This window comes from Magnolia sinica, chromosome 6, assembly GCF_029962835.1.
Source record: "Magnolia sinica isolate HGM2019 chromosome 6, MsV1, whole genome shotgun sequence".
NCBI lineage: Eukaryota > Viridiplantae > Streptophyta > Magnoliopsida > Magnoliales > Magnoliaceae > Magnolia > Magnolia sinica.
This window is the reverse complement of record NC_080578.1, coordinates 13,153,401-13,223,629: the sequence shown is the minus strand read 5'-3', so window position 1 is coordinate 13,223,629 and position 70,229 is coordinate 13,153,401. Positions and strand designations below refer to the sequence as shown.

General features: G+C 40.1%; 3 protein-coding genes across 7 annotated transcripts; 1 reads left to right on the top strand and 2 right to left on the bottom strand.

Annotated features, from left to right (window-relative positions):
* Window positions 1–17,440: 17,440 nt before the first annotated feature.
* LOC131248319 (spindle and kinetochore-associated protein 1 homolog) lies at window positions 17,441–28,074 on the bottom strand. 4 transcript variants are annotated; one of them, XM_058248568.1, is made up of 10 exons: window positions 27,777–28,074; window positions 27,478–27,602; window positions 25,517–25,626; window positions 25,332–25,410; window positions 21,556–21,623; window positions 20,528–20,633; window positions 20,413–20,442; window positions 20,161–20,274; window positions 18,696–18,810; window positions 17,441–17,772 (listed from the first exon to the last, which is right to left on the bottom strand). In XM_058248568.1, the coding sequence occupies exons 1-9, from the start codon at window positions 27,799–27,801 to the stop codon at window positions 18,733–18,735; spliced, it is 735 nt and encodes a 244-aa protein (XP_058104551.1). In that variant the 5' UTR covers window positions 27,802–28,074; the 3' UTR covers window positions 17,441–17,772; window positions 18,696–18,732. The 4 variants fall into 4 exon arrangements, with proteins under 4 accessions (XP_058104551.1, XP_058104550.1, XP_058104547.1 ...); XM_058248567.1 differs by having other exon boundaries at window positions 17,441–17,800; window positions 27,699–28,070; XM_058248564.1 differs by having other exon boundaries at window positions 27,699–28,068.
* Window positions 28,075–39,484: 11,410 nt separating this feature from the next.
* LOC131248318 (uncharacterized) lies at window positions 39,485–59,378 on the top strand. Of its 2 annotated transcripts, XM_058248562.1 has the most exons (5): window positions 39,489–39,956; window positions 49,121–49,198; window positions 49,288–49,372; window positions 54,524–54,612; window positions 58,772–59,378. In XM_058248562.1, exons 1-5 carry the CDS (start codon window positions 39,663–39,665, stop codon window positions 58,910–58,912), a joined length of 687 nt encoding a protein of 228 aa, XP_058104545.1. In that variant the 5' UTR covers window positions 39,489–39,662; the 3' UTR covers window positions 58,913–59,378. The 2 variants fall into 2 exon arrangements, with proteins under 2 accessions (XP_058104546.1, XP_058104545.1); XM_058248563.1 differs by lacking the exons at window positions 54,524–54,612; window positions 58,772–59,378 and adding an exon at window positions 51,698–52,359 and having other exon boundaries at window positions 39,485–39,956.
* Window positions 59,379–64,015: 4,637 nt separating this feature from the next.
* Window positions 64,016–66,367, bottom strand: LOC131249875 (uncharacterized). Its single transcript, XM_058250617.1, has 4 exons — window positions 66,029–66,367; window positions 65,544–65,733; window positions 64,598–64,656; window positions 64,016–64,336 (listed from the first exon to the last, which is right to left on the bottom strand). The coding sequence occupies exons 1-4, from the start codon at window positions 66,122–66,124 to the stop codon at window positions 64,163–64,165; spliced, it is 519 nt and encodes a 172-aa protein (XP_058106600.1). The 5' UTR covers window positions 66,125–66,367; the 3' UTR covers window positions 64,016–64,162.
* Window positions 66,368–70,229: the final 3,862 nt, after the last annotated feature.

The window sequence follows — 70,229 nt, the reverse complement described above, 5'->3', positions numbered from 1 at the left end:
AGATAGAAATCTTTTTGTTTCAGTTACACCTTCCATTTTATTACTTATTATTAATATGTCATCAACATACAGATAAATAATAACGATGTAACTACCATCTACTTTAAAATATATGCATTTGTTAGCTACATTATGCATGAAACCATGAGAAAGTATTTGGAATCAAACTTCTCATGTCACTGTTTTGGTGCTTGTTTTAATCCATACAATGATTTGACTAATCTACATACTTTGTTTTCATTTCCTGGTAGAACGAATCCTTCAGGTTGTTCCATATATACCTCCTTGTTGAGATCACCATTCAGGAATGCAGTCTTTACATCCATTTGGTGGATGTGAAGATGATGTATGGAAGCTAGCGCAAATAATATCCTAATGGATGTTATCCTAGCTACAGGAGAGTATGTGTCAAAGTAATCTATCCCTTCTTTTTGTCTAAAACCCTTAGCTACTAGTCGAGCTTTAAAGGTTTGGATAATCCCATCAGTGTGATATTTCTTCCTAAATACCCACTTATAACCTATGAGTCTAGAACCTGGAGGTAAGTTAACTAGTTCTCATGTTTGATTTGATAGTATAGATTCCATTTCATCGTTTATAGCTTCTTTCCAGAAAGCTGAGTCTCTAGAGGATATGGCCTCTTTATATGTTTTAGGATCATCTTCTATAGTCATTATTATAGGTATTTTTCTTATAACATTTTCTCTATCTCCTTCTACAAGATGGAAAATGACACGTTGTGAGTCTATATAGTCTCCTAGACTCTTCTCTATTCTTGTCCTTTGACTTCTACGAGGCTCAATAGGAGCTTCCACTATCTGTGGAGCTGTGCTATCTGGTTCTCTATTAGGAGTTTGGATTTCATTATCCTTTGACTCCAAGGATAGTGAGTTCTCAAAGAACTCAACATCTCTTGATTCTATTATTATATTACACTCTATGTCTAGAAGTCTATAAGCTTTACTATTTTGTGCATACCCTACGAAGGCGCACTTAATAGCTCTTGGTTCTAACTTAATTCTTTTTGGATCAGGGATTCTGCAATATGTAAGACACCCCCGCACTTTTAAATATCCTAGGTTAGGTTTTCTACCTTTCCATGTTTCATATGGAGATATTTTATATTTTTTAGATGGAATTCTGTTTATTATATGGCATGCTGCAAGCAGTGCCTCTCCTCATAGACGTAGTGGCAACTTTGCTCTTATCAGCATTGAGTTTGTCACGCCCCAAACTCGAAAACCGGGCTCACAAAATTCCCGATCGCCGAATCCGGTGCTGACAGCCTCCGCAGTACCCCATTCTCGACTCCCAGCGTATATGCGCCGGATTCCGATCCTGGGATCTTATAAGGAGGATTTTTTTTTCAACATATATTTATCTTGTAATGAGCATAACCACAAGATTACCCAAATCACAAAAGCAACATCATCATCACATATCCACTAATATAATCGTTTGAGTACAATACTGAAAGGGAAATACATATATAAAATAAATCGAAGCTCCAGAAGACTGTTGCACGCTCCAGGCTCAATGCTGCTACAACCTAACATCACCTGCACGCATCTATCGTGCATAAGCTTATAGAAAGCTTAGTGAGTGGTGTAAGTGTGTGCATAAGGTAAGTACCAAGTATTCAACGCAATGACATAATCATACAAAGTTGAAATAAGGGCAAGGTCATGAATCATACGTTATCAGAGTAAGCGAAAATACTGACAAGTCCATGAGTCAGACAATATCAGAATATCCAATACAGATCAACTATACAAATGAAGAACATTATCAGAATACACGATACAGATCAACTATACAAATGAAGAGTCAAAGAGAGCCAAATATCAGATGCCGAGAGTATAATGTAATATGTAAATCCTGTTAAGTCCGTCTAGGTCATATAAGTGCAGAAACATAGTAACTTAAAATGCTAAGTACTGCAAATGCAATGAGATATGCGGTACGAATGAAATGACCAAGCTGAACTGTGAAGTCGGGATAGTTGTACGTAGTATCGCAAGCTACGGGGTCTATCACAAAGGCCTTCTATCCAAACCAGTCTCATACCTAAATTTAGATAGACCTAGTGTGGTAGACTCTTGATCTCAGGTTAGTCGCGCGCCCAACGGAAATCCTGGCCATACGAAGGTACACAATAATTAGTTGCGCACCACCAGCCCGAGTGGATAGTGAATGAAATGGATGTATGAGTATGCAACTCCTACTCAATAAGTCCACATATCAGTACGGTTCCTCTTTGAAAAATCACCGGGGTCTATTACACTCCAAACCAGATTGCCGCCCCATCGCGCGCAACAAGGTGAGTGGAAGAGACCTCACTATCCGCCTGCCAATATCGGGCCCGGCTCATCGATAGCCGACCCATTCCTCGAGCTGGTCAGACTCAGCCTAGCATTGCCCCCTCCTCTCGGGCAGGTAAGGCCGCACCCCCTTCCAACCGACCACGACACAGTGGGAGACGTGGCCTAACGGTATACGGCCCTCATGCGCTCATGCATCCACTCGGTCTAGACGTTGGAACAACCTCTGGAATCAAGAGGGTTTAGGGTCTTTCACCCAGGGATATCTATAGCACCCCATGTAGAATAGATTTCCGGTGTCCTATCTGGCCATCCACGAAATACCTATGGAGGCTACGGCCCTGATGCCGCTAGGGCGTAAAGTAATCATAATACACAATGCAAGATGCATGAGTCATACAATCCAGTCATGCATCAATCCTGCGCATACCGTGTACTCATGTGAGACAATCTCTGTCTATCAGGGAGTCTCATAACAACATGTCTAATGTCATATGTAATGGTCAACCACATCTCATAACAAACATACAGATGATGTGTATGGGCATGTATTATGATGCTATGCTGTCCCATACTTATAATCGGTATCAATAACTGGCACCGACAATTGGCCTCGACAATGTGGACATTTAACCAACATTACCCCCAAGGAGTGGCCTACATATAACCTAATATATAGTGGACCCATGGCCTCACAAAGGGCCTAATATACAACACCATGGGCCTCATTCAAGAGCTTAATACACATCACAATGGGCTCCATCGCCTGGCCCTCAAATGCATCACAATGGGCCTCATCACATAGGCCTTGACAATCGGCCTCGGCAATCAGAATTGGCAAATCGGTTACGTCAATCGGAATCGGCAATCGGTCACGACAATCGGAATCAATCGATAATCAGAATCGGCAAATCGGTCACGTCAATCGAAATCGACAATTGGTCACGATAATCGAAATTAATCGTTTAATCAGAATCGGTAAATCGGTCACGTCGATCGGAATCGGCAATCGGTCGCGATAATCAGAATTAATCGATAATCAGAATCGGCAAATCGGTCACTTCAATCGAAATCGACAATCGGTCACAACAATTGGGGTCGATCGATAGTTAGAATCGACAAATCGGTCATGTCAATCGGCAATCAGTCACGACAATCGAAATCGATAGATAATCAGAATCGGCAAAATCGGTCAAGATAATCGGGATCGATCGATAATCAGAATCAGCAAATCAGTCACGACAATCGGAATCGATCGATAATCAGAGTCAGCAAATCGGTCATGACAATCGAATTGATCAATAATCAGAATTGGCAAATCGGTCCGATAATCAGAATCGGCAAATCAGTCACGATAATCGGGATCGATCGATAATCAGAATCAACAAATCGGTTATGATAATCGGATCAATCAATAATCAGAATCGGCAAATCAGTCACGATAATCGGATCGATCGATAATCAAAATCGGCAAATCGGTCACGACAATCGGAATCGATCGATAATCAGAGTTGGCAAATCGGTCACGACATCAGATCGATCGATAATCAAATCGGCAAATCGGTCACGACAATCGAAATCAATCGATAATCAGAATCGGTAAATCGGTCACATCGATCGGGATCGGCAGTCGGTCACGATAATCGGATCGATCGATAATCAAAATCGGCAAATCGGTCACGACAATCGGAATCGATCGATAATCAGAGTCGGTAAATCAGTCACGACAATCGGAATCGATCGATAATCAGAGTCGGCAAATCGGTCATGACAATCGGATCGATCGATAATCAGAATTACCAAATCGGTCACGACAATCGAAATCAATCGATAATCAGAATCGGTAAATCGGTCACATCGATCGAAATCGGCAATCGGTCACGATAATCGGATCGATCGATAATCAAAATTGGCAAATCGGTCACGACAATCGGAATCGATCGATAATCAGAGTTGATAAATCGGTCACGACAATCGGCCTCGATGAGAATGGGTCGAACAAGGCCTAAGGGAAGGTCACAATGTGGACATCTAACCATCATTGCCCATCAATGTGGACATCTAACCAACATTGCTCCCAAGGATTAGCCCACATAAAAGATTCATACACAACGTAGCGGCCACACATTCATCACATTGGGCCTCGCCCATGGGCCTCAAATACATTGCAATGGGCCACAACCCATGTGCCTCGAATACACACTAGGTGGGCCCTACACATGGGCTTCAAATACATAACATGTGGGCTGCAACCTATGGGCCTCAAATACAACAAGTGGGCTGCAACAATGTGCTGCACTAATGGGCCATAAAATATATCAAGGTGGGCCTGACGAATGGGCCATAAGATACATCAAGGTGGGCCTGACGAATGGGCCATAATATACATCAAGGTGGGCCTGACGAATGGGGCTTGGATTACATCTAAAAATCATTTCAATAGTTGTATGTGCAATATGTGTATCACTGTACACTATCATTCAATGGGGCATAAGCCCACTAATGATGATCAGCACTGTTCAAATATTGCCCAGGTAAATCAGCACCATCCAAACATTTCCCATATAAATCGGCACCATCCAAACATTGTTCAGCGCCATCCAACACTGTCTGAATGGTGTGGATGAAACAAATACATTACGTGGGCCGTAAGGTGGATGGACGGTTTGGGTCCAACATATACATCACGTGAGAGGGTCCCACCGTCCCAAACAATGGATGGTGTGGATAGAACATAAACACCAGGGTGGCCCATCCCTGATGGATGGACGGTATGGATGAAATCCATACATCAGCTGGGTTCCACCGTCCAACCATCTGGACAGTGTAACACCAGCCAATCCCCTCCAATTAGGTGGGTTTCCAAGTGGGGCCCACCTTATGTATTATATAATATAATATATACATATATAGATATTATATATACATATATATTATCTCTTCTTTTGAATCTGCCACGTCCAGGGATATATATACAGCAGATATATATCATATATACATATATTATATAATATAATATTATAATATAAAATAGGTGAGAGGTATGCCACCCACCGTACAGTAATTGGACGGTGAGGATGCAACACATTCATCATGGTAGGCCCCACATCTAGGCAATGGACTGTGTGGATGAAACAGATGGACAGCGTGGGATGAACTACATAAATCATGTGGGCCACGTCCACAGAACCTACTGACAGCTGTACAACAGCTTTGAGCTGCGTGGGACCCACAACTTGCTGACGAAATTTGCAGTGGGTCCCACCATCAGACAGCTCGAATGGTTTGGATTAAAAATTGATGGACGGTGTGTACAAGCACATACATCAGAAGGGGCCCCATCGTCCAAGGTCTGGACGGTGTGGCAAAACACTTGCATCGGAATGGTGCCACGTGTGCACTCAACACGTCATCAAGTGGCCCCACATTCCATGCAAGGAACAGGTGGTGTTCAACGTACATCACAATAACGCCCCACCATTGCTGCTGGACGGTGCAAGATCAGGCCATCCACCAAGTAAGCTCCACACGCGTGGATGCAAGGCATCCACCAAGGTGGGTCCCACCCTATGAATGGACGGCAGGGTTAACAGATACATCACGGTGGCCCCTGCACAGATGGTGCAGATGAAATCCATACAACATGGTGGGCTATTCCACCGTATAAAGACAGTGTAATTAAAATACATACGTCCTGCGGTGTCCCACGCCCACGGACTGGACGTGAGGTGTCCCGCAGCCACCGTCCAGATGATGGATGGTCTGGATGGCGTGGATATAAAGCATACCTAATGTGGGTCCCATATATATGCCGGGGGTGGTACACACGTGTGAACGGAAGGACGGACAATGTGGACGCAGAATACAAACATCCAAGGTGGGCCACGTCCCTACTGGACGTCCATTTGATGGACGGTCTGGGTACAAAACATATGTCATGCTAGGGTCCACGTCCAGCACCGCCTGGATGGTGGAGGCCAGGACAAAATACATACATCTCATGGGCCCCATGTACTAGGCAGTCATGGGTACAACACATGCATCAGTGGGCTCCACCATGCTGATAGATGGCTGGGATAAAAATACATGCATCTGGTGGGTCCAGCACCATCCCAGGGTTGCTCAACGGTGTGGATTCAACACACATGATTGGTGGGTCCCACGTCCAGCACCATCTTTCAAGGTGGGTCTACGTTCCAACACCAAAAGAGAATGAGAGAGAGAAATAGAGAAAATGGAGGAAAGATCGGTGGAAATAGGAGGGACCCCGCTACTATGGGCCCCTCTATACAACACATACATCAAGATGGGTCCCACATATGTGGGCCCTCGAATCACAAATCAAGTAATAAAATCACCCACTTAAAATCTCTTATTCTTTCTTCCGCCAATGCGATCTAGAGCTCGAATGGGTGTGATTCAATGGTTGAGATCGGCTTTGAAGGATTAGCTTAGATGGTAGGGAGTGGGCCACACAAAGCTCCTCCCATGGAGAGCCATGGACATGGGGTGTTCTCATGGTGCTTGGGAGAGAAAAATGAGAGAGAGATGAGAGAGAGAGAGGATGTAAGAAAAAGAGGGATGGGTGAGTGATGGGGTGAGTGATGGGTGAGTGATGGGTGTACTTAAAAAGGGATGGGTGGAGAGAGGGAGAGTTGACTTTGGGTTGCTTTTTGGGTAAGGTGACATGTACTTGATTGATTTGACCTATGGTAGAGATTCTCTCGGTATTGCAATGCACGGCGTTTTCCCTCAAACTGAACGCGGGCCCACATCTCCTGGACCGGGTCTCGCCTTGGCGCATAATATGCGGCGTCAGAACCGCGGCGACGGCGCGGTCGCAAGGGTATAAGTTTCGAGTCGATCCAACTCTGATACACGGGACACGACTCATGATTGCGCGCAAACGCCGATAATAGATCGCGGGTTGCCGAATTCGACCAGGAGGACCGCGGAGGTTTACAGAACGGTACGGTTAGGATACGGGTCTTACAGAGTTGGCCATTTCTACTAATGTTCTATTCTTCCTTTCAGCTATACCATTTTGTTGAGGTGTGTATGGCGCTGTACATTGATGTATCAGTCCATGTTCTTCACAGAAGTTATCGAATTCATTGGAGAAGTATTCTCCTCCTCTATCGCTACGGAGAATTTTTATTTTCTTATTCAGTTGATTCTCTACTTCTGCTTTATATATTTTAAACATGTTTAATGCTTCATCTTTACTTTTTAATAGGTACACATACACATACCTAGAGCAATCATCTATAAAGGTTATGAAGTACTGTTTACCTCCACGAGTAAGAATGCCATTTAACTCACAGATATCACTGTGCACAAGATCCAATATTTGAGACGATCTTTTAACACTTGAAAAAGGTTTCTTTGTCATTTTGGATCTTATGCACACTTCACATTTTTCGGTTTCATTATCTATGTATGAGATTAAACCATTCTTAGCCATGAACTTCAACGTACTATACCCTATATGGGCTAGTCTATCATGCCACAGTCCAACGGATTCAACCATATACGCAGAAGTGCTACTTTCATTCAGAGAAAACCATTCCGTTACAAGCATATCCTTTTCCGACAAAATTTTCATTTTTGGACAGAATCAGTTTACCTGACTCATACACCACCCGTATGCCTGGTTTTCCCAGAAGATCCCCAGAAACTAAGTTTCGCCTCATGTCTGGGACGTGTAGTACATTAGTTAGAATCACTTTCTTTCCAAAGGTGAATATCAGTTCAACAGTTCCTTTGTCGACGACCTTCGATCGGACTTCATTACCCATTTGGACTTCTTAACCATCGGTCAATTCCTCATAGGTTTTGAAGGCTGATTTGTCGTAGTACACATGTACAGTAGTAGCAGTATCATACCACCAACCTGGAACTTTACCTTGGATGGTATTTACCTCAGTGATCATAGCCACGATATCGCCTTCTTCTACTGCACTTGCCTCTTTCTTAGATTTGCGATAGCGGCATACTCGAGCATAGTGCCCAGTTTTTCCACAGACATGGCATGAGCCCTTGAACTTTCCGTTTTTCTTTTGGGTGTTCTTCTTGAATTTTTCTTTATTAGGTTTCAGGAAATCGTCCTTCTCGGGATGTTTGTTATTAGTGTTTTCTACAGCATATACCTTGGACGAGATATTTCCGTTATCATTTTTTCTGTCGCGATTACGGGATTCTTCCTCAATCCTGAGGTGTTTCTGGATCTGTTCCAGTGTGTAGTCCTTGGTACAGCGGTTTATTATCTACCATGCTGAAGTCAAAATACCTGGCGATGAGAAACTTGTTGGTACCTTCTTCTTCAGCCTTGTATTTGAATTCCAGAGCGGCCCATATCTCTTTTGCTGATGACGTCTGTTGGTACAGATCGTACAGGCGGTCGGAGAGAGTATTCAGAATGTGTCCTCGACATAAGAGTTGGTCTTCAGCTCTTTTGATGCGAGCAGCTACTTGTTCAGGTGTGTCATTATTAGATGCTTCAGGTAGTGCTTGCAAATTTGAATTTAATATGTAATAGATCTTCAGTGCCGTCAGGAGAAATTTCAGCTTGTCTTGCCATCTTGTAAAATTGGTTCCATCGAACCGATCAAGACGTATCAAGTCTTGATTCATCAACTTGATGGATGAAACACTATCGGCTTCCATCAGTAAAATAACGCTTTAAGATTGTTAAATTTTATACAGATTAATGTATTTCTGTATAATGTGGAAACCGAAAAATCTAAAATAATCAGAAATCAGGACAGGCTGAAGCACGTCTGAAACGCTGTCCTTAAAGCGTTATTTGCCCCTACTCAAGTGAATTGAGTATGCTGGTAGGTTACAGGTAAATAGCTTTTAGGATACGATGAGCCTGGTGTGGGTCTGCGTTCAGCAAACACGAAGGCCCACCAAATGGAACTCAATTACACACTTTCTGGCAGTATTACAGTATAAAGGAAAAAATCTCAAAAGAAGAAGAAAAGAAGAGAAAAACTTCTGCACAGGTTAGTTCAAATCTTCAGCTACTGATTCAGTTACAACTGGACCCTGCACTAATGGCTCAGCTGTTACAGTTTCTGCTGCAACAGCTCTTTTCAGTCCCTCTATTTATACTGAGAGATCTCTCTCTTAGTCCTTTAGTCTTTCTACTAACCAGCCACCCGCCATAGTCACCTAGTCGCACCGAGTCTCGCTCCGGTTCGCTCAAGGTCGCGAAGGAGCGACCCTCTGCGACACGATGCGGACGTGCGAAGTGCAAAGTGCGCCACTAGCGCCTCTATAGCCACACTGCCTCACATGCCCACACCCTCGCACCGAGCCCGAGCCCGAGCCCGAGCCCGTGACCGAGACCGAGACCGAGACCGAGTCCGAGTCCGAGACCGAGACCGAGACCTAGCCCGTGCCCGAGCCCAAGCCCGAGCGCCACTAGCGCCTCTACAGCCACACATGCATTGTCCATCATGTGGGGCCAACCTTTAATGTGGATCGTTTATAATGTATGCCCCACTTTTGATGTGGGCCATCTATCATGAAGGACCCACCTTGGTTGTGGGCCATTCATCATTAGGGCTTGACTTTTAATGTGCATAATTCATTAGGTAGGGCCCACCTTTGATGTTAATCATCCATCATGTGGGGCTCATTTTCAATATCAAGTGCCCATCATGTGGAGTCCATCTTTGATATGGACTATCCATCATCTGAGCCCACCTCCGATGTGGGTCGCCTATCATGCAGGACCCGCATTGGATATGGGTCATTCATCATTAGGCCGGCCTTTGGTGTGGACCTATCATAGGGGCCCACCTTGATGCGAATCATCCATCATGTGGGGCCCATCATTATTAATTGCCCATCATGTAGAGCCCACCTTTGATATGGGTTGCCCATCAAACAGGGCTCACCTTGGATGTGGGTCATCACTCGTGTGGGGCCACCTCAATATGGACCATCATCATGTGGGCCTACTAGATCATATATCCATTTGTTAGGTGATTTTCCAATATTATGAACTTAGAAAGGTTCATGTCCACGGAGAATATATTCCCTTACATAATTTCCTAAGTCTGCTACTTTTGGAAGTTGAAAAGTAATAAAAAATAACTCAAAAAAATAAATTATTGAAAAATAAAGATTTATTTTTTTAAGTTTAATTACTAAACTAACTTCTTCAATAAAAAGTAACTCATTAATAGACATAAGTTAAAAAAGCTACTTGTTTCGGTGTATCCAAACATGCCCTGGAATCCCTTGAATCATTCACATATACCAAAAGTGTCGGTCATGTAAGAGCAATATAAGTAACTTATAGCGGTCCTAATTGCATTAATTCCTTGGGCAGTCCAATTAATTGACTTTAACTGTTCATCAAGTCCAAAAGACATTTCTAAGGCTACTATGCAAAATTTGCATTGATCCGGTGGTCCTATCTATCCTTAATTTGGCCTTATTTATTTTCTTTAGCCATCCTTTTTCAAAGCGATGGATAGGATGGCCACAATTGTCAAACGAAAATCATTCTTTAGAATGAGAAGCAATCCATACTGATCTCTAACAAATAAATAGATCAAAATGTTGATTAGTCATTTTTTGTGCAAATGATCTTTGACTGTTCATATCAAAGACCATTGATCAAAAGGTTAATGTTTTTTTGAACGGTCTGATGCTTTCATGGTGGTCCGTGAAATGTTCATTGCACCTAGTCAACATTCTGGATCAATGGATTGGATATTTCAAGTGTTCCAGCCATGAGCACTGGAGCATATGTAATTCTTGGATCATGATGCATCAAAACATTGATTGCGATTTGGACACTTTGAAACGAATTATTTATGCAGATTTTAAGTAATTTATAAGTGCCTGTGTATCATCCATCACCCTTTTTCTCTTTCCTGTTTCTTTTTCAACGGTCGGGTTGAGAACTTGATACTCGAGCATTATGTCTTTATACAACAACACTTGTATATGGGAATCGTACACGCAGAATGCATGTACTCGAATTAAATCGTCTGAATTGTGGTCCACGATTTCGATGGTCCACGTTCCGGCAATTAACTGACAAATGGTTGATACTATGTGCAGATCTGTTTAACACGTGGATGGCTGCGAAGTAAAATAGTGAAAGATCACAACTGTACGATAATGTATGGCTAGAATTCTCCAACAAATACAGTTTAGCTCTGTTATCTATCTATACTATGGCCCACAGTTTGGACGGTTTGATATTAGATAAATATACGCCATGTATATAACAGTTAGTTCATGTGTACGAGCCGACACCTTCTGCTGAGAGTATTGTATCAAATATTTTCCCACAGTATATCTCACTTTCGAGCCACACCCACGGTCACTTTCCTGTTAGCCACCCCTACTAGTGGATCGATACCAAGACCTCAGTGTTGAAACGAGATATCTTTCACTCAATCTACCACTTGAGCTATTGATATGGGGGTGTACGCCCATTCAAACTTATCTTGTCAAAATAAGCCCATATCATACGGATGACTTTTCACCGGACCAAAATACTCCTCCATTCCTTTCCCAAGCAGATTGGCTGGTGTGTGAAGATGAGCGTTGACGCTCCTTGAACTCGGTTCAAAAGATATCAAAGTTACAGGGCTCCACAATCATGTATTTATTATATCCACAATGTTCATCCATATTTTTAGATCATTTTCAAAGCATTATAAAAAAAAGAAAAAAATCACATCCAAAGATCAACCGGAGATCACACCACAAATAGCCGCAGGGATATTAATTTTCACCGTTAAAAATATTGTAGGGCCCACCATAATGTTTATTTTCCATCCAATCTATTCATAAGGCCACAAAGTCCTGAATGAAGGGAAAAACTAATTTTATATTGATCCAAAACTTCTGTGACCCCTAAAAGGGTTTCAATGGTAGACGTTCAATCCCCCGCTGCTTTTTACCATGTGGTTGACTTGATAGTTAGAACTGTCTTATTTTTCATCTTAGGCCTTAATACGAGCTCGCCAAATGGATGGACGATTTGAATATAACACATACCTCATGATAAGACCCACAGAACTTGCACCAACCAATCTGCTTCTTGTTTTATATGGCGGTCCGATCCAGCGGTAGTGCTGTGATAGTTTGTCCAAATTTATTTTAATTTTTTTACAAGGAAAAATTGATTCCCCCACATTTTTCTCTAATACATATTTATGTAAATATGTATTTATAAGCATATAAAAATATTTTTCTCATTTAAATTTTTATTCATTTAACAAGCATATCTCCTAAATCAGAATGAGTTACTTAATGTACCATCTATGACTATGGGGGTAGGAGAAGCTACTTTAGCCAACCAACCTGATTATTTTTCAAGATTTCATTAGGTCGATAGTTGAAAATCCATTTTATTTCCGTTTTTGCTATTTATAGTAAGTTTTAGCTTGAGTATAACTCTTTATCCTTTGAGTTTTAAGAGTTGTGTCCAACATGAAAAATGCTTAGAAAAATTAGAAGAATAAAGTGACTAAGCCATATAGGACACTTGCTATAAATAGAAAATTTTACTATTTATATTAAGTTATGATTTTTAAGAAGTTTGAGTTAGTCAATTTCATTCACTTCATGGTTAATTTCAATCAGTTCGCGGTTAATTTTATTCACTTCTTGATGAATTTCATTCACTTCACGGTCAATTTCATTCACTTTATTCACTTCACGGTGAATTTCATTCACTTCATTTACTTCACATTCACTTTGCGATCAATTTCATTCAATTTGTGGTCAATTTCAATCAGTTTACGGTGAATTTTCAATGGCTATGGTTATAATCTATAACCATAGAAATGGCAGCTTTCAAAAATTACATTTTTGATAAAGCAGGGACATTTTGGTCCAATAAAAGTGTGCCGTACGGTAGGGGATTAGTTTGGGAATGTAAGTTTTGACGCGCATAATAAAGTATGTGGCTTATTAGTGAGGTATACGGTAGTAAAAAACTCTCCCAAATCGACCATCTGGAGGTTTTTCGGATCTGTGCACCCCGCCAACAGGAAGTTCATGTGGTCGTAAGCCGTGGGGCCCACAAGGATGTTGTGAGAAATCCACTCCGTACATGAGTTTGTCCAGTTCACAGTAGGACAGAAATCTAAAAATCATGACCCAAAACTCAAGTGGACCATGCCACGCAAAAAATGGGACTGAATACCCACCATTGGAACTTTGTGTGGGCCGCAGAAGTTTTGGGTCAGGATCATATTTGTGCCTATAGTTTATCCGAGTGGTAATAACCTTATGAACGGTTTGGATGGCATATAAACATCATTATCAGCTTCAGGAAGGTTTCATTGGCAAAGTTTTTTATTCTCACTGTATCCTGTGGTGTAGCACACCTTAGCTTTGGATCTACCTGAATTTTGGTTTCCTGAGAAACTGATGGAGGGAGTGGATTTATAATGGACATCTCTGTGGGTCCCACATAGCTTACAGGAACTTCATCCACGCGGGTAGACCTCCAAATCACGGTCCATTGAACGACTCAAGATGGCGTGTCAAGTGTATATGATATCCCAGCCGTAGAAAAAGTTTGGCATGCATCGACCATACCAAAATGTCGAGTATTTGATACTCTGGCGGAGTATTCCTACTCCATAGAAAAGCACGCATTGACCATCCAAAATGCGGGATCAGATGGGTCACTATTCTAAAAACAGACTGCTTGAACGATTCTAACATCTTATTAATTAACATATATATTATTTGAATCTCGGACGTTGAATGTTTTCATATCAACCGTGTCCAACGGGTGTCCACCAATAGTCGAATTAAAATATTAAAAATCAGTCCAATATTTGCTTTGTGATATGTAAAGGGGTCCCCACGAGTCCAACCGTTTAATTTGAATTGCTTCTAACCCACGTGTATAATTTCTTGGTGCATACTATCAAGCTTCGCACTCTGCCAGAGTAACAATGTCTTCCTTTCTCAAATCGGAGTACATGGCGTGATTCCTGCTTCTTCCGACAAACATCTCCGATATTTTGAAAATATCGCGATATTATACTCTTTTCTTCTTTTTCTTTTTTTTGATAAAAAGATATTTTCAGGCAGAAATAACCAGATTTTCAAATCTTAACTCTTTAAATTTTTGTTATTTTAACGCGAGATTGCGGCGAATTAGAAGGTATAGTGCTGCTAGTTGCGTAAGTTCAGTTGGACAGTCCAATAAATCAATCTGAACCGTCCCTTAAGTCCAAAACATATTTATCAAAAAAAAAAAAAAAACCACCGATCGGATGAGCCAATCTATCCTTGATTTAGACTTATTTTTTATAACCGTCCTTTTTGCAGATCATGGATGGGATGGCTTCGATTGCTGAACAAAACTGATTCTTTAGATCATAAGCAGCCAATGATGATCACTAACAAATAGATAATTAAATTGTTGATTGGTGTACACGATCTTGTTCATCAAAATTGACGACCATTGATCAAATAGTTAATATTTTTTCGTATTGGTGTGTTTCTTACATGGTAGACCATGAAATACTCGTCAGATCTAATGAACGGTCTAGATCAATGGTTCGAACAGTCCAAGTGCCCCATTGCAACTAGGAGACTGTAACTTATAGTAGTGCTTTGATAGGCCTACAGCATTTCTCTTAAAATAATTCAACTTAAAATTTTTTGAAATTATTTACAATTTAGTATACAAATTTTTAAATATTTTATTTCCAGAAATCTGAAAGGCTACTTTGAAATTTCAAGCCGAGAAATTGCCGAGCAATTTCTGCCTGGTGGAACACCAAATGAAAACACGCAACTAGGTGGGTGGGACCCTGACAGTAGGGCTCACCTCAATGCATGCATTGTATATCCACACTGTCCATCTGTTTTGTCAGATCATTTTATGGCACATTCCCAACAATTAAGAGATACAAATTTCAGATGGACCACACAACAGGAGTTATTCTGGTCCCGAAATTTTCTCTGCCCCACCTTTAAAATAAACTGAGAAAGCATATGGACAGTGTGGATATCCAGTGCATACGTCAAGGTGGGCCTTACGGTCAGGGTCCTACTGACATCGCTAGAGTGGCAGCCAAGTCCCGCTCCAATGGGACTGCCAATCTAATGGGCCCCACAATGGATGGAGGATAGTTTACAAGCCACGTCAATTAAAGATCCTCGCCATCCATTTCCTGGGCTCGCTTTCACGTGTAAAATATAAAGAATGGTTAAAGCGGAGTACGGTATCTATCCACGTGTTTGACTAGCAGGCGCAGGCGGTGAGGGTCCGCTTACGACTATACATGCACCAACCCCGATTGATTATTTTTTCTTCTAACCTTTGTTCATTTGTTTGAAATTAAGTGGTAAAAATGTACTACTTCAATTCACGAAATTAAAAAAGAAAAACAAAAAAACAAAAAAAAAAAGGGGGTTTATACAGATTAGTGGGGCCTTTGAGTACCATGTCAATTCCCAAATGTGGTTGGTCTCTCATGTAATGATAGTTGGCACTTTCATTGGAAAATGCATTTCTCATGTGACCGTTGCTCGTTTCTCATCCCAAGGGAGACTGGAATTATAATTTATAAGGTCCTCGGCAGCAGACCTACAGTTTTCCGACGTGCTGTGTCGCACCCATAGGGGGCCATGGCTCGGCCATCTAAACCATTGATCTAATGGACCACAGTACGGATGAGAACTGCCTTGACAATCTTTTGGGAGTCAAGGAACCATGGGCTACTTCAATCGATCAGACAATGGCATTACAAACCAAAAGGTTGAGAAAAAATGATTTTCAGTCACAAAGCCAACTGGAAAATGATAGAGCAAGCATGCAGTACCGACACAGTGACAGGGTAGAGCAACATTCAGAGTACTCCATGTGAGGTTTTAAAAAAAATCCAGAGATTTTTTTTTTTTTTTTGAATAATGAATTTTTGGACTCCACATCCTTCACTGATTTGTGCTCCACCTCGTTACGGTATTCCATAATAATCTATTCTACCATTTCTCGAATGGGCAGTAGGTTTAGTTGATTTCCTGCGTATCAGGTATCATACACCACTGGAGTATAAAATAACTCTTTTATTAATATCTTGTGAATCATCACATGACTCAGTAGTTAGGACGTCAGCGCCACCCCTTTTTTTTTTCTTTTTCTTTTTTCCATTCGGAGTTACGATTAAGCTTGAGGGGCCGCCTGTCCCGAGCTCTGCACAGGCAGGCTCTGAGGGGGCTACCATGATGCATGGGTTTTATCCACACCGTCCACCCAACTTAGTGCATAAGCTAGAAAAAATGAGGTAGATCCAAGACTCGAGTAGACCACATGGTGGGGATGAAACGGCTAACATAGAAAATTTATTTGGGGGCATAAAAGTTTTGGATTAAGCCAATTTTTGTATTTTCCCTTCGTCTAGGCCCATGTGACCTTATGAATAGGCAGATGGCAAATAAACATCCCCATGGCCCTAGGAAGGTTTCAACAGTGGATATCATTTTCAATGCTGCTTCCTGCGGTGTGGTCCACCAAAGACATGGATCTGCCTCAACTTTTTTTGGATTACACCCTAAAATGATATGGAAAAATGGATTGATGGTGGATAAAACCCATGCATCACAGTAGGCCCCTCAGAGCCCCACCTGTACCCAATCCGCATCCAGCAAGAACATGGACGATCCAAATCATCAAACCATCTCAGCATGTGAGCCTCAGTGGGTGGTTGGATCCTGAATCACCAGGGAGGCAAAAGAAACTCACAAGACATTGATACACTAGCGTGACCACCAAAGAAATGCACGTGGCGAGAATGACCTCATTTTAATCCCTTCAAACCATAGGCCCCACTGCAGATGGAGCATTTCCAAAATGAAATTGAATGAACAAATCCTAATTAACCCTTGATTAGTGGATATTTGTTTGTCGTATAAGTGAATTTTGAGAGTCCACCTTTTCGCATTCTGACTGTTGCTTTGTAGACAACAATGGGACAGTCGACGTCATCATTCTAGTGTGATTTTTCGGTTGAAAAGATCCACAAGAGCATAATGGTTTGGATTGAGATTCGTCCCCTGGATGTGAAATTGGTTGTATGCACGAGTATGGTTTTATAACCTTTTCGAAATGAACAAAAGAAAACACGAGCAATTAGGTAAGAACATAGTTCTGAGAACATGAGGTTTGCTCCCTCCATTAGTGCAAACAGGGCATGTCTAAATCATCAGAGCAACACATCAGGTGAAACAATCAGGCTAGTGTACACATTCACGTGGCTACCCTGATACAAAAGAAATGAAGGACTTCAAAAGGAAAAAAGTCAAAAAGCTTTACAACAGCCTATGCATGACTTGCACATCTGGCCCACCTTATCAGGACCAGCGTGATTTGTATGCATGACCATCTTCACGTTGGGACTCACCTTAGCCTACAGTTAGATGTCCCAGGTTGGCTGCTGCGTGTAAACTGCATGTGGAGAGGGGTAGGTTTGATGCTAGCAAGTGTCAAATTACAAGTTAAAAATAAATAAATAAAATTAAACAAAAGAAGAAGAAGATAGTGTTACACTGAAAGCGAGCATAATCTAGTGCGAAAAGCAGATACCTATGTGAGTTATCAAGTATTCAATGGCCACGCAAGTGGCACATGTGTATAAGATCTGGATTTGTTCATCTACTGCGCCTACCATGGATAGGCCATACATGAAAGCTGCACCAATCAAATGACCCATACAACAACTGAAAGATTTTTGCCAGAGGAGCCTAGGCCATTGATTGGAATTGTTCGGAGTCCTCCAATCAGTGGCTAGAATCATATGACTGGCGTGAAAGTTCTAGATCTCTTACACAAGTACCACATTCACAGATATTGAATGCCTGATAACTTTTAGATTGATGTAACTGGATCCTCTCTAATGAGATGGTAGTACCTTAGTAGGATATTACATTAGTTTGGAGGAATTATATCATCCTTGACACAAGGATATGCAAAGCATCCTTGAGCTTTAGTTTGTACAGTGTGGCCCATGTCTCACTGATCCAGGCCATTGGTTGGCTACAATCATGGACAGCTCATTACCTAGAATTAATCTAGATAAGTGTAACCATCCAATTAAGGGCCTGCAAATAGATGGTTAAAAAGAGAAATATAGCAATGGTCCACATTCAAGTGAAGAAAAGAGCCAAGCTTTTGTCTATGATCCTTTAATTTTGGGAGATTCTTGGTGCATGGCTCATCGATATGGGTCTCATAAGACAATGGTTTAAATCACTGAACCATAGCCTGCTTGTGCAAACTGAAAACTAGGGCATACGATCCACAACTAGAAAAGATCAAAATAAAAAACCTACTTGAATTTTAACTAGTGGGAAAGTCAAAAGAAGACATACAATGTTTCTGGTCGATTCACATATACACAATGACCGATCAGTGTGGCTTAGAGAGGGTGATCACACGATGATGCCCAATTCGAGTTTCATGGACACGACCAAGATGTCGAAGGACCTGTCAAATACATCAAGGAACTGTTGGAATCCAATATAATCGATCTAATGTATGGGGTCTCAATGCATGGCTCAGTGGCAGACACGCTGCGTTTTGACACTGAAGTCATGGGTTTGAGTACCCATGTGGGGCGTGTGTGTGGGAGGGCACGTGTAAAAAAGAAAAAACTAATGTGTGCACATCTAATTAAGTTCTGACTCGAGAATGACCACCCCTTGATTGCTCCCGCGAAAATGGACAAATTCATGGTTCCAAAACATTGGAAAATTAAATACCTTTGTTGCATCCAATTATCTGCTCTGATGACTTTAGTATGCATCTTAAGAAGTTAGTGGGAACCAAAAAACTAGGGATGTGTTGGATAAGTGAATTGAATTGTCAACCCTCAATTTAATCAAGATGAAATGTTGAAACTAATGACTAATGAGACTACATTTCTTTCAAGTCCATCTTCATTCGATGATAATTTAAATGCAGTATGATTAGTGCATCCAAACACGCCATAGGAAAACATGTCTTTGTTAGAATTTTTGAGCATTACATATAATTGTGGCTTTCCTTGATGAATATTCCAGTGCGGCTTTTTGTGAATTTTCCTAAAACTTGTTTTACATGCTTGTTACCTTCAGGTGAAAGGATAATTCAGAAAATATTTAATTCAATGAAGGGAAATGATTGTGCTGAAGAGCTCACTTATGTGCAAAGAGACCAATAAGCATATGCTTTTTTCTCTAAAGACGTATCCTCTCTTTTTGTTCCCAAGATCTCAAGGACCATAAACATCTAATAATGAGTGATTTTCCACCCATGAATTTCTATGTTTAAGCATCATGTACCAGTTTTGCCTATATTGAAAATCACAGGTTTGACAGATGATTGTAGCCCTTCTTTTAAAGGGGAAAAAAATCAGCAGTCCTCGTCCTCATACCTCATCAATTCCTAACTATTTACATTAACAAAATACAATCCACAGCAATGGGATAAATATGGCCCGAACAAGACAAAAATGTGTGCATAGCCCAAACAGCAAGGGTTTTATGATTAATAGCTAGGCACAACATCAATACCATATATCTTGTAGGATTGAGCTACATGCATGATTATGTCTATGAAGCAAACCAAAAGTCAGATAAGTTTTTTGACTTTGGATGCTTAATCTGAGTGCAACAGATTCCAACCATCAAGATCATGATACATGCACAAACATATGTCTTCATTGTTGTGTGTGCAATTCTCAGTATTGTAAACATGATTTGCTCATTGATACCCTACTTCTGCATGTTAGGATGGTACTCATTGTGTTTGTATTCTCTCATATAATTATTAAAAAAGCAATAAGCAAACACTCACGGTCAGAATTGCTTTTCCAGTGTTGTCAAGCTTCAGTCCTGGACCTTTCATATCAGTTTCAAGGAAAAAATGTTTTCCTTTTACAGCTTCTGTCATTGCAATATCTCTTAGTTCCTGCATGTTTTCCATGGTAATGTTGTCATTGTATTTCAACTTTGCCATCTAATGGCAACAGGAATAGAAGTTGAATGCCTATAGAGTAACTATTCAAATGGACTTTGCAGATTGTGAGCTGAATTGAGATTTACTTACTAGAGCCCTTTCCCAAGTATCTTCTGCCAACTTCATCAACACAAAAGAAAGGAAATCAAGATAAATGACAAATCAATTGAAACTAAAAACTGGAAGAAGATGGCACAACACCAACCTTCTTTTTGGGGGCTGCAATAAGCTGGGCATTAGCATCTGCATATGTTGCCATGTCATTGACAGCAGCATTCACCTTGTCCAGTGTGAGCCTCCCCCTCATATAGCTGCAACACAGAAAAATTGAAACCTGGGATTGGTTGGGCAGCTTTGGCCGTATCTACTTAGTTGAAACATGCTGATGTAGAAGTTGAACTGCTTGAAAACATGCAATATGATGCCCTTAAATTGTGATAATAAAAATTCTCCCTTGTCAATTCAGATTTCCCTGCCCACCTTCTGACCACTTATAAGGAGAAATAAAAATGGCTGACAGAGTGCATTGTGCCCTTCTTGCTAAACTCGACAGTCTTTCTTTTCTCTGGTAGGTATGAGACAGTTAAGAATGTATGAACATTAGATGCTTTGTGATCAATTAACTCAAGTCTGAGACTTATGTTACATAATCACAGCAGTATTGCTGCTAGGCCCATTACATCTAGTAGACATCTGAATTCTCCACACAAATCTACCTGAATTTAGCCATTAAAGAAGCTACTTGTAGCCTACCCTGTGAATTATCGCCAATTTATCCAACTGGTTTGACACTCCATGTTCTAGGAGTTCCATTTGGCTCCTATACAAATCCTAAACTCAAGCCTCTGCGGGAAAAGTGAGCATTCAATAGTATATTCAATGTATGTCCCTAATAATTAGATGCATTACGATAGATATCTTTTTAGGAACTCTCTTCACTCGTCTCTCACAACATTTTTAGAAATCCATCTCCATGCATATGCTAGCATATAGTGGGGTTCACAGGGCAACCCATTATCAACAGTGACATATTGCCTTTAACTAAAGCAATCTCTTCCTTCCAACATTTAGTTGAAAGATCAACAAGTGGAGTATAGATTGGTTCTGGAGCAATTTGCTTCCACCACATACTCAAAAAATGGCTGTGAATAGTCCAAACAAGGGACATCATTGATTCACTATGATACTAAGACACCATCAAAATCACTGTTCAGATAAGGAATATCTACTCACGATGACAGAGAGTCGAGCTCCTCTGCAGTGATAAACCAGCGAGGTGCTGATGCACGGCCCTTTTTCTCCTGCAGATAAAACAAATCAATGTGTAAAAAATAACAATGATACTTTCATCAACCTAAATCAGAAATTAAAATATTAATGTACCAAATATATCACATGATATGTCCACTTAAACAGATTGAACATTCTGAGCTTATGCTTTGGGAGAAGATTGAAGCTCGGTAAGCATTTTTCATTTCAGTGTCGGACTCCTAAAATTAAGAAACTAATTAATCTTAATGTTAGTCAAAGGACTATCCAGGAAACAGTTGCGATTGGGAACCATCGATTCCACTTGAAATGAATGTCATTGTCATGACTTACAGATTACTGAGCCAATGCCCTTATGCTTTTATCTTCTTCACATAGAGTTGTGGAAGCTTCTCTAACATCTTGATGGAAAATGCAGGCATTTCTCATATGCCAACATGTGTGGCTATTTAGTTGATTAAGGAATTGCTGACAACTTCTTCATGCTTTCATCATTTGCTAGAATTCAGAAATAGTTCATCTTCATTTCAATCTGGCTTGCTTCTGCACTTGCCTCAATTTAATCATGATGTATTAAATTATATTGCTTTATTTTACACAGTCCTATATACAGGCCTTTTATTTTGTTTTTTTTACAGACATTCATGCAATTAAAATTTCCATTTAATCTATGCCGTTGATCCTCAAGTCTGAATCAACACTCCAAAGTTGGTCTCCTAGGATTGGCATATTATACTCGACTTCCATTTTGTAGGTTAAACCGTGACATAGGATTGTGAGATGGATGAAAGCCTAGAAGAGGAAGGATAGAAATAGAAATGAATTCATTCGCGGGAACTTAGGAGTAGCACCGATAGGTAATAATATGAGGAAAAGTAGACTTAGATGGTTTGGTCATGTGAAACGGAGACCAAGAACTACACTGGTTAGGAGTGAGTCGGTACAAGTTGAAGGCTCTAGAAGGGCAAGGGAAAGGCCTAAAAGGACGTGTGGAGGTAGAAAGAAAAGACTTGATGACCTACTGTCAAACTGAAGTTATGGCCCTTGATAGAGTGGAATGGCGGGAACAGGATTCATGTAGCCGACCCCAATTAATTAAGATAAGGCTTAGATGGTGAAAAACCAAGGGTGGTTCAAAAAAAAAAAAAAACAAGAGGATCTTGGAGAATAGTTCACCATCACTTCGAGATTTCCAAAATATATACCCCGGTTATGGATTGTAGTCCTAAATGGCATTCAAAACAACATAGAATGAAGATTCCATGCATGCTTCCTGTATGTACAATGCTGTAGCAAGTAACAATACTGATGGAGACATCTTGCGCACACGCACGCACCTCCTACGCACGTACGCAAGGAGGAGGAGGGCCCCACCATCGATCCGGATCAATGATGACGTCCAGGGAGGGCCTCCTAATTAGAGGACTGTGTGTTGGTTCCTTGGAGTGGACCCGATCGTCATGTGAATCCCACCATTGGATCTCATGATCGTGGCCCACTACTCTAGATGATCTAGTATTTTGAGTTTTGCTTATTTTTGTTATTAGGAATATCATGGACAGTTTAGATTACTTTGATTAGTTGTTATTTTTGTTACTTCGTCTCTAAGTAATAGGGTGCGCACATGACGTGACTTTTAGGGTATAGGTTTTTCTTATAAATAGGCAACCCCTTGTAGGGTTTTTGGCATTGAATATTATGAATAAAATTCTGCATTTTCCTGCTTCTCTAATTCTCTGAGTTATGGAAATCCAATTAGGTGCGAAACTCTCCTTTCTTCGAAGGGCTAACTACCGTGGTGCGAAGCCACACCCATCTCCTATCATCCATAATCATCATCTCTTACAGTCATCCACTCTTCAAATCCACCTTTATTGTGTAGTCAATCCTTCTCTACAACAAATTTCTAAAATTAGGCCTTGCAGAAGGGCTGAAACTTCGGCGGAGCACCGTGCTCAAACCAGTCATCCGTTCGATCTGAAAATTGGCGTGTGGGTGGCCCACTCCTGGCCGACCCTTGTTGACCCCTTTTGGATTCGTGGGTCCCACACATGTGAGGGCCACAATCCACGCATGTGCGTCAGGACCGCTTGCTGCCCACATGCATGGACTGATCCCGGGTTCTCTCTTTCCTCTCTTTCACTCATCTCTCACGATATTTCCCTAGCCCTAACCCTAGCTTATCCTAAATCCCAATTTCTATTCCCCTTTTTCAACCCTAGGGTTTCCTAAATTGAAACATGTGAATCCCATTGATTGGGGAAATAATTCTTTGCATTTGTGGATGAATCTACTCTCCTTTGATCATTGTTTGGTCTATAATTTTAATTGATCTAGCCCTAGCACGTGTAGGCTTGGACCGTTGTAGATTCCCCTTGATTGAATGCTTGACTTCATGTGGGATGTGGAAGTTTTGTGAATGTTTCTAAATTAGTATGATCTAAAGTCTAAAATCTTACATATCATGTTTAATTTCCATGTCCTGCATCAAATACAGTTTGAAGGGTAGATAAATCCATGACTTCAGTACTCTGTTTCACGCTAGAGAATGTAGTTTTTCTGCTCTTAAGAACAGAAAAAATTATCTGGTCCCATTTATTTACTTCACATGTCAGTGTTCAGACGGGATAGAAGCATTTGGTGAAAGATGTATCTATGATGACATTTTCATAAATTGTAACAGTCAACTTCTATGTGCATTTGTACTGGAAGATATCTGGAAAGGAGACAACTAAAACTGCAAGTTGATTATCCACTCTTTATTTTATTTTATTTTCCTTTTCTTTCCTTTCCTTTTTTTTTTTTTTTTTGAAAAGAGGCCAATTCCCTGACAACACTATCTTTAAGCAAATGAAGAGCAGGGAGCTATTGTCACTCACTCAGCAATTGGCAAACCTCACTCGCTTTCTCTTTTGGTATCTCTCCTAAAGATTTAGGGACTGGCCAGGAGACCTGTTGTGGAAAGCATCAGCCTCCGATCAGACTAAAATCTTAACAACATAGTCAATTGAGTTATGGCAAGTTTGGGTATGCCAGTTTCCAGTTTCCACATGAGAAGTGGGATGTGCCCCACCCAAATCACCACTGACTTGAAGGAAGAAAATGACTTAGGGAACAATGCAGCTTTTCCATGTGGTTTCCAAGTGAAAAACACAATCCCAAATAGGCAGTTGAAAGGATTTTTGTACATCTGTCAATGATCATCCCATGTAATGATGATTTGCGGTACACCCAAATAGGCCCTTATCTCTATCAACACTCATTTGGCATTCATTTCATAGGTATTGATGTCTGACTAGTGGCAACAACTGATGTTGAGAGCTGAAATTTTGAATTATTATCAACGTTCAAAATAAAGGTATATGAGAGAGTATCAGCCAACTTCAAAACCAATATGTATCGGACCATCGGTACATATTAGCTGACACCTGCTACCTGTTGGTTGTACCATTGTGAGTTTTGACTGATGAAGTGAACTATCAGCAATAAATATATTAAAAAAAGAAAAGAAAAGCTCACACACACCATATCATTTTTCAAAATACTGATACATATCAGCTGATTTGATACGTATCAACCGATATTTTGAATCATGATTATCATCATCAATCAGTTAGAAGTGGAAAACAGGGAATACTCTTCTTGGAATCAAAATTACATAATTATTTCACAAATGTTTCGCTGGAAAGTTATCACTAATCTGAAAAAATACCACCCACCAGGCCACCAGTGATTCTTACCTTTGGCAATGCTGCTGGCTCCTCCTGGACTTTCACAGGCATAGAAGGGAGATCGTAGTTGGATGTTTCCTGCATCAAACTGAACCCAGAAAATCTAACTGCTCATCAACCCAACATGCAGCAGGCTGCTCTGCATATGGCAATTTGAATAATGTACTACTAGCCATATTATCTATAACATTTACCAATTGGGGTTCTGGTTCAATATGCTGGTGGTTTCATGCAAGTGTGATGGCATATGAGCAAGCATGTGCTGCAATTTCCTTTGCTGATGCAGCGACTGCTCAATGAGTTTCTGCCTCAGAAAGATAAAACAAATTAAGAAAAGAAAGAAATATAACTAAGGATGTGTGCTGATGCATAATGGATCCAATTACAAATACACAGGCTGCATTTGGATGCACTACTGAATTGAATTGCAATAATTCAGTTAAGGGACTGTTTGATTTTCCAATTTCCTATGAAATGCAAGGTAAATGAACCATCATTATCATTTCTAGTTGTTTGTTTAATGAGGAATTATGGCTCATAGACCGAGAGTCAAATATACTTGTGAAAGAAGGAGGTAAAGTAAAATGTAATCATTACATTTTCACATTACAGAACCACCATTTTTACAGTAATTTCTTCAAGGTGAAACAAACAATGTAACAAAATCATCATTGCAGTCAAATGCATATGATGTGACCACCGAATTACAAGAGTAAATAATCATGACCCATTTACAAAGATTTACCGTTGTAATTGGAAAACCAAACAGGCCCTAAGGGGTCGTTTGGATGGTGGTAAATGGTTTAAGTTAAATCATTTACAGGCTATAAGCAATGTTGTCAAAAGCGATCGCATAATTGCATAATGCCATCCATATGACATATGTGATGGTTGCATATGCCATCTGGATGGTATGCGATCGCATATTGTATGAAGTGATCGCATAATGGCATATGCAATTGCTTACTTTCCACTTCTTATTTTTTCAATTTTTTTTTTCAAAAAAAAAAGTGCAATCGGTTATGTGATTGTGCGATCACATAAGCAATCAGGCATAAGAGATCGTACAAGATTGCTTATGCCATTTGACAACATTGGCTGTAAGGCTTTAAGTTGAAAATGATTTACTAGTAAGTCATTTACAATGTTTGGATAGCCTGTAAATGGTTTACATCCTATAATTGTGTATTCACACCTGAGATAGTTTAGAGAAGTAATTCATTAAAAAACATTCAAATGGCATATAAGAGTGGATTTTAAAGTGGATCATTGGGTTAAGCCCATCTCACTAAAGCTTATGGTTGATCCTCACATAAAACCAAGCGGTAGGTGAGCCATAGAAGTGGGCCCACGAATTCAAATGCTCTTTTATAAGGCTGGTAGCAAGATCTATTGCCGTTGGTGGAGAGAGAGAGAGAGAGAGAGAGAGAGAGAGAGAGAGAGAGAGAGCCATTGGAGTTCCTGGATACAATGGAGAGAGGGAGGTGCGTATCTCCCAACCTTACAAAAAGGAGCCGTTGGAGGCTTCTAGCTGGTAAATCATTTGCTAGCAAATCAAATCCCAGCTTTTTGCTAGCAAATGAGAAGGAGAAAAAAGTGGTAAATCATTTACAACTTGCCTCATTTACCACCATCCAAACAACCCATAAGTAAAAGGGGAAATGATATAACATTTATGATTTTTTATTTTTTATTTACCTAGCATTTGTGGTGAGGAAGTAGCCCCTTCCACGACCAACGTGAAAGTAGCACAATTACAATTTGGAGTCGAAACCTTCAATATCAACAATAAGGAACGGAATTACAATTTGGACATTTTCACCTTATCAGACTGATAATTATAATGTGGGTCCATTTGTGCATCCAAACACACAGTTTAAGCAAGAGGAAAGGGCAAAACTACTGATGATTCCTAATTGCAATTCCATTCCTTTCATGCCTAACTTCAAAGTAACCTAATTGCAATTTGGAGCCAGTACTCAATACAGCCGCTCATGTAATTGTGATTTGCTTCTTTCACTTTTATTAGATTAAATTATTGCAATTCAATTGACAGTGCATCCAAACACACCCTAATTCACATGGGAAAGCAATGAATCGAATGTATTGGTAGAGATATCGAGAACATGAGAAATCCTAAGAGGGAGATAAATACCTTGGCCTTGGGGATGGCTTCTATCTCCTCTCGCAATCGGTCCTTGATCGCCTGCATCTGATATTCCATTGTCTTCACAGCCGTATCTACAGCGGACAGATCGGCGATGCTGGTAGCTGGATACACTGCAAGAACGAAAAAGGTTATTTTCTTCGTTGGAGAGAGAGAGAGAGAGAGAGAGAGAGAGAGAGAGAGAGAGAGAGAGAGAGAGATGTTATTACTATTGCGAGCAATGACGAGTTCCTGGAGCTCGACGATGCGAGTATTGAAGGAAGAGATGAGGGAATCGAGGGAAGAACCTGCTTGCTTCATGTTACTATCCATCGCGTCGGACGGACCTTACTGTTTGGGGTTTTTGGTTTCCTTGGCTTTCTTCCTCTCGAGTTTGAAATGAGCTTGTTGGGCGGGAAATGAAAGAGGTGAAGAACCCTTCGCGCTGGAGAAGATGCACGACAGCGATGGGGAGTTATATGATACTCAGGCAGCTTACGACGCTTGATACGCAAGCACTAAGAAATTGTACAAGTGGCAACATTAACTCAACTTAATCAAATTAAGTGTGGAACCCACTGTCTCTATATAAATCACGATTAAAAATTCAGGTTATTTGAATGATCGTAACTTCTGATTCGCTGGACACTTGTTTGTTGAAAGAGGACCGTTGGATTTTTTCGTTATTAACCGTCTAATAAATGTCCACCGATCCTTTGATCAGATAATTAAACAGCCGTAATTTCTGGTTCATCACACATCTAAACTGAAATCCATAATATGATTGGTTTAATCGACTTACTTATAGCCACGTGTGCAATTTCTAAAGTGTCTGCGTATCATCCTTCACACTCTTCTTTTGCTGTAGTATCAAAGTTCTGCCAATTTGAACGCCCTTTGCTATTTAGATTTGGAAATCGTGCACACGAGCTGCGTGGCACACGTGTGAGAGTTCTCTGTCCTTTTTTCGGTGCGGATTGGATACTACCCCACGAGGACCTTGCTAAAGACGGGACGGCCCTGTCAGGGGCTATGTGGGGCCCGACCGGACCGCCCGTCCCTAACTGGGTCCTGGGGTTAGAGAGCGAATTCGGTGTTACTGGGTTTCATCTTAGTGGTTGTTACCCTTACCGTGCCCACCTTAATGTTGTGCTGTATATCCATGCCGTCCCTATATTTCTACAGATCATTTTAGTACTTAGTCCAAAAACTTAAGCATGTCCAAATATCAGTGAGAAATTTGCGACTGTACGACCCATTTATGGCCCGTTTAGGAAACTACGCCCACCTCATTTTCCTTTGCGAGAATACGCCCGAGCTGTACGGAAGGCTTGCAAAAGGTCGAAAATGCCCCTGCTTGTTCCTTCAAGCGGATATGTGGCGCTCGAAGATCAGCGCTGACACTCCTCGAACTCCGAATTGTACGAACGGTTCAAAAGATATCAGAGTTACATGGACCCACAGTTACGTATTTATTATATCCACAACGTTCATCCATAGTTCGAGATCATTTCGGAGCATTATCAAAAAAAAAAAAATCCTATCCAAAGATCAACTGGACCACTCCACAAAGAGCAACGGGAAAATTGATTTTAACCGTTAAAAATTTTGTAGGGCCCACCATAACATTTATTTTCCATCCAATATATTCATAATGTCACAAAGACCTGGATGAAGAGGAAAAACAAATTTTGTAATGATCCAAAACTTCTGGGACCCTGAAAAGGTTTCAATGGTAGACGTTCAATCTTCCACTGCCTTTTACAGTGTGGTCCACTTGATAGCTAAATCTGTCTTATTTTTCTTCCCAAGCATTAGTACGAGTTCGCAAAATAGATAGACAGTTTAGATATAACACGTACCTCATAAAAGGACCCACAAAGGCGGTGGGGATTACAACAGGGAAAAAAAAGAGCCGGTATCTTTGGCTACGGATTATAACCGCGATAACCGCCACCAATGCTTTTTCAATATGTCCTCTACGATACATCAAAGGTCTTTCGATATATACTTCGATATATCGAATATCTTTCGATTAATCGGAAAAGGTCCAAAACTGTTCAGCAACTTTGCATAAAAAATCTTGCAATTTTCGATTAATCGAAGTGTATTCGATATGTATCGAAGATATAGCTACAGATTATAGCTGTAGCCATAACTGTAGTCCGTAAAAGTCTATGCAAATTTTTTTATTTTTTATTTTTTAGTTTTTATTTTTTACATGGAGAACTTTATTCTACCTACAATTTTCTCTAATACATATTTATATAAATATGTATATATAAGCATATAAAAAAAAATTCTCTCTTTTTTTCATTTATTTCTCTATTCATTCAACAAGAATATCTTATAAACCAAAATTAGTTACTTGATGTACCCTATATGATTTTGGGGTAGGAGAAGATACTTTAGCCAACTAACCTAGTTATTTTCTAAGATTCCATCAGGTCGATGGTCGAAAATCCATTTCATTCACTTTGCGGTCAATTTCAATCAGTTCGTGGTCATTTCCATGCATTTCACCGTCAATTCCCTCCACTTCACAGATAATTCCATGCATTTCACGGTCATCCCAAACTATTTCGTGTTGATTCACGGTCGTTTCGAGGCATTTCGCGGTCAATTCCCTTCACTTCATGATCATTTGCATGCATTTCGCGCTCAAATCGCTTCAAACCATGATCATTCCCATGCACTTCACGGTCATCCCAAACAATTCAGTGTTGATTCACGGTCGTTTCGAGACATTTCGCGGTCAATTCCCTTCACTTCACGGTCAGTTGCATGCAACTGACCGCTGATCATGAATTGATGCGATTTGAGCGCGAAATGCATGCAAATGACAGTGAAGTGAAGGGAATTGACCGCGAAATGCCTCGAAACGACCGTGAATCAACACGGAATTGTTTGGAATGACCGTGAAATGCATGGGAATGATCATGGTTTGAAGCGAATTGACCGCGAAATGCATGCAAATGACCGTGAAGTGAAGTGAATTTGAACTCGAAATGCCTCGAAACGACCGTGAATCAACACGGAATTATTTGGGACGACCGTGAAGTGCATGGGAATGATCATGGTTTGAAGCAATTTGACAGCCATGCAACTGACCGTGAAGTGAGGCGAATTGATCGCGAAATGCCTCGAAACGACCGTGAATCAACACGGAATTGTTTGGAATGACCGCGAAATGCATGGGAATGATCATGGTTTGAAGCGAATTGACCGCAAAATGCATGTAAATGACCGTGGAGTGAAGCGAATTGACCGCGAAATGCCTCAAAACGACCGTGAATCAACACGGAATTGTTTAGGACGACCTTGAAGTGCATGGGAATGATCATGGTTTGAAGCGAATTGATCGCGAAATGCATGCAACTGACCGTGGAGTGAAGGGAATTGACCGCGAAATGCCTCGGAACCTGTGAATCAACACGAATTGTTTGGGATGACGCGAAATGCATGGGAATGATCATGGTTTGAAGCGATTTGGCGCGAAATGCATGCAAAATGACCTGCATGAAGGGAATTGACCGCGAAATGCCTCGAACGGATAGTGAATCAACACGGAATTGTTTGGGATAGTGCGAAATGCATGGGAATGATCATGGTTTGAAGCGATTGCGAAATGCATGCAAATGACCATGCAGTGAAGCGAATTGAACGAAATGCCTCAAATTGGAATCAACACGGAATTGTTTGGGATGACCGCGAAATGCATAGGAATGATCATGGTTTGAAGCGATTTGACCGCGAAATGCATGCAAATGACCGTGGAGTGAAGGGAATTGACCGCGAAATGCCTCGAAACGACCGTGAATCAACACAGAATTGTTTGGGATGACTGCGAAATGCATAGGAATGATCATGATTTGAAGCGATTTGACCGCGAAATGCATGCAAATGACCATGGAGTGAAAGGAATTGACCGCGAAATGCCTCGAAACGACCGTGAATCAACACGGAATTGTTTGGGACGACCGTGAAGTGCATGGGAATGATCATGGTTTGAAGAGAATTGACCGCGAAATGCATGCAAATGACCATGCAACTTAAGAGACTAGAAGAAGCACACTATGAACACAACTTGGAAAACATGGAGTGTGTACCGACATGGGTGTGTACTAACAAGCTAACCTAAAAAAGTAAAACAAAAAAAATATATAAAAAAAATAAAAAAAAACACATTAGAAAAAAAACAGAAAAATTACACTTCGATATATCGAATAGAATACGATATATCGAAACTCTTCGATATAATCGAAACCTAATCGATTAATGGTAGAGTAAGTTGTCGATTATATCGAAATCTAGTCGATATAATATTAGTAAGTCATCCTTACAACCGACCGATATATCGACTATTATTCGATTGATCGAAAATAGTCACACACTGTCCAGCGACAAAATACTTTTTAAATTGTATTATCGATATAATCGAGTAGATGTCGATATATCGAGGTATCGATATATCGACTAGATTTCGATATATCGAAAATTGTCAGAAAATGTCCAGCGTCGAACTGCTTTTTTAGTGCAATTTTTCTGTTTTTTTTCTAATGTGTTTTTTTATTTTTTTTATATATTTTTTTTGTTTTACTTTTTTAGGTTAGCTTGTTAGTACACACCCATGTCGGTACACACTCCATGTTTTCCAAGTTGTGTTCATAGTGTGCTTCTTCTAGTCTCTTAAGTTGCATGGTCATTTGCATGCATTTCGCGGTCAAATCGCTTCAAACCATGATCATTCCCATGCATTCGCGATCATTCCAAACAATTCCGTGTTGATTCACGGTCGTTTTGAGGCATTTCGAGGTCAATTCCCTTTACTCCACGGTCATTTGCATGCATTTCGCGGTCAAATCGCTTTAAACCATGATCATTCCCATGCATTTCGCAGTCATCCCAAACAATTCCGTGTTGATTCACGGTCATTTCGAGGTATTTCGCGGTCAATTCCCTTCACTGCACGGTCATTTGCATGCATTTCGCGGTCAAATCGCTTCAAACCATGATCATTCCCATGCATTTCGCGGTCATCCCAAACAATTCCGTGTTGATTCACGGTCGTTTCGAGGCATTTCGCGGTCAATTCGCTTCACTCCACGGTCATTTGCATGCATTTCGCGGTCAATTCGCTTCAAACCATGATCATTCCCATGCATTTCGCGGTCATTCCAAACAATTCCGTGTTGATTCACGGTCGTTTTGAGGCATTTCGCGGTCAATTCCCTTTACTCCACGGTCATTTGCATGCATTTCGCGGTCAAATCGCTTCAAACCATGATCATTCCTATGCATTTCGCGGTCATCCCAAACAATTCCGTGTTGATTCACGGTCGTTTCAAGGCATTTCGCGGTCAATTCCCTTCATTGCACGGTCATTTGCATGCATTTCGCGGTCAAATCGCTTCAAACCATGATCATTCCTATGCATTTCGCGGTCATCCCAAACAATTCCGTGTTGATTCACGGTCGTTTCGAGGCATTTCGCGGTCAATTCCCTTCACTGCATGGTCATTTGCATGCATTTCGCGGTCAATTCGCTTCAAACCATGATCATTCCCATGCATTTCGCAGTCATCCCAAACAATTCCGTGTTGATTCACGGTCGTTTCGAGGCATTTCGCGGTCAATTCCCTTCACTGCACGGTCATTTGCATGCATTTCGCGGTCAAATCGCTTCAAACCATGATCATTCCCATGCATTTCGCGGTCATCCCAAACAATTCCGTGTTGATTCACGGTCGTTTCGAGGCATTTCGCGGTCAATTCCCTTCACTCCATGGTCATTTGCATGCATTTCGCGGTCAATTCGCTTCAAACCATGATCATTCCCATGCATTTCGCGGTCATTCCAAACAATTCCCTGTTGATTCACGGTCGTTTTGGGGCATTTCGCTGTCAATTCCCTTCACTGCACCGCCATTTGCATGCATTTCGCGGTCAAATCGCTTCAAACCATGATCATTCCCATGCATTTCGCAGTCATCCCAAACAATTCCGTGTTGATTCACGGTCGTTTCGAGGCATTTCGCGGTCAATTCCCTTCACTGCACGGTCATTTGCATGCATTTCGCGGTCAAATCGCTTCAAACCATGATCATTCCCATGCATTTCGCGGTCATCCCAAACAATTCCGTGTTGATTCACGGTCGTTTCGAGGCATTTCGCGGTCAATTCCCTTCACTCCACGGTCAGTTGCATGCATTTCGCGATCAATTCGCTTCAAACCATGATCATTCCCATGCACTTCACGGTCGTCCCAAACAATTCCGTGTTGATTCACGGTCGTTTCGAGGCATTTCGCGGTCAATTCCCTTTACTCCACGGTCATTTGCATGCATTTCGCGGTCAAATCGCTTCAAACCATGATCATTCCTATGCATTTCGCGGTCATCCCAAACAATTCCGTGTTGATTCACGGTCGTTTCGAGGCATTTCGCGGTCAATTCCCTTCACTTCACGGTCATTTGCATGCATTTCACGGTCATTCCAAACAATTCCGTGTTGATTCACGGTCGTTTCGAGGCATTTCGCGGTCAAATTTGCTTCACTTCACGGTCATTTGCATGCATTTCGCGGTCAAATCGCTTCAAACCATGATCATTCCCATGCATTTCACGGTCATTCCAAACAATTCCGTGTTGATTCACGGTCGTTTCGAGGCATTTCGCGGTCAATTCCCTTCACTGCACGGTCATTTGCATGCATTTCGTGGTCAAATCGCTTCAAACCATGATCATTCCCATGCATTTCGCAGTCATCCCAAACAATTCCGTGTTGATTCACGGTCGTTTCGAGGCATTTCGCGGTCAATTCCCTTCATTGCACGGTCATTTGCATGCATTTCGCGGTCAAATCGCTTCAAACCATGATCATTCCCATGCATTTCGCGGTCATCCCAAACAATTCCGTGTTGATTCACGGTCGTTTCGAGGCATTTCGCGGTCAATTCCCTTCACTCCACGGTCAGTTGCATGCATTTCGCGATCAATTCGCTTCAAACCATGATCATTCCCATGCACTTCACTGTCGTCCCAAACAATTCCGTGTTGATTCACGGTCGTTTCGAGGCATTTCGCGGTCAATTCGCTTCACTCCACGGTCATTTCCATGCATTTCGCGGTCAATTCGCTTCAAACCATGATCATTCCCATGCATTTCGCGGTCATCCCAAACAATTCCGTGTTGATTCACGGTCGTTTCGAGGCATTTCGCGGTCAATTCCCTTCACTACATAGTCATTTACATGCAATTAGCGGTCAAATCGCTTCAAAACATGATCATTCACATGCATTTCGCGGTCAAAAAAGTGTTGATTCACGGTCGTTTCGAGGCATTTCGCGGTCAATTCCCTTCACTCCACGGTCAGTTGCATGCATTTCGCGATCAATTCGCTTGAAACCATGATCATTCCCATGCACTTCACGGTCGTCCCAAACAATTCCGTGTTGATTCACGGTCGTTTCGAGGCATTTCGCGGTCAATTCCTTTCACTCCACGGTCATTTGCATGCATTTCGCGATCAAATCGCTTCAAACCATGATCATTCCTATGCATTTCGCGGTCATCCCAAACAATTCCGTGTTGATTCACGGTCGTTTCGAGGCATTTCGCGGTCAATTCGCTTCAAACCATGATCATTCCCATGCACTTCACAGTCGTCCCAAATAATTCCGTGTTGATTCACGGTCGTTTCGAGGCATTTCGCGGTCAAATTTGCTTCACTTCACGGTCATTTGCATGCATTTCGCGGTCAAATCGCTTCAAACCATGATCATTCCCATGCATTTCACGGTCATTCCAAACAATTCCGTGTTGATTCACGGTCGTTTGGAGGCATTTCGCGGTCAATTCCCTTCACTGCACGGTCATTTGCATGCATTTCGTGGTCAAATCGCTTCAAACCATGATCATTCCCATGCATTTCGCGATCATCCCAAACAATTCCGTGTTGATTCACGGTCGTTTCGAGGCATTTCGCGGTCAATTCCCTTCACTTCACGGTCATTTGCATGCATTTCGCGGTCAAATCGCTTCAAACCATGATCATTCCCATGCATTTCGCGGTCATCCCAAACAATTCCGTGTTGATTCACGGTCGTTTCGAGGCATTTCGCGGTCAATTCCCTTCACTCCACGGTCATTTGCATGCATTTCGCGATCAATTCGCTTCAAACCATGATCATTCCCATGCACTTCACGGTCGTCCCAAACAATTCCGTGTTGATTCACGGTCGTTTCGAGGCATTTCGCGGTCAATTCGCTTCACTCCACGGTCATTTCAGGCATTTCGCGCTCAAATCGCTTCAAACCATGATCATTCCCATGCATTTCGCGGTCATTCCAAACAATTCCGTGTTGATTCACGGTCGTTTCGAGGCATGTCGCGGTCAATTCCCCTCACTTCACGGTCATTTGCCGCGGTCAATTCGCTTCAAACCATGATCATTCCCATGCACTTCACGGTCGTCCCAAATAATTCCGTGTTGATTCACGGTCGTTTCGAGGCATTTCGCGGTCAATTCGCTTCACTTCACGGTCATTTGCATGCATTTCGCGGTCAATTCGCTTCAAACCATGATCATTCCCATGCATTTCACGGTCATTCCAAACAATTCCGTGTTGATTCACGGTCGTTTCGAGGCATTTCGCGGTCAATTCCTTTCACTCGACGGTCATTTGCATGCATTTCGCGGTCAAATCGCTTCAAACCATGATCATTCCTATGCATTTCGCGGTCATCCCAAACAATTCCGTGTTGATTCACGGTTGTTTCGAGGCATTTCGCGGTCAATTCCCTTCACTCCACGGTCATTTGCATGCATTTCGCGGTCAAATCGCTTCAAACCATGATCATTCCTATGCATTTCGCGGTCATCCCAAACAATTCCGTGTTGATTCACGGTCGTTTCGAGGCATTTCGCGGTCAATTCCCTTCACTGCACGGTCATTTGCATGCATTTCGCGGTCAAATCGCTTCAAACCATGATCATTCCCATGCATTTCGCAGTCATCCCAAACAATTCCGTGTTGATTCACGGTCGTTTCGAGGCATTTCGCGGTCAATTCCCTTCACTCCACGGTCATTTGCATGCATTTCGCGGTCAAATCACTTCAAACCATGATCATTCCCATGCATTTCGCGGTCATCCCAAACAATTCCGTGTTGATTCACGGTCGTTTCGAGGCATTTCGCGGTCAATTCCCTTCACTCCACGGTCAGTTGCATGCATTTCGCGATCAATTCGCTTCAAACCATGATCATTCCCATGCACTTCACGGTCGTCCCAAACAATCCCGTGTTGATTCACGGTCGTTTCGAGGCATTTCGCGGTCAATTCGCTTCACTCCACGGTCATTTACATGCATTTTGCGGTCAATTCGCTTCAAACCATGATCATTCCTATGCATTTCGCGGTCATTCCAAACAATTCCGTGTTGATTCACGGTCGTTTCGAGGCATTTCGCGGTCAATTCTCCTCACTTCACGGTCAGTTGCATGCATTTCGCGGTCAATTCGCTTCAAACCATGATCATTCCCATACACTTCACGGTCGTCCCAAATAATTCCGTGTTGATTCACGGTCGTTTCGAGGCATTTCGCGGTCAAATTCGCTTCACTTCACGGTCAGTTGCATGCATTTCGCGGTCAATTCGCTTCAAACCATGATCATTCCCATGCATTTCACGGTCATTCCAAACAATTCCGTGTTGATTCACGGTCGTTTCGAGGCATTTCGCGGTCAATTCCCTTCACTTCACTGTCATTTGCATGCATTTCGCCAAATTCGCTTCAAATCCATGATCATCTGCATTTCACGTCATGTCCAAACGATCCGTGAAGTGATTAGGGAATTGACGCAATGTCTAAACGACCGTCAATTCCATTCACTTCAATTGTATTTGGGATGACCATGAAGTGCATGAGAATGATTATGGTTTGATTATCGCGAAATGCATGCAAATGACGTGAAGTGAAGGGAATTGACGCAAAATGCCTCAAACGACCGTGAATCAACACGAATAGTTTGGGATGACCGTGAAATGCATGGAATTATCTGTGAAGTGGAGCGGAATCTGACGAAGTGAAAATGCAATGGAACGATGAATCAACACGGGATGACCGAATGATGAAATTGACTGAAAGTGGAAATGAAATGGATTTTCGACCATCAACCTGATGGAATCTTGGAAAATAACAGGGTTGGTTGGCTAAAGTAACTTCTCCTACCCCAAAATCATATAAGTTACATCAAGTAACTAATTTTGGTTTAGAATATATTCTTGTTAAATGAATAAAGAAAGAAATGAAAAAAAAAGAGAAAAAAATAATTTATATGCTTATATATACATATTTATATAAATATGTATTAGAGAAAATTGTAGGTAGAATACAATTCTCCATGTAAAAAAAAAAAAAAAAAAAAGAAAGAAAAAAAGTGCATAGACTTTTACGGACTACAGTTATGGCTACAGCTATAATCTGTAGCTATATCTTCGATACATATCGAATACACTTCGATTAATCGAAAATTGCAAGATTTTTTATGCAAAGTTGCTGAACAGTTTTGGACCTTTTCCGATTAATCGAAAGATATTCGATATATCGAAGTATATATCGAAAGACCTTTGATGTATCGTAGAGGACATATTGAAAAAGCATTGGTGGCGGTTATCGCTACGGTTATAATCCGTAGCCAAAGATACCGGCTCTTTTTTTTCCCTGTTGTAATCCCCACCGCCTTTGTGGGTCCTTTTATGAGGTACGTGTTATATCTAAACTGTCTATCTATTTTGCGAACTCGTACTAATGCTTGGGAAGAAAAATAAGACAGATTTAGCTATCAAGTGGACCACACTGTAAAAGGCAGTGGAAGATTGAACGTCTACCATTGAAACCTTTTTAGGGGTCCCAGAAGTTTTGGATCATTACAAAATTTGTTTTTCCTCTTCATCCAGGTCTTTGTGACATTATGAATATATTGGATGGAAAATAAATGTTATGGTGGGCCCTACAAAATTTTTAACGGTTAAAATCAATTTCCCCGTTGCTCTTTGTGGAGTGGTCCAGTTGATCTTTGGATAGGATTTTTTTTTTTTTGATAATGCTCCGAAATGATCTCGAACTATGGATGAACGTTGTGGATATAATAAATACGTAACTGTGGGCCCATGTAACTCTGATATCTTTTGAACCGTTCGTACAACTCGGAGTTCGAGGAGTGTCAGCGCTGATCTTCGAGCGCCACCGATCCGCTTCAAGGAACAAGCAGGGGCATTTTCGACCTTTGGCAAGCCTTCCGTACAGCTCGGGCGTATTCTCGCAAAGGAAAATGACGTGGGCGTAGATTCCTAAATGGGCCATAAATGGGTCGTACAGTCGCAAATTTCTCAAATATCAGTTGGACCACACTATAGGAAACGAGAGTGATTGAGTTCCTCACCAATAGAAATTCTAAAAGGGCCCATCTTAAAGTTTTCATAATGTTTATTTTCTATCCAACCTGTTGATAATATCAAGAAAACATGGATGATGGAAAAATACAAATATCATCTTGATCCAAAACCTTTTTGGCCTATAAAGAGTTTTTAATGGTCATTCATCATTTTTTCTAATGGTATGGTCCACTTGAGATTTGGATCTCTTAAGGTTTGGAACTACTCTCTAAAATGATATGTAAAAACATATGGACGGCATGGATATGCAAAAAATACAACAAGGTGGGGTCCACACAGTTAGGGTAACACCCACAGAGTTGTTACCCGGTAACGGTTAATCGGCTCCGGTGTGGGGTAGTACACATGGCACTCATGCATGGCTATCCAGACCATTCAAATTGAGCGAGAAATTGCGGATTGACTATATCTCTAAAATTGGAATGATTGAGAAATCCCTACCATCCAATTGATGGTTATCAAATGGATGGCTAAAAAGAAATTGGAAGTGGTCAAAATTCCAAGGATAAAATCAGATGTTCACTACCATATTTCAGCTCTGATTTCTTACTCATCCAGAAATATTCAGCAATTTCACCGGTCTGGATTTCTGTACCACGATCCATGTGTAAGGTTGAAGAGTCACCACCATTTGTGAAATGACGGTGAACTAGGAGTCTATCCATCGAAAGATTGCAGTCAGTACATTCTGTTTGTTTTGGCCTCAGGAGGAGGGAAGAAGGGTCGAACCCATGGATTCGTGGGCGCAGCTTGAAAACATACAAACGCGCATCCTCCAACGGATAACGGAATTGGAACTCGCTCTTTCCCGCCAACACCTCTCCGTCCCCTCTCAGACCGACCACCAACACCAAGATTCTACCTCCGACACCGAATCCCGCCTTTCCACGATCCTCAAGGCCGGTGGCGTCCGATATTTCTCATTCAAGCGGGTGCCGTTCGATTACTACGATAGATCCGTCGAAGACAGGAGAGAAATCCTCAGCGCCCCTACGGTGGATCATCTCTGCAAGAGCATCGTCCTGGTATGCTAGAATCCGTCATCTTCTTCTTTTTCTCTGTTTGGCATTTTGTTGAACAGGCCGTGCGCAAGGTGTAGATGGTTGTGTTGAAACCCTATTTGGTTATTGAATTTGATTTTTTGTGGGGTTTTGGGGCTTTTTTGTTGCTGAATTTGAAATGAGCTTGGTTGTTAAGGGATGGATACCAGTGATGTTCTTTTGAATGTCGCATTTAAAAAAAAAAAAAAAAAATCAGAGCTATTAATAGTTATCTCGCTATAACCTTTCAGTAGTTTTATAGATGCCCCTGACCATTCTAAGGGATCTGAGCTGCCTATTATGTGTAGCATTGCCTCTGTTTGATGTCAGCTCAATGAAAGTCTTAAGTTCATAGCAAGATGCATGTGGTGATAGGAGTGAAATTTGGTAATCAGATATCACAATATTGAGTGCTAATACCACACATATAATATCATACCCAGTAATTGCATGCGCTCTATGGGGACATGTGGTGCTCTTGTACCACATCTGGTGCAACCAAATCAAATAAAGAGAATATCAATTTGGATATGTACCTTTTTCTTGAATATCGAACCATTAAAATTTTCATGGACACAAAAGAGAGATAAAAATAAGGATTGCGGATTAATATCCAACAACTTATTGGCTGTTATTCTCGCCATTGCAATAAATCCTCACTCTTCTTCTACTGTAGGCAACACATGACAAAGGGAAATCACCATATCCTATGGTCCAACAATAACCAAAATATTTGTTACTTCTAATCCTATCTATTTTCACTAAAATATTAAGAATGACCAAAATAGACTTGAATCCTGTCACAGCCCTATTGGGTTTATGTAAATTGGTTGTAACTCACTCAAATAGTATCAGAATTGCAAGATCTTGGGCTCGTTTAAAAGATGAACTCAATAGACTTTCAAACGAGACCAATTTTATGTCATTTAGACATTGTTTAATTCCTGAAAAGTGGCCCACAAAATATGTGACAAAAATAATAATGAAAAACTGGTTCAACCAAACTTTTAACTCTAACAACTAAGTAGATGACCACCAATGTGGTCCATAACACATACTAGGACCATTGATCTTCCATTAGATCAATCTAGACCCTCAAAGTTATTCAAATGATCAATTTAGATGGTCGAATGATTTAGATCCTCCTTGATTACGACCCTTGGATGGGCCCGATCTTTGATCGGCCAGCTTTTGTGGCTTGGATGCATCATTACCCTCGGCTTCGGAAAAAACTCATCCTTGAGTTGATTGCACTTTGTCGCAACTACCCAGGTTATAATGTGTCTTCCTCAACTTTAGTGGTAGTTGATGTTGAAGGCCTCTGAACCATATTGGGATCTCGTTCATATGGTGGCGTCATATTACTTCTTTGCAGTCCTCTTCATCTTGGGCGTCAACTTCCACTTCTTTTGTGAAAATGGATTTGTAGTCTTAGATGGCTGGAATGTGGATTGTAGATTCATTCTTTGTCATAGATGAAGGCATTGTGGTATCTCCTTTGTCACTACTCGCCTTTGACCCATGTCTTTTGATCGTCGTTGAGACAGGACCAAAGTGCCCATCATAGCTTTGATGTTCCCCGTAGAACTAACTGATATGATTGTTGAGCAACTCATTGTTTGGGTGACCTTGATGCTTGAGTTTCATGTCGTTTCATCCTTTAATTCAAATCCATCGACTCTTATAAATTTATCTGTGAGCTCTTCTGTTACAGTTGATGCTTCGTCTAATCCTCTTGTTGATCCACCAATAAGGCTATTCGTGGATCCATCGATCAATCCAATGTCTAATTCCTCAGGAGCATCACCTCTTTTGTTACAGTTGATCATTTGATCCTACTGTTGATCCATCAATAAGGCGATTCATGGATCCATCGATCAATCCAATGGCTGATTCCTCATGAGCATCACCTTGGATCAGGACATTGTCACTAGGAACATTTTCCTTTGGAGTTTCAAGCATCGCTTCCTTAGTTTCCACCACTTGGTTCGCTTCCTTCTCTTCTTTTGTTAGTTATTTCTTTTCCTCTTCTGAAGATTTGAAAGATGATCAGGGCTCTTCAAATATTGGGTTCACCATGAATTTTTTCTTCCTTCACAAAATTTTATGTATTTCTTTTCTCCTCATGAATGACCAATCAATGTTGTATCCTTATCAGGTGACAATGATCAATGGAGTGACCCTACATCACACATCTCCATAATACTTTTCTTTGAAGGTAATAGGTTAAAAGATATGACCGAAAGGGATGCTCTTCGTACTTGGGCAAATATCCCAATTGCAACAATCTCGTAATTGCTCCCCAATAAAAAGTTTTCATGACTATTTTGTTGATATAATCTAAATAATGTTTTCATCTACCACTACTTTCATTTTAAATACTTCACTTAGCAGGGTTTTAGTAGGCACCTGACCCATTCACAACAACTAACTGTTCTATCATCTATTGGAGCGTCTTCATCATGTCACTTGACTTCCTAAAATTGGGTTTGGGTGTTGTTTAAGGGCTTATTTGGATTTATGGTTAAAATTGGGTTTCTAATTTGGGGAAATTTTGGAGAAGATGGGAATTTAGGTTAGGGAATTTAGAGAAGTTGATAACTTGGGTGTTTACATTGAGAAAAAAATGGATTTATAGTGTTAGGAAATTTTGGGATTTTGACACAATTGCAATGTCAGGCTAGGAAAATTGAGAAAATTAAGGTTTGAGAATCAGGAAATTTGGGGATTTTGATAATTAGGGTTTTGGGTGAAGGAAATTGGAAAATTTTGTAAAATAGTGTTAGAGAGCTAGCAAAATTTTATTGTTCAGTGATGGGGAAGAATTGGGGAATAAGAATAAAAAAAGAGAACCAATCCCAAGGAATGGAACTTGCTTTGATACCAAGCTAATGCAACCAAATCGAATAAAGAGTATCAATTTGGAAATGTATCCTTTTCTTGAACATCAAATCATTAAATTACTTCATATACAGAACAAAAAGAAAAAGAAAAAAGGTAAGGGTTATGGATTAATATTTAACTACTAGCAGCTATGCTAGAAATCGCAATAAACATCCTGTTTTCTTCTATCGTATGCAACACATGGCAAAGGGAAAGCACCACATGATATAGCCTAAGATTTTTTTTTCATCGTAACTCAGATAAATGTCTTTACTTGTATATATAATCTTTCTTAAAGCAAGAGAAAATCTTAATATAACCCTAACCATCTATTACTTCCAATCCTAACTATTTGTTTTTACTAAAATATCAAGAATGACCAAAATATCCTTGCATTCCATCATAACCATATACGCTCTATGTAAATTGGTTGTAGCTCACTCAAATAGTCAAGGTATTCTGTACTCGTTACGATATGGCCATAAAGGTAACAACTGTCACCATTATGCAGTTGATTTTTTGGGACCATATCTGCTGTTAGGGGGGGCGTAACAACCGTTACAAGGCACAACGACCGTTACCCCCGTAACGGTTGAAGAACAACCACTTTTTTCCTATTTTTTTAAAAAAAATTCCTCATTTTTTTTTTCGCTTTCCTCACATCTAAAACTCTCCTAGATCATTCTATAGCAGATTTCAACCACTCTTATTATAGTTTTTGGGATTAAAATTGTAGATTGAAGCGGTTTGAGCAAATAGAAGCTTCAAGGGCCATTTTTTTTTTCAAAAAATTGAAAAAAGTGGTATTTATCACTTTTTTTTTGTTTTTTGTTTTTTGTTTTTTTGTTTTTTTTGTTTTTTTTATTTTTTTTTCCATTTTCTAGTTCTAAAGCTTGATCATGATGTGTAAACATTAGAGACATATAACCATGTTCGTAAATTCACCAGACAACTCGATACAACACTCTCACCAAAGAGTGGACCGTTACGCTACCATAAACATGTTCAAAAAAAAAAAAATGAATACATATTTGGAATGTTTACAATATTTTGGATTTTCTAGATTTTTTTTCAGAATTTTTTGAGCATAAAAAAATTTCTAACCATGATAGGGATCGTAACAGTCGTTATGCCCCTTTATTGGCTGTTACGGCTGATACCCGTATCAGTAATGGTAATGATTGTTATGACCACCATTACTGATACAGAGTACCTTGCAAGCAGTATAAAAATTACAAGATCTTGGGCTTGATTGAAAGATAGCTCAATAGGCTTTCAAATGAGACCAATTTTATGTCATTCAAACATCGTTTGATACCCTAAAAGTGGCTACCAAATATGTGATGAAAATAATAAATGAAAATACTCTTAACTCTAACAACTAAGTAGACGACTACCAATTTGGTACATAGCACACACTAGGATCATTGATCTTCTATTAGATCAATTTAGGCTCTTAAAGTTGTTCAAATCCTCAATTTAGATGGTTGGATGATCTAGATCCTCCTTAATCACGGACCTTGGATGGGCCCGATCTTTGGTCAACCAGCTTGTGTGGCTGGATGGATCAACATCTAGATCGGTGATCCGTCAGGTTGCATCATTTGTCGGCCATATATAAATATCACAGTGGGGCCATAAAGATAGAAATCCCTCTATACTCTTATTACCATTATGGGTATCCCTTAATATTCTCAAGTGATTGGATCGGGAGGCTGATTTCGTCCAGTACAAGTAGACCAAACAGGGTGTGCCCTGCTTGGTTTCTTGTATTGTGAACTCTGTTCTCTTGGATTAATCTTTTTGTTTCAATAAAATTTTTGTTATTCTCTCGAATAAGTCGTATTCTTAAGTGAGATCACACTTCAGAGCTAATGATGATATTTGGCCATATATAGTCTCTATAACATTTTTAGAACATGGTTGAAACTGATTCTAAATCTTTGCCGTCGCTGTTGTCATCCAGCCTTCTCCCAACTATTGGGAATTTGGGATTGGCATTTTAATTGGGACCGACTTAAAATATCCTATTTCATCAATCATTCCTATCTAAGGTCTAGTCCTCAATAAGTGTACAAGCATCCGAATCCCTTCTCAGCCACCTTGATCAAAGTCCTTTTAGCTCTTGGCCACTCTCTTTTCAGGCTCTTCAACCCTATAAAAGTCCCATATGGTTGGGGTTGTCTCCAGTTTTTGTGGCAAATAACCAAACCATCTCAATCAGCCACCATGATCTTATCTCCTAATGGAGCTATGCTTAGGATGCTTGGTTATCTACGTTCTTAATTCTTTCTTCTATTGGATTGGCCATTGTCCAGAAATTGATTTGATAAGGTAATCTAAATTGTCTAATACTGAAATTTTTCTTATTGAGCGGGAACCATTGCTGCCAATTGAAGGGTTAGGATTGTCCAAAAGTGATTTTGGACCATTTTTCCACTTAATATTGGAAATACCAAATGAACGGATTTGAATCTTTTAATCTCGTCCATATATGTGAAGAAATGACATGGAAGCATGAAAGTGTCATCCCTTTGAGGAGGCCATACCATACTTTGCTCATGTTTCCCCCACTTTGTTATTAGAAAAAAAAATGCCCCTTAATTCCCCAACATTGTGCTGTTGTGGAGCATAGCTAGTCAAATAACTTTCTTGTAATGTATTCCCTGAGTTTCATTGGCATGCAACGAAGACATGGTACTCTGAAGGCACTTCTCCACTCCTTCCTTCCATTTTTAATTATATTGGAAACATTCTCACCCATCTCTTGATCCTTTTAAATTATAGAGCCAAACTAATGGAAAAAGTTGCTGATGCACATTATAAAGATGTTGTAAATTACAGTATTAATATTTCATTGTAACATATTGTAATTTGCATCCAATTAACTGTTGAACAAACTTGTGCATAGTATGCAAATCCCGAAATAAATTTATCCATAGCATAGTGCTTGCTCCTAGAATTGAAGCGTTCTTTTGGGTAGTAGTGGCATGCAAGATCTTAACCATCAATCGCCTTAAGCACTAGAATCACATCATAGTATTTGCGTCATGTACAAGAAAATGGAGATATCCTCCTCATTCATTACGAGGTAATGAAGATTTGGAGTGGCTTCTTGAACCCGTTTGGTTTAGGATGGGTTTTCCATTGCACTATTGGTGAATCAATATTGGGATGGGGAAATGACCCTTTCAATGCAAGGGGTCAGGTCCTTTGGAAGGTGCTTTCCATGGCAATATGTTGGGTAGCTTGGAAAGAAAGAAATAGGTGATTTTTTCAAGGCAACGGAGTTCTTTTTTGGGAAGTGATGGATAATTTAAGTTTGACATCACTAGTTGGGCTCTTGCACACAAGGATTTTGGGGGGATTAATACTTCAAATTTCATTAAAGATTGGCCGATGTTGGTGAATGGTGAACTTACCAAGGAAAACAAAATTTCTGTATGGAAATGCTCACCTCAAGATGGGTGGAAGTTAAATTTCAATGGATATTCTTTTGATAAACCTATGTCCAAATAGCATTGGAAGATTGATTAGAGGTGTAAAGTGTCCAATTGTTCTTTCTTATTCTGAGCATGCTGGTGAGGGTTATGCAACTAGCGGGGAGGTTATGGCACTGAAAGTAGACTCCGTCCCTTTGTTGCCAAATGTTGTAGGCTGATTTGGTGACAGTGTTTTTTTTTTTTTTAAAAATGAAATCCATCTCTTAGCCTCTAGGTTAAACATTGCTTTTAATCATGTTGGAACAGGAGACAAGCAGGGGTCTGTGGGTCTACTTTCTGTCTTGGAATGTCTGCCCCTTTATTCTAGTGCATCCTTTTCCTGATTTAAATTTTTTTTTTTTTTTCATTTATAGAATGAACCTATGGTTTTGGGTTAATGAAGATGTTTTGATGTACTTATTTTGCATGCTTTTATGGTGGTGCCATGTTAGAGGAAAAAATTGTGTTTATTGAATTTGTTTATGTTTATTTGATGGAGAGTAGTGTTGGCTAAATTGGAGGTAGTATTGGATGGATTAGGAGTAGTGTTTTGACCTTTTCGTTAGCCGTTGGGCATTAGCCGTCTCATATGGCCATGGTTGGCATCATGGGTTGACCATGAGAGGTAGTGGTGTCAACAATCCAATTAGCCAACAAGAGATGAGAAATGGAGAATTTGTGATAAAAGGCCCTTGAGTTTCTTGATTGCATTAAGGAGTTATTGTTGTCCTTAAGTGATGATTGAGTATTTTGAACCCTGCCTGTCCATAAATGTGGATGTTTACATATTGTGCACCCAAAGAAAGTCAGGTTGAATGGCATTTATTAATGTTTGGGGTCATTTATATTTCAAGTCATGTTCTAGCACAGGCCCTTAATTACATCTCTGGGGAAAACCCTTGATTAGAAGGTAAAACCAGAGTGAAGATCTAAAGGCATGGCCGGGCCTTGGACGCGTTTAGGTTCTTGGTTCTTCATCTTTAGAATACTTAGAACCAAGAGGCTCATAATGGCATTGACATATAAGAACGGTTGTCTCAACAATACCGTGGGGGCTTACATATCGAGGACGAATAGGATACAACTCTCTAGCTCTCACCATAGGGTGATGAGACCCTTTGCGCCTAGCGTCAATTGTAAGGGAAGGATATGCATTTGATATGGGGGCGTGGATGTATGAGAGGCCTGTCGTAGGCTTTCAGTGCCCAAAGCCATTATGCAGGCTAAAGGAGAACTCTGCACCTACATATAGATGTTGTTGGTGGGTATGTGCCTGGGTGCAGAGCTTGATCCAATAGTGTGTGGCACTTGAGATCAAGGCCAACATTGTGCGGCTCAGGCCCGTGGTGCAAATCCTATCCCATCATTGAGGTCCCTAGCACGACACCAGACCATCCCAATGAAGGGGGCGGAAGGTTCAAGCAAGTGAGGCCCACCTTATGAGCACCTACACCTGAAGGTTCCAAGGTTCAGTCCCTACTAGATCCTTATCATGTTGTCCTCTCTCTCTCTCTCTCTCTCTCTCTCTCTCTCTCTCTCTCAAGGAGGTCCCTAGGGGTATTTATAGGGTTGTGGGCCCGATTTTCTCAGTTCCTGTAGGTGCGGATCTTTGCCCTTGGCTCCACAGTTTGTGGCGCAGAAGGTGATGCATAGTGCACAAAGTCTTGTTTTGGTTTCCTACTTTCCCATTGTGACGTGATGATGTCATTGTTCAACGCAAAGCTGCTGGAGCTGAGTTGGTGCAGGGCAATGGCATCATTGGATGCGCAGGGGCCCATTTTGGTTGAGTACTAGAATTCAAGTGTAGAGGTCTTGGAATCCTTCAATTTTCCCACAGGAGTTCGTTCCAAAAAAGCTTGGTGTGGTGTGGGAAGCAAATGAGGTTTAAAATGGGGAGAATCCTGGTGGAAAATGCAGCCATCCCTTTTACCACACGTGACACAAGTATTGCCTTGAATCGTGGTTGCATGGGCGGGCCGATCCGCACTACCTATCTCAAGTGAGTGTAGATTGTACTTGGTAAATTTTAGATGTCAACATGCCTACATTCATATCTTTTTATCAATGCATGAAGGGATGCTAGCTGTAGAAAGCTTTTGAGAATTCTCACTAATTGGAGTTCTCTTGCAACTCAGTTTTGCTAGTCTTTTAATCTGGGAACTGCATCTGTTAAGGAAATCAACATCTGGCTGCATAAAACTCATGAGCTAACTATGTGCTGATGATGGGACAAAACTATCTGAAATTCTAACAGCCTTAGTTTGCTTTCATTTATGCATGTCCTTAGTAATTTTTCAATTGATTTCTCAGTGTTCCTGAAGTCGTGTACTTCATTTATCACTTTTTAGTAGAAGTACGTTAGGCTGCATTTGGATGCACAAGGAATTGAGTTACAGACATTCATTGCAATCAACAGGAAACAACAAAATTCTTTGTATTTCTCAGGATCCAAATGGAGGTAGCAGGACTCAAATTACAGTTACGTATCTTTCGAGTCCTACTTGAAAGTAACATAATTGCACCTTGAAGCCCGGACCCTTATTGTGAATGCTAAGGAAAAATAATAATAATAATAATAACAATTTGGTTTTGCGCACTTCATAGATGAATGAAAAGACCCTATAGACCCTTTTTGAATTTTGCAACTAACTTTTGTTATTCGTATTCTGTTACCAAGACTATTCTCTTTCAGAACTTAAAATTCTTTGTTTGCACTTATTTGTAGCCATCAGCGACTCTCGGATTCTCTTAATGTGATGGGGAGCTTCTGTTTTTACTTCGCAGGTCAATACACAAGCCCATGCCAGTGTTTCTGATTGTAGCAATCCTAACAATTCAAAGTATTATGTTGTTGTCATTCAGGTACGTTAGTTGTTTTCCATTTCACATAATATTTGCAGTTTAACCGAGCCTACCAGGTTGTCATATAATTCTCATTTGCTTTGTTGCAGTATACAGCTCGACTAAATGCTGAAAATGTGAAAAACTTCCTGTACTCGATTAATAACGGGAAGATACCGAAGAAGAAGTTCAACCGTAAGTTTGTTTCTGCTAATTAGAAAGGCAGATCACAGATTTCATCATGCTTTCAAAGTTGATTTCTTTTGCAGTTGAATATGAATTGGAGATGACAGAGCTTGTTGAACATCATGTCTATGGTTTCTATTAAGTTTTAGCTTAGTTGAAGCAATGTCATTCCCATAGCTGCAACTTGGGTCTCGGTCAACCTGAACCCAAGTGGCCCAACCTGAGTTCAGGTTGGGTTGGGTCAGGTTCTCAAAGTCCTTGGGTTGGGTTAGGGTTGGAAAAAACCATGTTGGATTTGGGCTGAGCAAATTCAGGTTGGCTTAGGTCAATTTGGTAAAGCACATGTATTTGGGTTGGGTTGGATAGGGTTGGGTCTGTTTGGGGTTGAGTATTGAGGAATTTTGGGTCGCAGTCGGGTCATCGTGAGGTTGGGTTGAGGTCAGGTTGAAACCTGACCTCAACCCAAACCACCCAAGTTGCACTGCTACTCATTCCTTGGTAATCTGACATGTTTGGATTATTATTCTTTACTCGGTGCCATATTTATTATCTGACCCAAATTAATTGGGATAAGGCTTGGATGATGATGACGACGACGACGACGACGACGACGACTCAGTGCCATATTTATTAGAAAAAAAAAAAAATTGTCTCAGTGAGAAGATTGTTTCCCTTTATTTTTCAGAGAACAATTTGTACACAACTCTACATGCTTTGTATCATGGCTCCCCCAAAGGAATCAGTTCCTGGAGATGGTATGGGAAATTATGAGAGCAAACATCATGTGTTTAGGAAAAGGCTAACAGATGCTCAGGAATTGTTAAGCATATGAGAAACAAATGAGATGCATCTAGGAGTAAGTGAAATGATAGCTGCTGGCAATTTTGTGGAAAACCCAATGGTAAATGCATTGGGATTTATGCTATACAATTAACTGAAACCTCTTTGAAAATGATTCAAACACCCTAAATGAAGCAGTATCTTTGAATGTATGGTGAAGGCAATTGGTCATTTATCCGGACTCATCATCCAACATATTATGGGACAAGTTACTAGTACCAATTTCTTCAGGACAAAAACCAACACAATTATGGATCAGGCTGCTAGACTGTGTTTCAATATCGAGGTTGCCCAGTTGAGCTATCAGAAAAGGAAAGGAAAAATAAAAAATAAAAAATCTTAACAAGGTCATCAATAGTGTGAAGCCACCCTATGATACTCAGATCCTTTAAAAAGGCTAAAGTGACTATGATAGTTGGACAATGGAAAGGGAATGCCCTTACCTAAGACTTCATCTTTAGATCTACTTGGGTTTTCAACTCTAAATGCTCTAATTATTTAGGGTTTATAGAGAGGCACACCAACTGGGTTATATAGCCAATATTGGTGTGGATGTCTTAATATGATCATGCCAGTAAATAAAATCTTAATGCATTTATGATTTGTAACCAATCCTTCCTGTACGCATATCCTGAGAGTCAAAAATCTTAACACATTTATGACTCGCTATGGTAACATAAAATTCAGCATTTGTTCCTTGTTGTAATGGCAAAATTCGTGTTGTGATCATTTGTCTTACAAGCATGCATTGTGTTTGGGTGTAGAATGAAGTGATCATAGTTTGCAATGGCCTATGGATCATGACACTTTTCACAGTGGCAAACTGATAAATCATGTGAATGTAAGACCAATATGATTCACAACATCTTTGACAGTAACTGGTGGCTATTACTAAGCTGGCGCAAATTGCAACAGCTTCCAATATGTAACCAGGGTGCTTCGTGTGGGATACTCAAGTTCCCTGGGCCAGACGCAACACCTTTTGGCCTTTACCAGGCTGCAGCTTGTGATGCAGGACCATCTGCTCATAACAACAGAGCCAACCGCACTGCTTGTTTGTTTCAAATGAGGCCACTTTAATGGTCCAATTGGACTTAGCAATAAGAAAAAGGTCCAATTGGACTGTTCGTCCCACAAATCCAATTGGATGGCCCATCTAATGGTCTGATTGACCTGTGGGAGAAAATCCCAATTTTTGGACCAATTGGATCTTGACCAAAGGACTCGTCAAGATCCTATCAAGGATGGCTGTCCACGGTCAGCATTGGGTTGTTTCTTGAGCATAGTCTAGAAGTGAGACTCTTCTAGGAACTGTAGGGGTTTCCTTAGGTTTTGGTGGTGAGACTCTACAAGTCTATCAACATCTATATTTTTCTCTTCTTCTTTTTTTAATTGAAAATTCACAGCAAGTCAATGTGGATTTAGACCTTGCAATTGATACATATGCAAATGTCTTTTTAATTGGTTTCGGTTCCATCTTAATTGCTTCAACAGCTTGGAAAATTGTTGTGCTGCGTGCTAGGCGGGATTGTGCATTGGGTCCCAACCCAGAGGTTAAGTATGTTAATATAGGGACCTAGGAGGCTAAAAATGCATGAGGATGGTGCCATTAATGATGCCTTTGGGTTCTTTGAGATGTGAGGTGGCTTTGCGAGAGTATGAGGCAGTGGCACAATGGCCCTGAGGTGCGGCAGTATGACTCAATGAGGCTTCCGAATGCAGACTTCGGTTTAATGCTTGATGGGTGGGTTAGGCACTTCCATTGTTTGGCAAAGGATTGTGTGAATATGCAAAGCGAGAGGTTCATGTTTAGAGGAGGGCTAGCTTTGGCAAGGGTGTTTGTCAGGACATAGAAGCTGTAAATGTGGAAAACAAAATACTGTAATATGTGACATCTGCCAACGAGGGCCCTGTGTGTAATAATCAGCGTATGCATCCTGATTTTACATTTCAGACTCACTCCCTCCGTAAAGGAGTCTCTATGCTCAATGCATATCAACTTTAAATGTCTTTCATTTGCATGAGAATCCATTAATGTGTAAAATGTTGATTCTCCCTCCCTCCTAATGGAGGCTGGACTAGGATGATTCATGGCTTGTTTGTAATATTGTGCAACATTTTTTTAAGTTTTATTTAACATGATCGATTAATTCTTACATTTAGTTTGATTGTTTCCACAACTCTTGAATTGATGCTTTTGCTCTCTCTTCATAGGGTTAGCAATGACCAGTCAGGTGCACCAACTACCCTAACTTCACAAGCCAAAAGTTCTACTGCACAGGCATTTTACACAACCAAGAACTGATCTTTATAAACCAAATGTTTCATACAATAACTCCTTACCTTCCAGGATTCATGAAAAATGATGATGATTCATGAACAACAATTATGTAAGGATGCTCAATGCAGATTCATGCATGCATTAATAGTCCATAGCCAAAAAACTTGTAAGCAAATCTGGTTGGGCCAGTGTTTAAGATTTGCTCCCCTTACTATATTTATGGAATGGGCCATACAATGTTTTGACATGTTTGGTCCACCCAAATCTTATTCCCTCATTATTTGCATACCCTGCTAGTTTCATGGCAATTGCCAATTATGATCTGCTGATTTTCTACTCACATGGGGAGCTCTCAGCAACAAGTAATCTTGACTAAAGGTAAACAGAAGGATAGATGGCTATGAATTTGTCCATAAGATAGTTCTTTGAGAGGCAACCCAGGCCCTGCAGGCCGTGGGGGAGTATGCAGAGATCGTGATAGCAGGATGATATTTATGTTCCACCAGCACTATGGGAGTGCCTCCAATATAGTAACAAAGATAAGGGCTATGCTTGATGGAGTTAAAATTTGTAGAAGCCTCCTAAATAATGTAGGTGGAAAGTGATTCACGAGTAGTTGCGGAAAGCTTCCTCAAATACCACCCCCCCCCCCCCCCCCCTCTCATTATTTGCATACCCTGCTAGTTTCATGGCAATTGCCAATTATGATCTGCTGATTTTCTACTCACATGGGGAGCTCTCAGCAACAAGTAATCTTGACTAAAGGTAAACAGAAGGATAGATGGCTATGAATTTGTCCATAAGATAGTTCTTTGAGAGGCAACCCAGGCCCTGCAGGCCGTGGGGGAGTATGCAGAGATCATGATAGCAGGATGATATTTATGTTCCACCAGCACTATGGGAGTGCCTCCAATATAGTAACAAAGATAAGGGCTATGCTTGATGGAGTTAAAATTTGTAGAAGCCTCCTAAATAATGTAGGTGGAAAGTGATTCACGAGTAGTTGCGGAAAGCTTCCTCAAAGACCTCCCCCAAATATCTTGGAACTTATGGTACAAAAGTTGGAAGTGAAGGAGCATCTCTCTTGGATTCTCCATGGAATTTCATATACATTCTGAGAGAACAACTCAGTAGCAGTGTCCTCGTGAAGATTGGAAGTGCCAGCGAGGGGCATTCGCTTCTTGAGCTGATCTCCCAGAAATATCGTGGGTGGGTTGTATGATTATGGCTAATGTGGGAGTTAGATGAGTATGGCCCCTCCTTGTTTCTCTTGTGATCGTGAGGGGTTAGCTGTCTTTGGAACTGTACAACTCATTTGTATAGCCTTCTTTGGGGGGACCAGGGTGCTGCCTGCTAGGCATGCATCTTTTATTCATCCAATATACACCCTGGGAGCACCAATCCACCTTTTACCACAAAAAAAGAAGGTCCATGAGAGCCAAGTATCAAACGATAGATCTCTGTCATCAATGAAGTCAAAGTAGCTATTTCCTGTGTGATTATTACGTAACATTGCAAAATCCTCCTATCCGGGTGAAAGATCTTTCAAGGTTTCTTAGGCTTGGAATTTGACAACATGAAAAATTAATGATATCAAGTTCATATTTTTCAATAAAGTCTCACTAGTCGAGCAGACCATACATGTAAATATACAAACAACCTCCCTGCACTCATGGTTTGTCTGCACCATGGGGTGTGTGGGTCTCTTGTGGTTTTTTGTATGTTTGCCCATTTGTGTGGGTGTGCTGTGCCCATGAGTACTTGTAGTGAATAATGGTTAAAAATATAAATACATTAACACTTTATCATCTGCTGCAAAAGTAATTATGTTGTTAATTTCATGTTTTCAAGTTTTCAGACTAAGCAGTTTGTCAAAGCTAAGATCATTCTCAAAACAAAAGACAAGATGTATCACAACATGTATTGACCTGTTCTGGGGAACCAGTCAAACTTTTGCAACATCTGCTAATTAGTATCTTTATATTTATCTACTGTTATCCATGACATGATATTTGCTCTTTGGTTATGCTGGGGTACAGTGAGGCTTGCACCTGAAGAGGAGTCGCTGAAGTTGACTGGATTCGAACACAATGCAGTGACATGTATTGGTATGAAGATAGATATCCCGGTAAATAATCTCTCTTTATGGAACAATTATTTAAACCCTCGAATTCTTGGAGCTTTATTTCTGCTCGGTTCCATCATTGCACAGTTAGTTTAAATGCCTTGCAAACTGACTTTAACTTAAATCATAGTTCTGGGTGCTTTATTTGTGAGTTGCTGCAAATACGGGATAATTGAAGTAGCAACCAAGTTCACAACCCCAATATACACAAATTGGCATGCTATGGGAGTGCTCAAGCTTTTCACTCCTAGTTGAGAGAAAATGCTTGAAAGTCTCTGTTCATTTATGAACCTAACTACTGAAGGATGAAAAAAGATGTAGGCTGTTCAAGCAAAGCCAAAATTATACAAGTCTATAAGCAAAATGCGACAATCCTTTACGACAGAAGTATAATAGCTCATATGGTTGTTCCACTGTCTTAAGTACCTGATATAGCCTGAACACCCGAAAAGCCATATTTAGTGAAATTTGTAAATCAAATAAACTTATTTAAAATGTGTGATCTATATAGATTCCACATTATGTTTCATGGAAATATATAATATATATTTCATAGAAAGCATATAATATGTAATATATAATTCACAAGATAATGTTCATGAACTTCTTGAACTAATGTAAGGTATTCAGTCACTTACCATGTTGCGAGTAGTAAAGTATGGGACTGAATCTCAAGTAAAGTAACCATAACACAGGGAAGCATGCTCTATCCTTTGCACGGTAAGCAATCAATACCAAAATCAAATTCCCATATTGAAAGTTCCTGGTCATTATCATCATCATTGTCATAGCCTTCCTGCCTATTTGGGGTTGTTTTCCAAGATTGCTTGCAAAAGTTTGGCAATTAGCTGCCCCTGACATCCTCCTTTACGTAGGCTTGAGACTCACTGGAGCTTTGGTACCATGCAAGTTTGGAGTTTAGATTTCACAAAGGAAAAAAAAAAAAAAAAAACGCATTTCAGCTGAGAAAACCCGATTAATTGGATTTATAATTGTTAAACTCGGACGTTATTTGAAATTTCTTTTTCTTGAAAAACATTTACTATTTAAATTCCCCTCGATTACACTAAAATTTACAAAAGATTTCATAAATAACAGAATTGTAATTGGAAGTACCTTGAATTTTCTTGCCAAGATACTAAATTTCTTTGACAAATTGATCAGGATATAATGGGTTGTTTGGGAAAGCGCCGGGGCTGCCTTTGATTTTTCATTGGTGGTGAAGAGCCAACAATTTTGGAAAACTCACGAGACAATTTTAATTTTTTGTATTTGAACAAACAACCCTCAATACTTCTACCTTAGAAACAAAAATTGGAGTTAAATGTCTAGAATGTTTTAAGGAAGAATCATTTCTCTTTAGATAATTATGGGTACATTTTCTCCTTGGGTCTATTTGGATCGGTGGAATCCAAAATGTAAATTTGGGAAGGAAAACATCACATCGAAAGAAATTTTTGGAAAAGAATCCTAAATGACCTGTTTGTTTTAGCATTTATGATTTCCATAGAAATTTGGATAGGTCAATGGAGAAAAAGTGAGAGCTTTCTTAAAAAAATGTGGAAACCTCCATTTCTTAGGGTTTTTTTTTTTAGGAAATGGAAATCACCCATTTTTTAAAGAAAAACTTTGGAAATTGGAAATCGATTTCCGCAGCTACTTTTGTTTTCACAAAGGGCAAAAAATGTCAAATACGAGGATAATGATTTCTTTCCATGAGAGAAAGGAGGATTCGACCAATCTAAAAAGACCCTAAGCAACTACGAAATATCGAATGGAATTACCAGTGATGAAGATGTCTTATTTTTCCAAACACCACTTATCATTGTTTCTTGAAGTATTACCCCTAGCATTTTATTTTTGGGTTTTGCTAACCTCCCCACCTTCATGGGGATAGCAATGTCCCCAAACCTTATAATGACACAAGGGGTGACCTATCATCGATTTGAACCATTCATTCATTCACACAACTAGGAGCAAGCCATGGCCCAAGAATCACGCCGATGGGATGATCCTAACCCTTTGAATGTGGCGAATTTGTTACAGCCATCCATTATTTACGAGCCATAAAGAACATTGTTAGAATCATCAAATCAAAGTGTTACTTTAGAATAATAAGATATACAGAGTAGGATCCATCTACTAGTGGTTTAAAGATGATGATTGAACTTATTTTGTTTCTCTGATCAATCTCAACTGTCCATTTTCATGCTATTGATTGGAAGCTTAGGATCACCCAATTGGCATGATTGTTGCATAATTGCTTGCTTCTAGTCGTATTAATGAAGGAACAGTTCAGATGGATAATAGGTCACCTCGTGTGCCATTTAAAAGGTTTGGGGCGTTGTTAATGTCCCCATGAAGGTGGGGACATTAACAAAACCCTTTATTTATTTATTTTAATTTTTAATTTTATCTTTTTGACATCTTGATAACTTATACTATTTCACACCTCTCATGGATAGTGGTGGATTGAATAGGCCTTGATTATACTTTGGTAACATAGTTATCAGAGGTTAGGTTACGAATCTTCTGTTATTTCGAGTTATTTCTATTGAGAATTTTAGCATTCCACGGGGACCATTTTTCCTTCAATGCACATGCATTCCAGACAACATCACTTGAGCGGCCCCTCATGCTTGATGCTGCCTGAACACTTCAAACCCTTGGGACTGTCTGCATTGGATACTGTCTGGTGTGCTGCCATCATGTTTAATGCCCTCTAATTAATTCTTGTCTAGCTGTGTTAGGCTCCAACGTCGCATGTATGATATGTGCCTTCATGTATGTCCATGTCCATATTTGCATGCAGGTGCATGTAATAACTATATGCCTACTTGCATGCATGTATGAGCACATAGGATGTGGCTAATGTGCTAATTCCTGTTATCAATGTCCTCTGTGGATGTGGGACGGCAACCCCGAGGTATATGTCTAGTTGCCTATGCATGCATGCACTGTAAGGTCTGAGTGCATACTAGCTCGTCTTGAGGAATAGCATGAGCAGTAGAAGTCATTGGAGTTGGACTTAAGAAATTTCAGTCTGGCACTTGGAAATCTGTTTATTTCGATCATTTCAAGCTGTTTATTTTAACAAATGACTGACTCCACTTGCCAATAATGACCAACAGTGACTTGCAATTGTAAATGACCAAACTACCACTTGCAAATGCTGTTAGATGTCTTGTTACTTGTGCCTGAGTAGGTAGAGAAAATACCAACTCATCACCTGAAATGGGACTCATCATTCTGGAGGGCAAGGTATCTTCATCTGTTTAAGAGACGAGGGTATTATGGTCCTTTTTCACAGAAATGGGTCACTTTTAACATGAACCTTTGTTGACATGGGCCTATTATGGATCCAGTATCTGGGCCTTTAGATCTAACAGTTGATTGTTTGACCACTTCCCATGACTTTCAGTTGCCCTTGGGATATGAATCGTATCAACCTCTTTGATGTAGCCCCAAGTGTGGACTGTGGGAAATGCAGATCTGTCTGTGCTCATTATGGGGTAGCAGGACCTTTTACCTTCGCCATGTGGCTGAGGAATGCGTCCAGTCTTCCTATCCACAATTTGGGCCCACTTTTCAGATGGGGTGAAAACATGTCGGTGTCATTTCATCCCATGCCGAAATTGAGCACTGGATAGGCTGTCCTATCCTCCTTTTGGTGACATTCCAAATTGATCCTAAGCCTTTGTACCCTCATGTGCAATTCAGAACCATGTCTAAAGGGATCCCATTTGGACAGCTACACCCAAGTCAGTTGGCAGTTGCCCAATCCATGAATGGGATTTGGCCCTCTGAGCTGATGTTTTCCCATCTCTGCAGAAAACAGGGAGCAGGCAGACTGTTCCACATGTGTTTTCTCAGTCCAACCAAACGCTCACATTCTCATAATATGTAATTAGGGGATATGTGTACCCACCAACCATGGACTCCCAAACATCCAAATAAGCCATTTACTGCTGTTGGGTCTTTTATCATTGAATATCTGCTCATATCAGCCCAAATGATCGACGGATACTATTAGATCAAGATATGCAGTTGCCCATGTGCTCCAATCAATTTGATATTTCAATACACACATACACACACATGATTATCAATTCTGATATTCCATGTATTATAATTAACAAGATAGATGTTGGGTTGATTTTAGGTGATCTTGGATGAAGCAATCGTCAGACTGGACCCCAATTTCTTCTGGTTGGGAGGTGGAGAGATCGATCTGAAGCTGGGGATCAGAACCTCCCAATTCATCGATTTTGTCAAACCTTTCATAGTCAGCTGCAGTACTTGATTCTCTGCAAAAGAAGAAATCATCATTCATCCGATTAGAAGAAAGATCAAATTTTCAGAACCCTGTCTCGCAAAAATCCATCAGCTTGAGATCTCAACCATCAGATCGCATTGGGAAGCGCCCCGTTCCGGGCTCGCCGTCAATGCTGGTAGGAAATTGGGTTGGGATGTTTGTTTTTCTTGGAGCAAGGCAGTTCTGTTTCCCATCTCTTTTGAAGTTTTGTGCCATGTGGTTATTAACTAATCTGTAATTTGAATTTGGTTGGGGGACATTCTTGGAATTAATGCAGCCATATGTTAGACAGGTTTGGAAAACAATCACAGCCATTATTTTCTTTTTTAAACTGAAAGTGTACCTGGTCATTCCTTGGGTAAAATAAAATATAAGATATTGCATAGAATACTAATATGGGATTTGCAGAGTCAGCTCTTAAAGATAAAAGTAAGAATTATAGACTGTTGTGTCCTCCTCTTCTCTTACATGGTTGCATTGCCCAATGCCATTGTTATTTCTTTTTTTATTCTATGAGAAATGATCTAGTGCAATCAGAGGACTACAAGGTATAGTGCTCCTACTTGTATTGGGAGACTTGGACAATACAATTGATTTATCTGGACCATCCATTAGGTTGAGCACTCATTTCTTGAGCTATGATGAAAAAAGCCACACTGATTGGATGATTAAATCCATCTGTAAGATGTTTTTTTTTTTTTTAGCCATCTGTTTTGCAAGCCATGGATGGGATGGTTAGGATGACTAGATAAAAATGCTGCTTTAGAACCATTAGTTTCCATGATGGGCTCCACCCAATAAATGTAATATTCATCTTATTTTTAAAATGATCTTCACCGTCCATTTTATAGGCAATTGATTGGTTGGTTAGAATGGTTCTCTTGGCACAAATTTCCCATTCTAGATCATGAATTGTGTGGTGCTCCTAATCAACAGTCCGGATCAGTTGTTCGGACAGTCTGAATATCCGGTTCAGCATCGCAATTTCTAGTGCTCCACATCTCTCTTTATATGCATGTATTGTCCTGGTTATTGCTTAGCCTACAAATATGCTTACATTGATAAAGTAATGATCTCGTAAAATAAACGCTGACTAAATGGTAGCCTTTGATCAGATGGATCCAGAGGCCTCTAGGGTGTGGCTTCCCAATATGCTGGCGCGTACTTAGGTGGGTGAAGGGCGGATTTCTACCTAGTTTTGAGGTAGAAAAAAATAATCTTATAGGCCAAATAAAACCCTAGGTTGATCAAATGGTTACATCATGACTAGCTGCCAGATGACCATTGATCATGATCTGTACCGTGGACACGCCATCTGATTACTTTGCAGTGATCAATCCTTACATTTTGCTTATGCCAATCTAGTTACATCAAATGTAGCAACTTAGATGATGCTATGTGTCAATGAGATTTTAATAAGAGACTAATGGAAGATCTATTTCATTGCTAACAGATGGAAGATTATTCTATCATAACAGCTAAATTTGAATTTAATCAAAATTTGAAAAGTTACGAGTAACATAAAAAGAATAAGTCTAGTTGGCTGCTGTTATAGGACGTGTCCTGGATCTCACTCATATGACAAAGTTGGCTACTACCATAGTGGCTTCATGACCCATAACGATAATCAACCGAAATAGGGTAACGGTTGGTAACACATTGGGTGATACACCACAGGCCAAAATCTCTCAAGGAGCTATGCAGTAACAACAACATTAAGTTGGCCAAGTTTCACGTAGTACTATGCACGTTTAAGCAGTAAAAGAGAATGATTACCAGTGCATTACATCACAAGAAAAAATCTCATATACATAGTGGGAGTAGGATGTGCACGCAACACTAATAACCCACCCACGATAAATGCACACATGGCATTGCATAACAAATCATAACTATTTATAAAGCCAAATAAATATTTTCACACCATCAGAAGATCGAAGAGTTGCAAGCCGTTGCCAACACAATACAATTCTACAATGTAATGTTGCTTATCTTATCTTAGTTTATCCCAACTTGAGAGTAGTATAATTTATCCATCTATATTGTTACTTTGTACTCGCCTTAACCTAGAGTGTAATCAAGTCCGTCTATGCTAATATGCTAAATTGACTTATCTTAGCAGTAAATCTAATTTTCTTCGTCTACGCCTAAGTCGTTAGACCAATGAAAATTTTTTTCTTTTTCTTTCAGTAGTATAGTTTCCTTTATATACACTCGAGTTGGACCACAGAAGAAGACCGTAGTTGTAAGATCTTCTCATCTACCTTGCAAACATTGGATCATATACAATTATCCTTGCAAATTTTATTTTATTTTTTCCTTTTATTATTTAGTTCCTTTACTTTCACGATGTTTGAATCGGTTTATCTTTGCTATCCCAATAAGAAAAAAGTTCCCTTAACTAAAGGATAAAAAGAACTCATTAAAAAGATGAATCATCGTCTTTACGAATTGTTCTAATTTTTTTTTTACAAGTGGTTGAATAGAAAGTTGAATTGCTTAGTTCTTAGCCATAGATAATGACTTAGATCTCTCTATATATATTTCGAAGCTTAGAGTAAAATGTATTTGGTCCCAATAGAGCTATATTAGACTGAAACGGCCAGCATAATACACAAGTACCAACACCAAATTTCGAGCCAAACACTGACGAGGAAATGTGTGATACTTAGGCGGACTAGGTGGAATACAGTGGATCATGCATGTTCAAGCACACATCACAACACTCGTGGCAGACATGGACTCGGATTAGGGACATCCAAATTGCAAACAGAGGATGGGGCATGGTCCAAAATCACTCCAATCTAACAATCATAGCCATCCAATTGAATCCTATATTTGCCTAGGGAACTTAAGACCCTTGAGCCTTTATTTTCTTTGGACCCCATCTACTCGATGGACATCAATCGCACGGTTAAGATGGTCTTGCAGATGTGGTGGTGTAGTTTTCGGGCCATGCCTCATCAAACGCGGGAAACCGATTTGGGTTGTCTAGATTTGCTATTCTTCCACGTGTATGATGTTGGCGTTATAAGATCCCGGTTACAAAGCCTGCATGTTATATAATGGTTGGACGGAACGGCCCACATTAAGGCGTGAAGCCTCCTTCCCACCGTTGGATGGCACACATGTCAGCGATCCAGACCATTCATCAGGTAGCGTACACTGTGAAAATGCCCAGGACCAAAAAATAACATTGGGACGTTAATCAGGAAGCCACTCTTCTACGAGAGAAGGTAGGCAATTAAAAAATCCAAATTCAGGACACGTGTGGCTCATTTTACCAGTGCCCTACCCTATATATGGCGTGAGAAGAGTGTCCCTACCTAATAAATGGTCTGGATTGATCATACGTATGCCATCTAAGGGGACCAATGGCCGGGACAGTAGCAGTGATGCGTGGATCCGCATTACATCAAAACCTCTCGTGTGAGGGTTTTGAACATGTTAGCTGGTATTCTTTGGCCATGGAAGCCCCTTTATATTATCAAAAGTATTCCACATCTAAAAAAATCATGGAAGGTTTTTAATTCTTCAGAATCCAGACCGTCCATTTCATTGGTATTGATAAACATGTCCTAACATGATTAGATTTTAACAAAGACGAATTGTCAAGATTGTATGTAGAAGATGGATCATAATCGGATAATTAAGACTATCTGGTTACTGTGATTTTTGTACAGTAGCAGAAGAAGAGTGGACCGGACCTAAATAGACGGTCTAGATAGGAATTACGTATGCCAAAGAGTCAAAATTCAACTAGATGCATGGGAAGGCTTCCATGCAATTATCCCACTAGAGTGTTTTTTACGATGAGAAACGATTTAGTGGCCAAGTACATGGGACCTTTACATGCGCATAGTTAAATTTGGGCTCTTATCGTCCACATCACCCATCGTGACCGTCCATTAGGTAGTCCATTCTTCATAGGCTGCCTTAAAAACCAACGGACTGGATGACCCAAACTGTCCAACCAGTGGCATTCAAAAAAAGGATGGACAAGATTGTTCGTAGAAGTTAGTTCCAGTCACTCATGTTTAGGCGCATACAATTGTTCTGAATTTGCACAGATGGACGATCCAAATAGGCCAACGAGCCCAAATAAAATTATCTGCATGGGAAGATTTCTATACACAGCCCAGAGATCGTTTTGCTTACGTAGCACGTACGTCTCTCCCTGATAGGGTTCCACATACTAAGATGATTCAATTATTTGAACGGTCCATCTTTCTCGTTAGTATTATAATTATAAAGAAGCATTGTTCCCATACTAACGCTTCTATGATGATCCCGACCGTAGCTTTTGTAAGTTGACTGTGGCCATTGAAGACCTTAAATACATCTGCAAGTGATTGTCAGAATCATCCATTCATTGTAAGTCTTCTACAGTGGCCTGTATAGCGTAGAATCCAGAACATGGACGGTTATGATCGAACCATCTCATCATGTAGGCCCCAAACAGTGGACGCAGTGTGGGATCCTGAGTGGGAACAGTTACAGGATGAATTTATTAGCCACTGGATCGTTTCTCTGCATTAGGTTAGGTATAGAATGTAAAAGTGGGTAGTTATTTGATACTCCAGCAGCGTATGACGCTTGATACGCATGCACTAACTCAAATTAGACCAAAATTGTGGAAATTTTACTGTAACAAAGTCACGTTCCGAAAATAAGATTGGTTAAAGAATTCCAATTCATGGACACTTGTTTATTGAAATAGAAGGCTCATATATTTCATTGTGTCCGTCCATTATATGTCCACAATCTAATACTCAGACAATCAAAATAAGCTTCATTTTTGGTTTTTGATAAATATAGACTGAGACCCATAATTTAGACGGTTTACATTGAACTACTCGAATGCCACTTATGCAATATCTAAGTAATTTCCAAACACCTGCTTATCATCCATCACACTCAACCAGAGTACCAAAGCTTTTCTCTAGAAGAGGAATGCAGAACCCATGTGAAGTAACTGTAGAAACCAACCGAAAGTGCAAAACCTAACGGATAACTGCCATCCTCATTTATGAACAACCACCGACCACATTCTACAGCCATGGCCACAGACCCACGGCTTATGTTCTTCTCTCTTTATTCACAATCATATAAAAATGCAAACAACCATTGTTGGGGACCATCACCCATCAATATCCATGCTCCCCACATCTTATTTCTCTATTTTTACTGAAATGTATCACTCACTTAGGAAAATATTACATTTTTAACAACACTTATTTAAGGTGATTCGTTGTGAATTGGCGGTTTGTGGTGCGGTTGCTCGTAATCCATGTCGTTTGTGTCGCCGACCACATCGATTTCCTTAGACCCTATATGTTCTTCGGAGGCGACGGTGACATGGCCAACAATAGACCCAGATCCTGACACTAGTAGTGCCTGCTTCCCTGGTTCCTACATCAACACAGGCACATGGTAGCGTGTTACGCTCGCCACATTCATATTCAAATGGATGCATGTTTCTCCACCACGTACGAATTCAAATGTGGTGGATGCATGCATGCATAAGCAGACCATCTGCCCTGACCACCTTGAATAGGGACATGGTATGGGAAATGGGCCATATGTGTTGGTCACTGATACTCCCTACGCATTAAACACTCTTAACTACTGTTCTCCTCACCAATCTTAAATATGAAGTATGGTGCAATTTACCTCTAATTTACTTGTCTGATGAAAACCCACATGAGAAGAGGATGTTACATTTTCACTTCCTGCAAATCCCATCAATATCAATAATAATAATTAATATGGAAATGATATTTACAACCCTTATTTTTGATACCTACACCCCTAGGAAGAGACATTGTAATGATGGAAAGAGATGAAGGGGTATCTTATTTTACATCCACCTTTTTGATAGAATCACCCATTTCTTTCTACTTTTGGTAGCACAGTTTTACTAATGTATTACCAAAAATAGCAAAAGAAGTGTGTATTGATTAAAAGGGCAGGTGTGGATAACAATTCCTTTTCAAAAATTGGGGTTGTAAATAGTAAATAGTAAATGCCAGGCTTAGTAACAATACTATACCAGTACAGTAGCAGTAGCTGTAGTGGTAGTAGTAGTTATGGTTGTGGTGCAATGACATTACAATGTGAAGGAAAAAGGGAGGGGAAGAAAAGAGTATAAGATCTTCAAGAGATCGAAACAAGGTAGTGAACTTTTTCATTGAAAAGGATTGTAGATATGTATGATAAGAAGGGAGCCAGAAAGGCATTGCAAAACATACAATACAACAGCCTATGTCATCTGAGTATGTTCACAACGGTTATGGTTATGTTTGCAGTAAATATATAAGACTGTCATTCTACTACACTAGTCTCTTCTTTCCTTGTATTTCTAAGCTTTGATGGATGTCAGATGTAAGTAGAGATGGCTAAATATGAGATATAGAGAGAGGGAGGGAGAAGAGGAGAGAGAGAGAGAGAGAGAGAGAGAGAGAGAGAGAGAGAGAGAGAGAGAGGAAAGAGGTTTAGTTGTGAGATGGAGGATGTGTTTTGGGTGGAGAATAATCTAAATTAAACCCCGGATGTTCTGCTTGTTTCTCATGTGGTATTCGCCATGAAACCGTGACAAGAGACTCGGTTCGAACGGCACCTGAAGCATTTTCTCTTGTTCCATCCATATCCTTTGGCAGAGATGTTGAATCCTTTGTGTTGCTAGTGCTTGCACCGATGACATTTTTGTCAGCCGCGGGTTTTATAGGCTGAGATTGGAGTTCCTCAGACAAGGATTGCATCAGATTAGCCGGAGTCGAGGGCTTGTTGAATTCCACCTTCTCTATTGCCTGCACCAAACAGAAAATGAAGAGTGTCAGTTACTTGCTAGAAGCTTATGATCTTTAATTTGTGTAGTAGAGTATGGACTGTTGGAAATAAAAATTCCAGTGGTTCACAGTCACCTCTACAAACCAACAGTTGTGATCTTCTCGTGGTCCATCAACAATATGGCCGAGAGATGGACGGCTCCGAACATCCAACCATCTCTAACATGGGCACACATGCTGTAGACCTAAGCAGAGAATTGAGCAAAACAAACTCCAAAAGCCAAAGGCCCAAAGGTAATAAGGAATTTACACCAACCTTCATAGATTCTTTTGGAGCTTCACGGAGATGACGGGCATTGCTTCCATGAATAGAAAGAGATAGAAGTAGGAGAAGAATAACAGGAGAAGACATTGTAGAGAGAGAGAGAGAGAGAGAAGATGGTAGGTAGAAGCTAGTAAAGAGGCTATGTGAGTTAGAAGAGAGAAGTGAGAGTATATGTAGAAGGAGAAGGCATTAAATGCAGGTAACGTAGGAGATGAAGGAGGTGAAGAAAGAGAACATGCAGGAGCGTGGGTGATGGAGACTGAGAAGAGTGAAATAGAGATATGGGTGACCTCCTTTGTCTGCTGCCCTCCACTTCTCAATCAATGGGGATCATGCTAAAATCTCCCGTGCCCAAGGGAAAAGAAGAGTCCTTAGACACTCTACGTGTGAATTTATACCAGATAGAAGTAAAAGAGAGAGAGAGAGAGAGAGAGAGAGAGAGAGAGTAGAATAATAGAATATAAGAAACAAAAACAAGGAAGCTAGAGCCTGCTATTTGTTTGTATCGAGGAACTCATTTTCTTGTCCATTTGTATTAGATTTTTCTCTTGGATGGCTTGTGGCTCCGTGTTTATTGCGCTTGCCCACGTTATTTTGATTGTGACCATCACCACAGATGAATTTTCAATGGCTTGCATTCAACTCTTAAAAGAACCAAAGGTTGGGATCATCAATGAAGCATGTAAGTGACAATAGCAACGAGAATGTAGACTGTTCACATCATCTGACCATCTCAGCAAGTGAGCCCCAATAGGTGGCGATGCACGCTGGAACCTGTGTCGCGATATAGGGAAAATAGTTAGTTTTGCCCATGGGCCCCACAAGTAGAGATGTTACATTGATCGTATTGTCGATGGGGTGACACATGGTGGCATCATAAGTTGCGAAAAACGAACTCATGGATTTTTGTTACTTTATTTTGCTTGACCTATCGACTTTCTTTTCTATACACGTGGGAAATCTGCGTTAATCGGAACATATCATCAGGTTGGATTTACCTTGGATGGGCCATTCCATAAAAATCACAGTGAGACGACAATCCTAAGCATTCCATGTCGTGTAAATTTCGGGATATGGCCCATCTGGGGTAGGTCCTACCTGATGAATGGTTTGGATCTGATACACGTTTGGCATATCTTTTACTGGTGAGTCACTGATAAATGAAGCTAAGGAAAGCTAAAACGTCCACAGCTACTCGCTCTACTATGAAAGGAATATGCACCGAGAGAGTGAAATATCACTGACATCAATGGATACTATTGCGATATTTTCAAAATCTCGGCAGTTTTAAACCATATTTTTAACGTAAAAACCGTGAATTCATTTTATAACTGTTTTTTGTAATATTTTTCCAATTACTTATTAATTAAAAAACACTTTAATATTTTATTTTAAGCTAGATTTTCTGATAATGTTGTAGTAGGAAGGTTGCATAAGCAAACCCTGATACAAAATGATACAATGACAAAGAATGTACGAAGTACACATGATTTTCATGTGAAAAACTCTCGTGGAAAAGAAAAAGAAAAAGAAAAAATAAACATAATACAAAGAGGCAACAAATCACTTTGAAAATGAAAATATAACAGATGGATGTGCTTTCAATGTTGTAAAATCTTCATTTTCTCCTTTTTAAACTGTAAAAACATTTAAGCCCTGATTGGAATTGATTAACAAACCCTAATTCCACAATTACACCCCTATATATATAGCATAATACTCGGAATAGAAAATTAATCGTCCAATTATGCAAAATTGCACGTGTCGTCAATCTTAAGTATCGATCAATTGACATCAATTGAGCTATCCTCGATTGATCAAGCCGTCATGTTCGATCAATCGAACATGTGCAAAACTGTCTTGAGAGTTTATAAACATCTTCTAAATTCTGTCAATAAATTAACCCGACAGTTTGATCAATCAAGACTGTCCAAGTATCCAACAACTAATCTTTAAAATTCGGGCTCATTCGATTGATTGACCAAGGTGGTCAATCAATTAAACCATTGTTCCATGTACAGATTGAAGACATTTGACAACAATCTTCACCATGGCTTTAATCTCCTTTCATAAACCACAGCTCCATCTCTAATCGCCTTCATTATGACTTCTCCATTGTCATTGCTTTTCGTGCACACTTCATCTTCATCAAAGCTTCGCCAGACCCAGAGAAGTCAAACATAATAAAACTTCTTTATGAGAACCAACTTTGTAAGTATGTCCACCGAATTCACGCTCGCATGGATCTTCTCGAGAATAACACCGTATTCCTTAAGTACCCATCGAATAAAATGATAATGAACATTAATATGTTTAGTTTTAGAATGGCAAACCAAACTATTCGCCAAATTAATCGCATTTTTGCTGTCATAATGAACCTACATGGCCTCCTACTGAAGCCTGAGTTCGTTTATCATTCTTCTTAACAAAATATCTTCCTTGAATGCTTATTTGTCTATCATATATTCAGCTTCGGTTGTGAAAAAGACAACTAGAGATTGAAGATTTGACATGCAACTGATTACTCCACTCACTAGTACAAACGAGTAACAAGAAGTCGATCTTCTGTTGTCCACATTCCCTATGTAATCTAAATCCATGTAACTTACTAACCTTTCCACTAATTTCTGAAATGTCAAGACATAGTCTGTTGTATCTCGTAGATAACGAAATAGTCATTTTATTGCTTTCCAATATTGATTATCGGGATTTGACATGTATCTTCTCACAACACCAATTACATGTGAAATATCTGGTCTTATGGAAACCATATCTTACATTAAACTGTCAACTACACACGAGTAGGGCACACGAGACAAATCTCGCTTTTTTTCATCTGTAACGAGACATTAATCTGAAGAAAGCTTGAAGTGAGAAGAATGGGGTGTGATAACTAGCTTAGCTTTATTCATCCCAAACTTTACCAATATATTCTCAAGGTACTCTGCCTGAGATAATTGTAACTGCTCCTCGTTATATCTTTGTATATGTTTATGCCGAGAATATTTTTTACAGCCCTCGGATTTTTTATTCCAAATGTCTCTGATAGCTGAGTCTTCAATATATTGATCTTAGACACGCTTTGACTAAGGATAAGCATATCATCAACATATAATATCAATAAAATGAATCATCCATTACTTAGTGTCCTAAAGTATACACAATAATCATATTCACTCCCGTTAAATCGCTGACTCACCATGAAAGTATCAAACTTTTTGTACCATTACCTAAACGATTGTTTTATAATGTAAAATGACCTCTTTAACTTACAAACCTTATTTAAGAGTAATATCGTCATGTACAAACTACCTACCTAATTTCACCCTAAGTCCTGCAGTGGTCTTTTAATCAAGGATATTATAGAGGACGTCATCTGCCAGACATAGTTAGACTGAGATTTTTACTATTTCATCTAATTCTTCCCAATCTTCATCATTCATGGTTGTTGAATGTTTCATTACACCAATAAATACTTGTTGCAATCCTTACTGAACTAGAATATCTCTCATCTTCACATTCCACAGTACAAAGTTATTTTTCTCAATGAACTTCTCTGCTTCATACTTCACGTTTTGTCCCTTCATCAACGTATTTCATATTCAAAATTGAATCCCAGATATATATATATATATATATATATATATATCATCGCTTAATTATGTAAAATTGTGCATGCCGATGATGCATCGATCAATCAACATCGATTGAGCAATTCTCGATCGATCAAGCTGGCATGTTGGATCAATGGAACATACGCAAAACTATCTAGAGAATTTACAAGTATATTTTGAATTTTTCAATTGATCAATTCGACGGTTCAATCGATATCCAACAACAAATTTGTATAATTTGAGGCTCATCGGATTGATTAACAACAAATATCTCTAGGCAAATGTCAAATATGAACAGCTCTAGAGGGCCGAGAACCGAGAAAGATATTGTACACTTAGGTCACGAAGGCACTGGCACCAACACATCAAGCATGGTGGCCTTTTCTGGTTCATATAGCGCAGTGGGACCCATGCACGTATACAAGAACGGTGTCCTTTTATTGTTCACAGTCAGTGGGACCCACAGATCCAAGTTTGGTGCCCTTTTTATCCGCATGTTGACTGCCAACGTGAATCACCAAAGAACTCATGGGCACTTTTTCCTAACAGAGAAAGTGCAACTTCCTTTTCTAACTCCT

Excerpts from the sequence above, each read along its gene's own strand:
- LOC131249875 (XM_058250617.1), bottom strand. The coding sequence starts at position 66,124 with ATGTCTTCTCCTGTTATTCTTCTCCTACTTCTATCTCTTTCTATTCAT. Across the intron at positions 65,734-66,028 it reads CTCCAAAAGAATCTATGAAG|GCAATAGAGAAGGTGGAATT; the intron begins GTTGGTGTAAAT and ends TGTTTGGTGCAG. Across the intron at positions 64,337-64,597 it reads ATCAGACAAGTAAATTAGAG|GAACCAGGGAAGCAGGCACT; the intron begins GTAAATTGCACC and ends GTGTTGATGTAG.
- LOC131248319 (XM_058248567.1), bottom strand. The coding sequence starts at position 27,801 with ATGGATAGTAACATGAAGCAAGCAGGTTCTTCCCTCGATTCCCTCATC. Across the intron at positions 27,603-27,698 it reads ACTCGTCATTGCTCGCAATA|TGTATCCAGCTACCAGCATC; the intron begins GTAATAACATCT and ends TCGTTCTTGCAG. Across the intron at positions 21,624-25,331 it reads AGCCAGCAGCATTGCCAAAG|GAGAAAAAGGGCCGTGCATC; the intron begins GTAAGAATCACT and ends TTTTATCTGCAG.
- LOC131248318 (XM_058248562.1), top strand. The coding sequence starts at position 39,663 with ATGGATTCGTGGGCGCAGCTTGAAAACATACAAACGCGCATCCTCCAA. Across the intron at positions 49,199-49,287 it reads ATTATGTTGTTGTCATTCAG|TATACAGCTCGACTAAATGC; the intron begins GTACGTTAGTTG and ends GCTTTGTTGCAG. Across the intron at positions 49,373-54,523 it reads ACCGAAGAAGAAGTTCAACC|TGAGGCTTGCACCTGAAGAG; the intron begins GTAAGTTTGTTT and ends GCTGGGGTACAG.